Source organism: Helianthus annuus, chromosome 1 (assembly GCF_002127325.2).
Source record: "Helianthus annuus cultivar XRQ/B chromosome 1, HanXRQr2.0-SUNRISE, whole genome shotgun sequence".
Taxonomy (NCBI): domain Eukaryota; kingdom Viridiplantae; phylum Streptophyta; class Magnoliopsida; order Asterales; family Asteraceae; genus Helianthus; species Helianthus annuus.
In genome coordinates, this window is record NC_035433.2 from 132,952,821 (window position 1) to 133,009,683 (window position 56,863).

At 36.2% G+C, this 56,863-nt stretch overlaps 4 protein-coding genes and 1 long non-coding RNA gene across 6 annotated transcripts; all 5 read right to left on the reverse strand.

The window, feature by feature from the left end:
- Positions 1-4,955: 4,955 nt before the first annotated feature.
- On the reverse strand, positions 4,956-7,476 carry LOC110939967. Its single transcript, XR_002592664.1, has 3 exons — positions 7,403-7,476; positions 6,656-6,743; positions 4,956-5,105 (listed from the first exon to the last, which is right to left on the reverse strand). It is a non-coding gene; the product is annotated as an uncharacterized LOC110939967 (long non-coding RNA).
- A 5,673-nt stretch (positions 7,477-13,149) lies between these two features.
- Positions 13,150-18,304, reverse strand: LOC110931716 (subtilisin-like serine-protease S). Its single transcript, XM_035974950.1, has 10 exons — positions 18,140-18,304; positions 17,791-17,882; positions 17,551-17,648; positions 16,846-16,998; positions 16,646-16,757; positions 15,411-16,046; positions 14,791-15,030; positions 14,327-14,441; positions 14,043-14,247; positions 13,150-13,858 (listed from the first exon to the last, which is right to left on the reverse strand). Exons 1-10 carry the CDS (start codon positions 18,239-18,241, stop codon positions 13,314-13,316), a joined length of 2,298 nt encoding a protein of 765 aa, XP_035830843.1. The 5' UTR covers positions 18,242-18,304; the 3' UTR covers positions 13,150-13,313.
- Positions 18,305-28,027: 9,723 nt separating this feature from the next.
- On the reverse strand, positions 28,028-31,583 carry LOC118491482 (subtilisin-like serine-protease S). The gene is made up of 7 exons (XM_035989301.1): positions 31,559-31,583; positions 31,405-31,516; positions 30,343-30,978; positions 29,438-29,677; positions 29,230-29,344; positions 28,948-29,152; positions 28,028-28,595 (listed from the first exon to the last, which is right to left on the reverse strand). The coding sequence occupies exons 1-7, from the start codon at positions 31,581-31,583 to the stop codon at positions 28,051-28,053; spliced, it is 1,878 nt and encodes a 625-aa protein (XP_035845194.1). The 3' UTR covers positions 28,028-28,050.
- Positions 31,584-39,417: 7,834 nt separating this feature from the next.
- LOC110931726 (subtilisin-like serine-protease S) lies at positions 39,418-44,801 on the reverse strand. The gene is made up of 10 exons (XM_022175109.2): positions 44,718-44,801; positions 44,434-44,525; positions 44,184-44,281; positions 43,253-43,405; positions 43,029-43,140; positions 41,662-42,297; positions 40,979-41,218; positions 40,771-40,885; positions 40,489-40,693; positions 39,418-40,089 (listed from the first exon to the last, which is right to left on the reverse strand). The coding sequence occupies exons 1-10, from the start codon at positions 44,790-44,792 to the stop codon at positions 39,545-39,547; spliced, it is 2,271 nt and encodes a 756-aa protein (XP_022030801.1). The 5' UTR covers positions 44,793-44,801; the 3' UTR covers positions 39,418-39,544.
- A 1,179-nt stretch (positions 44,802-45,980) lies between these two features.
- Positions 45,981-56,421, reverse strand: LOC110878943 (protein SUPPRESSOR OF K(+) TRANSPORT GROWTH DEFECT 1). 2 transcript variants are annotated; one of them, XM_022127348.2, is made up of 8 exons: positions 55,892-56,421; positions 51,900-52,005; positions 48,661-48,859; positions 47,800-47,868; positions 47,648-47,722; positions 47,336-47,434; positions 47,081-47,236; positions 45,981-46,369 (listed from the first exon to the last, which is right to left on the reverse strand). In XM_022127348.2, the coding sequence occupies exons 1-8, from the start codon at positions 56,361-56,363 to the stop codon at positions 46,244-46,246; spliced, it is 1,302 nt and encodes a 433-aa protein (XP_021983040.1). In that variant the 5' UTR covers positions 56,364-56,421; the 3' UTR covers positions 45,981-46,243. The 2 variants fall into 2 exon arrangements, with proteins under 2 accessions (XP_021983040.1, XP_021983034.1); XM_022127342.2 differs by lacking the exon at positions 55,892-56,421 and adding an exon at positions 53,378-54,087.
- Positions 56,422-56,863: the final 442 nt, after the last annotated feature.

The following is a 56,863-nucleotide window of genomic DNA, read 5'->3' on the forward strand; positions in this document are numbered from 1 at the left end:
AAAAGAATTACACGTTTGTTATGCGTTCAGTTGCCCGGGTCGTACCGGGTTAAAGATTAATAGACACACCACTTAATATAATTCCGCCGCGAGACTTCTCTCGACCGACGATTATACTTTATTGAAATGCACTACGGGTGTACGCCTACACTCGTGTGCTAAGGTCGTGGCCATTCTTTGAATGATGCCAAGGATATCCGGGACATGGTCATTAAGCCCCCAAAGGCGTTAAACAAACAAAACAGCATTTTCAAACGGGTTAATTTGACAACACTTAACCACCGACCGGTTAAGGTCAATTCCCCGACCAAGCGGTATTTTATATACCTTACCCCAAGCCCGTATAGGGAAAATAAGTTAAACGTATGTACCTGAGCAAATTTATACAATTTATCCCAGCCGTATACCACCAAGCAAGTACAGATAGCTTTTACTGGGCTCCTAAATCTGGAACGAAGGTTTTTAATAATCTATTAGAATCCTAACGGGTCTTTTAATTTGGCCTAAGCCTAGACCGGTTAGTTCTTAAATGAAGATTACGGTTTAAACGCACGATAAGGCGAAGACCGTTTTAGAATGTGGTTTTGACCCAACAAGCTTGCGTACTTGTTTAATATGGGTAACTTAATCACATTCTGGATTTTGAGACTGAAATGATATGGTTTGACCCGTTTCGGCTAAAATGGGTAAACTAGTTACCTACGCCGATCCGAACGCATAAAGTGCGTAACGAGTAACCATAAGAGTCATATACAAGTTCCCTAAGTCAACATGCCTTAAATATGTTGTGATATCAGTAGGATACCTTCCGTTATGCCCAAAACGAGTTTAAGACCGTTTTATGCCCCGAAGGGGTATTTTGGTCATTTTAAAAGCTATAAGAGAGTTTAAATATCATTCTAAGTTCCAGGTCTGATATAATTAGTAAATATACTTAATTTAATAAGTTATAACAGTAGGGTATCATATATATGTGAAATTTATTAATTATAACCATACTATGCACCGTAGGGGCATTTTGGTAATTTCACATAGGCTAAAAGGATCAAAACTGAAGACCTGAGTTTAAAAACTTTTCCTTACTGTTAAAATAAAAAAATTTACTAAATATATCAGTAGGCATCAACCATTATATGTTTAAAATAGTTTTAATACATATTATGCGTTAAAAAAACGCTTAAAAAGGCGATTTGGAGCCATTTCCGGGTTTTTAAAGGAAAGCTGATGTTTTTATTATTCCAGAAGACTCAAAATAGTTTATTTATCATATTAGATCAGTAGAAAAAGGTTTGACATCAAAAGGATTTGTAAAACTCATTTTATAGCCCAAAAGGGCAAAACCGACAACTATCGAATCAAGCTTAGAACCCCATGTTATGCTCAACCTAAAAATAAATAAAAATCTTTAAAAATCCCAAAATATTATTTTATATCAGTGGGTAAAAAGTTTGGTATTAAAAATTGGGTTTAGATAGGCTATATGCTAATTATGTCGTTTAATTAACAAAAATCTTTCTAATTACGCTAATGAGCATAACTCTTAATCTAGACCTCAAACTGATGTCAAATTTTAGGTACAAGTTTATAAATCAGTAATAAAGATTATTGTTCTATCACATTTTCAAAAATTATTGTTTTAGGGTCAAAAGGCATAACGGTCAACATTTAGGCATTTAACGGAAACATGCATGAACTAGGATTTCTATGGAACCAAGTTGCATAACCTTGGAGGGTTATACTAACTTATAATATGGTCCTAATGGAATCCTAAGGCATATCTAAATTAATCTAAATCGGGTCAGAACTGAAAGTCAAAGCAAAAGTCAACTTTGCGACTTTCGGTTCCGAACCGAGCCTATACTTCTAATTGTCGGATTGAACATGCTTAGACATGTTCAACTAATATTTACCAAGTTATTAAAGTGAGAAAACTGATTTTATGGCTTTTATATTAATATTTATGAATTTATTTAAAACTAACCCGTTTGACTTTTATTTGACCCGACAATTAAACTAAGTAATCGTGGTAATTAGGAGGTGCCCTTTTAAGGGTTAAACACCTACCTAATTACGGTCACGTAGCCATGTTTATTGCGAACAATGGCTTAACCGTTTAAAAGTCAAAGCGTTTATCGAAAACATTTGACTTTTCGGCTATAAACGCTAAAGTAACGAACTAAGCTCGAAGGAACACTTACGAAAGGTCCAAGGGACTGAATGGAGGTTCCTACAAGCATAGGATCCTCTTACTTCAAAGAATAAGCAGATTTGAATGAAGGTGTGAGTGAACAAGTGAGAAACCCACCTCTATTTATACTTTTCGGGGCCTCGTAGGATCGCGACAAGTGTCGGGGAGCTATACTCAGATCATGACAAGTGTTAAGTGGTCTTGCAATCCAATGGGCAGCCCCTAGTATTGAGTTTGTGAGTGTAGCATCTTGTTTTAACAAAAACCAGCAACTAACACATGTTTTCTGCTGCTGTACATGTTAGGCGGCCCGCGAAGGCAGGCCTGGTGGGCTTACGCGGCCCGTGTGGCTGGCCCAGACCAGAAACAACTTTGGCAGTTGCCAAGTTTGGTCCCTGCATGATTTTTGGGCCTTTAAACCCTCATTTTCTTGCAGAAATGACATAACTGGTCCTTGGGCTGCAATATCAGGTGTATTCAAGTTCCAGAAATGACTATATCAGTCCCTGTTATGTTTTCCAAACATAATTGACTTTCAAAACTGACCAGATCAGCCCCTGTACATGATAAATGCCATAACGGACACTTTCGAGGGCCGTTACACCATTTTAAGGCTCTACAATAATTCCCAAACATAAGGGACATAATACATGCTCAAAAACATGTCGGATGTCGGTTCGTTTGGCCGTATGGTCACGATGTGCGTCTAATTACGACGAAACACGAACGGACGCGAAAAGCGGTCAAAACTATGCGACGAATGGAATTTTATCATGCCACACACTAAAATAAAATATTTTAGTGCTTACATAAATTTTTGGGTGTCCGGGGATATTCAGAATGCGAGATATGCGCAAAAATGCAAACTTATGCACTTTTTGACACTTTTAGTCCCTGCATGACATAAAAGTTTATTTTTGCGCACCAAACACCTCTAAGCCTATATCTAAGCTACATAAAGGATAAATAGGGTATGTTAAACTTATGAACATATTCCGGAAGGTCCGTTACCATACGATTCGACCTCCTTTTGCAGTTTGACGCAATTAGTCCCTTAATTGCGCAAAGTAGCGCGGAATTCCGTTTAATGATATCCAAGCCTTCTATGGCCCATAATGGGCATTCCCAAGCATATACTTAAATATTACTACGCTCTCGTTCGCCTAGATGGTCACCGAAAGGCGTATATTCAAAAGTTGACGCTTTAGGTCCCTCTATTGCGCAAACTTGCGCATCTCACCATTTATTAGCATTGAAGCCTCATCTAATCCATATTAGGTACTCTTGAAAGTATTATTAAACATCACGATGTTTCGGGTCTGCCAAAAGGTCATTCAGAGGTATAATTAAACATATTGACACTTTTAGCCCCTCTAACTTGCAAAGTTGCGCGTAACTTTACTTATAGGCATAAAAACCATAGATGGCCATTACTTGGCATTCCCGAGAGTATAATTAAATATCATGAAGCTTCCGGTTTGTTAAAAAGTCACTCAGAGGTAAGAATTAACATGTTGACGCTTTTAACCCTTTTTCGCGCAAACTTTCAATTAATTACGCAAACGGCTACACTTTTTCATCAAGTGGCACATTTGTGAACATCATCATTGTGAGAGGTTATTTAGAAACTTATTTTAGGTATGCTAACACTTCCAGTCCTATCAAAATCAAAGTTTTTGATTTTTTGAAAAATTAGTCCCTAAATTTCACTGTTTGACTTCATTAGGGTTTATTACACGTGTCAATACATCATTGGACGTCATTTTACGAGGTGTTACAAAGGGCCAAACCAACCACCCAAGAATGAAATCGTCGAGCGAAAACACTTGACAACCTCCTAGAAGCAGCTTTTCTTGCCACCAGACATTTCTCCATCAATTAGGAATCTGATGCCGTCACGAAACGCATTCCTTAAATTGTAGCCATTTGTTTAGTGTTTTTTTGGTGTCTAATCCGCATATATATCACCATTGCCCTTGATTTTCTTGACTGTATATCTCTTAAATGTCAACATATACACGTGTGATTTAGTTTACGAAGATCTTTCAATGCCGAGAACCTCGACCAGAGAGTAAAAAAGGCATTAGTTTCACAATGGTGTAAAATTAAAATGGGATATACCGGGCTAGGATTCGAGTTACAGGAACAAGGGCCAAACCAACCACCCAAGAATGGAATCGTCGAGAGAAAACACTTGACAACCTCCTAGAAGCAGCTTTTCTTGCCACCAGACCTTTCTCCATCAATTAGGAATCGGATGCTGTCACTAAACACATTCCTTAAATTGTAGCCATTTGTTGAGTGTTTTTTTTTGTGTCCGCATATATATCTCCATTGCCCTAGATTTTCTTGACTGTATATCTCTTAAATGTCAACATATACACGCTTGATTTAGTTTACGAAGATTTTTAAATGCCGAGAACCTCGATCAGAGAGTAAAAAAGGCGTAAGGTTCACAATGGTGTAAAATTAAAATAGGGTATACCGGGCTAGGATTCGAGTTACAGGAACAAGGGCCAAACCAACCACCCAAGAATTTAATCGTCGAGCGAAAACACTTGACAACCTCCTAGAAGCAACTTTTCTTGCCACCAGACCTTTCTCCATCAATTAGGAATCTGATGCCGTCACGAAACACATTCCTTAAATTGTAGCCATTTGTTTAGTGTTTTTTGTAACACCCGTTCTTATAATTCGAGGTTTAACGTATATTTTACGAAAACAATCATATAATTAAGATTACATATACATTGGAAATATTGGTTTATTAAAACTTTTCGCAAATCAAAAGTTATTTGACATAACGTAATCAGATTCGTCATTTAAAATTTATGACGAGGCCAAGTGCGGAAGCATGTGTCTTATTCGTGTTCGGTTCTTCGTTGAGCCTGATCTTCTTCCGGCATCCACAAAGTACCTACATTTCATAAAAACATGAAATGCTTTAGTCATACGGGATTTAAAACGTATCTAAACGAGTTCGGGAAACAAACTTAATTAAAATACATTTTTGTTCAGGGTCCACCGTAAATTACGGTGGCTACCGTAATTTACGGTAGCCCCTGAGTGTTGATTCTTCCACCGTAAAACAGGGGGTTCATGGCGTAAAGATATATAGGCTACCGTAAGTTACGGTAGCCACCGTAACTTACGGTGGCCTCTGCAGGATTTTCCAAGTTTGCCGTTTTCTAAAACGGAAACCTTCATAACTTTTAATCCGCTTTTCCGTTTGGCCGACCGTTTCTTCCTACGTGTTTGTAATTTGATTCTCCATCATATGGGGTTAAAATCCAACATCCGGATTAACAAAATCTAAGTCTTTTAAGTTCTCGGCTTAATACCCTTTTTACCAAACTTTGACCCGTTCGTGATTTTATCAAACAAACATGTTGTTTGATTCTAAAATTCTCATCATTTCCATGTTGTTATCATATTAGATTCAAATCACGGGTTTATATACATTCTTAAACCCGTTTTTACTTAGATGTTTAATTAACCCGTTAAGGGCATTTTAAACACTTTTACGCATAATTCACACTCGATTATTCCTAGCATCTTATTTCCACATTATTTATCAATGATCTTCCATCACAACTATCTTTGTGATGGAATAAATGTGGCGATCTATATAATCCGAGTTTTACCCCTCGGATTATTATTTTACGACAAAGACTCATATAGAGTCTTTTGACCAAGAATTTACATCTTTCACTTTTATACTTATTCTAAGTATTAACTTGATTATAAAACTCGTTTTCAAGCGACTTCTAAGGGTTGTTTGCTTAATTTCGCTTACGAGGGCGTTTTGGTCGTTTTTAACCCTTCTTTTACAACGAAGGGCTACCAAATCTTGTTTTCAAAACACTCTGTCTATAATCTAAATCCTTCGGTTTACCTTTTAAGATAACCGAATGTCCCTTTTACTTTGCCTAACTCCCATAGAACTTCAAGTTCTAAATGATGAGTTGATCAATTATACATACCTGGCTCGGATCAACTTATTAACCCGGTTTTAATACCTTGCTTTATAATCGCTAAATAAGAGCGATGCGAGTATCCATTGGATTTCTATTCCTGTAAGCATATAACTCGACAAAAGATCATTAGTCAATATTGTCAAAAGGTGATGTCTACACCTTTTGACCCATTTGGCCGAATTGACCGTTTATCTTTGCGAGATGATATTTATTATCATCTCATCTACATGACCCGCTCCGTTTAACACCGCACGGTCATTTTACTTATAAACTGTTTATTACCACTTTTGTCATAATATGACCGAATTATCGATTTACTTCCTTCTCTTTTTGTTTTTTTACCATCATTATGGTTTCTTTCATCTTTGATTATCTAGTTCCGTACGCCTACACGACGGAACATCGTATTTCAATTGTTTAGTTATCTCATTCGTTATTTATACGCTAACAGAATATTACACAATCTAAGACTAGTGTAAGCTATACTTACCTCGCATCCGAATACGCTTTTTCTTCTCATGCTTGATTCGTTTGACCGCTTCTTTCCCAAGCCTCCACCTAGCTCGTTAGGCGACAAACTATCATCATTCACAAGGTGGTTAGATTAGTCATTTCAATTCACGACTATTCCACCTTACGTATTTTCTATGTCGAATCTACTATTCGACTTTGTCATTGGTTAGTTTGACTTCTAAAAGTCAACTAACTTTAATCATACAATGGGCACAATTTAGTTAAATCAACATTAAGATTAGAACCCATCTTAACCCATATTTCATGTAATTAGTCAAACAAGGCAATTACATGTTTCATCCGTAATTACATCATATAAATATTCACTTAGGCATTTCAACGAACACCTTGTGAGCATATTATATAAAATCAACAATCAATTTTCATAACTAGTTATTTGCCCAAGTTTTAACATCATTCACAAGTTCTTATGTCTAGCATGCATATCAATACCTAGATTTACTTCATGGAAATCGAATTACACCAAATTGATGATCATGAATCTAGTGTTCATCGTCTCCCACTAAACCCATTTAGCACATACAAAACTAGTTAACCGAAACACTAATTTATGGTGCTAAATTAACGAGTTTACATCTAGGGCTCGTTCCTAGACTTGTGCTCATATCAATTGTACTACAACACCCATTATTCATGCCAGAATTTCATTCTTGAATGTAAATCATAATTTTGAAGTATCATCAAATAGCAAAATTCAACATACCTTTCGATCCCCACACTTAGGTGATTACGAATTTGTGTTCATGCATTGATTTAAGTCTTGATTCGAGCTTCAATGGTCATTTGGTGTGGACTAGGGTTTTGCTCCTTGGAGCACCCAGAATACGCACACAATGTGTGTGTGTATTTTTTTTTGTTTTTAATAAAAATAGTTTCCCACTTGTCCATTTTAGTCCCTTATGTTTTACTTTGATCAAATAAAGCTATATCTCACCATTAGTTACTTAATCACATGCTACTAACTAGGTTAGCTACTCCTAGTTACTTTAACGGGTTCGGGAAGTTATAACCCGTTATGTTTTAAGTCCCGTTAATTTGGCCTTTTTATATACTTTGTTTTCTCAAAGTATTTACTCCCTTTTTTTTAATTAATATTAGGTTTATTTATTAGAGTCTTAATATTTACCGGGTTAATTTTTACCACTAACGGTATTTTACCCGTCTTTTAGTATTAACGGGGTTTGATTACCAAACCCGTTTTCGGGGTGTTACATTTTTTTGGTGTCTTATCCGCATATATATCACCATTGCCCTTGATTTTCTTGACTGTATATCTCTTAAATGTCAACATATACACGTGTGATTTAGTTTACGAAGATCTTTCAATGCCGAGAACCTTGATCAGAGAGTAAAAAAGGCATAAGTTTCACAATGGTGTAAAATTAAAATGGGATATACCGGGCTAGGATTCGAGTTACAGGAACAAGGGCCAAACCAACCACCCAAGAATGGAATCGTCGAGAGAAAACACTTGACAACCTCCTAGAAGCAGCTTTTCTTGCCACCAGACCTTTCACCATCAATTATGAATCTGATGCCGTCACTAAACACATTCCTTAAATTGTAGCCATTTTTTGAGTGTATTTTTTCTCTCTAATCCGCATATATATCACCATTGCCCTTGATTTTCTTGACTGTATATCTCTTAAATGTCAACATATACACGTGTGATTTAGTTTACGAAGATTTTTCAATGCCGAGAACCAAGACCAGAGGGCAAAAAAGTCGTAAGGTTCACAATGGTGTAAAATTAAAATGGGAAATAACGGGCTAGGATTCGAGTTACAGGAACAAGGGCCAGACCAACCACCCATGAATGGAATCGTCGAGCAAAAATACCTGACAACCTCCTAGAAGCAGCTTTTCCTTCCACCAGACCTTTCTCCATCAATTAGGAATCTGAAGCCGTTACTAAACACATTCCTTAAATCGTAGCCATTTGTTGAGTGTTTTTATTTTGCTGTCTAATCCGCATATATATCACCATTGCCCTTGATTTCCTTGACTATATATCTCTTAAATGTCAACATATACACGTGTGATTTAGTTTACAAAGATTTTTCAATTCCGAGAACCTCGATCAGAGAGTAAAAAAGGCGTAAGGTTCACAATGGTGTAAAATTAAAATGGGATATACCGGGCTAGGATTCGAGTTACAGGAACAAGGGCCAAACCAACCACCCAAGAATGGAATCATCGAGCGAAAACACTTGATAACCTCGTAGAAGCAGCTTTTCCTGCCACCAGACCTTTCTCCATCAATTAGGAATCTGATGCCGTCACTAAACACATTCCTTAAATTGTAGCCATTTGTTGAGTGATTTTTTTTGTGTCTAATCCGCATATATATCACCGTTTCCTTTGATTTTCTTGACTGTACATCTCTTTAATGTCAACATATACACGTGTGATTTAGTTTACGAAGATTTTTCAATGCCGAGAACCAAGATCAGAGGGCAAAAAAGTCATAAGGTTCACAATGGTGTAAAATTAAAATGGGAAATAACGGGCTAGGATTCGAGTTACAGGAACAAGGGCCAGACCAACCACCCATGAATGGAATCGTCGAGCAAAAACACCTGACAACCTCCTAGAAGCAGCTTTTCTTTCCACCAGACCTTTCTCCATCAATTAGGAATCTGAAGCCGTTACTAAACACATTCCTTAAATCGTAGCCATTTGTTGAGTGTTTTTATTTTGCTGTCTAATCCGCATATATATCAGCATTGCCCTTGATTTTCTTGACTGTATATCTCTTAAATGTCAACATATGCACGTGTGATTTAGTTTACGAAGATTTTTCAATGCCGAGAACCAAGATCAGAGGGCAAAAAAGTCGTAAGGTTCACAATGGTGTAAAATTAAAATGGGAAATAACGGGCTAGGATTCGAGTTACAGGAACAAAGGCCAGACCAACCACCCATGAATGGAATCGTCGAGCAAAAACACCTGACAACCTCCTAGAAGCAGCTTTTCCTTCCACCAGACCTTTCTCCATCAACTAGGAATCTGAAGCCGTTACTAAACACATTCCTTAAATCGTAGCCATTTGTTGAGGGTTTTTATTTTGCTGTCTAATCCGCATATATATCACCATTGCCCTTGATTTTCTTGACTGTATATCTCTTAAATGTCAACATATACACGTGTGATTTAGTTTACAAAGATTTTTCAATTCCGAGAACCTCGATCAGAGAGTAAAAAAGGCGTAAGGTTCACAATGGTGTAAAATTAAAATGGGATATACCGGGCTAGGATTCGAGTTACAGGAACAAGGGCCAAACCAACCACCCAAGAATGGATTCATCGAGTGAAAACACTTGACAACCTCGTAGAAGCAGCTTTTCCTGCCACCAGACCTTTCTCCATCAATTAGGAATCTGATGCCGTCACTAAACACATTCCTTAAATTGTAGCCATTTGTTGAGTGATTTTTTTTTGTGTCTAATCCGCATATATATCACCGTTTCCTTTGATTTTCTTGACTGTACATCTCTTAAATGTCAACATATACACGTGTGATTTAGTTTAAGAAGATTTTTCAATGCCGAGAACCTCGATCAGAGAGTAAAAAAGGCGTAAGGTTGACAATGGTGTAAAATTAAAATGGGATATACCGGGCTAGGATTCGAGTTACAGGAACAATGGCCAAACCAACCACCCAATAATGGAATCGTCGAGCGAAAACACTTGACCACCTCCTAGAAGCAGCTTTTCTTACCAGCAGACTTTTCTCCATCAATTAGGAATCTGATGCCGTCACTAAACACATTCCTTAAGTTGTAGTCATTTGTTGAGTGTTTTTTGTGGTGTCTAATCCCCATATATATATCATCATTGCCCTTGATTTTCTTGATTGTATATCTCTTAAATGTCAACATATACACGTGTGATTTAGTTACGAAGATTTTTCAATGCCGAAAACCTCGATCAGAGAATAAAAAAGGCGAAAGGTTCACAATGTTGTAACATTAAAATGGGATATACCGAGTTAGGATTCGAGTTACAGGAACAAGGGCCAAACCAACCACCCAAGAATGGAATCGTCGAGGGAAAACACTTGACAACCTCCTAGAAGCAGCTTTTTTTTTGCCACCAGACCTTTCTCCATCAATTATGAATCTGATGCCGTCACTAAACACATTCCTTAACTTGTAGCCATTTGTTGAATGTTTTTTTTGGTGTCTAATCCGCATATATATCACCATTGCGCTTGATTTTCTTGACTGTATATCTCTTAAATGTCAACATATACACGTGTGATTTAGTTTACAAATATTTTTCAATGCCGAGAATCTCGATCAGAGAGTAAATAAGGCGTAAGGTTCACAATGGTGTAAAATAAAAATGGGATATACCGGGCTAGGGTTCGAGTTACAGAAACAAGGGCCAAACCAACCACCCAAGAATGGAATCGTCGAGCGAAAACACTTGACAACCTCCTAGAAGCAGCTTTTCTTACCACCAGACCTTTCTCCATCAATTAGGAATCTGATGCCGTCACTAAACACATTCCTTAAGTTGTAGTCATTTGTTGCATGTTCTTTGTGGTGTCTAATCCGCATATATATATATATATATAGATATATCATTGCCTTTGATTTTCTTGATTGTATATCTCTTAAATGTCAACATATACACTTTTGATTTAGTTTACAAAGATTTTTCAATGCCGAAAACCTCGATTAGAGAGTAAAAAAGGCGTAAGGTTCACAATGGTGTAACATTAAAATGCGATATACGGGCTAGGATTCGAGTTATAGGAACAAGGGCCAAACCAACCACCCAAGAATGGAATCGTCGAGGGAAAACACTTGACAACCTCCTAGAAGCAGCTTTTTTTTTCCACCAGACCTTTCTCCATCAATTATGAATCTGATGCCATCACTAAACACATTTCTTAACTTGTAGCCATTTGTTGAGTGTTTTTTTTGGTGTCTAATCCGCATATATATCAACATTGCCCTTGATTTCCTTGACTGTATATCTCTTAAATGTCAACATATACACGTGTGATTTAGTTTACGAAGATTTTTCAATGCCGAGAACCTCGATCAGAGAGTAAAAAAGGCATAAGGTTCACAATGGTGTAAAATTAAAATGAGATATAACAGGCTAGGATTCGAGTTACAAGAACAAGGGCCAAACCAACCACCCAAGAATGGAATCGTCGAGCGAAAACACTTGACAACCTCCTAGAAGCAGCTTTTCTTTCCACCAGACCTTTCTCCATCAATTAGGAATATGATGCCATCACAAAACACATTCCTTAAATTGTAGCCATTTGTTGAGTGTTTTTTTTGTATCTAATCCGCATATATATCACCATTGCCCTTGATTTTCTTGACTGTATATCTTTTAAATGTCAACATATACACGTGTGATTTAGTTTACAAAGATTTTTCAACGCCGAGAACCTCGATCAGAGAGTAAAAAGGCGTAAGGTCCACAATCGTCTAAAATTAAAATGGGATATACCGGGCTAGGATTCGAGTTACAGGAACAAGGGCAAAACCAACCACCCAAGAATGGAATCGTTGAGCGAAAACACTTGACAACCTCCTAGAAGCAGCTTTTCTTACCACCAGACCTTTCTCCATCAATTAGGAATCTGATGCCGTCACTAAACACATTCCTTAAATTGTAGCCATTTGTTGAGTGTTTTTTTTTTGTATCTAATCCGCATATATATCACCATTGCCCTTGATTTTCTTGACTGTATATCTTTTAAATGTCAACATATACACGTGTGATTTAGTTTACAAAGATTTTTCAATGCCGAGAACCTCGATCAGAGAGTAAAAAGGCGTAAGGTCCACAATGGTCTAAAATTAAAATGGGATATACCGGGCTAGGATTCGAGTTACAGGAAAAAGGGCAAAACCAACCACCCAAGAATGGAATCGTCGAGCGAAAACACTTGACAACTTCCTAGAAGCAGCTTTTTTTGCCACTAGACCTTTTTCCATCAATTAAGAATCTGATGCCGTCACTAAACACATACCTTAAATTGTAGCTATTTGTTGAGTGTTTTTTTTGTGTCTAATCTATACACATGTGTATAGTCTTTTATACACCTGTGTATTATATTCAAAACTGGTTACATATATGTATATTAACAACATATAGAATATAATGCATGCACACTAGTAGATTCATTTAAAAATTATGAAACTAATGAAAAAGAAACATATCACATGTATGCAAAAATAAATAACTTCATTACATATTCCAAAAAAAAAAGTTAATTCCCAAAAATAATTACAATTTTAATCTCAAAGAAATTTTTCAATATTTATTGAAACGTATAAAAAGTTAGAAACAATATATTATGATATCTATATATACGGATAATAAAAGAAAAACAATATTCAAGTTAAAATTAAAACAAAATCTATATATAAAGAAATGATGGAGAAATAATTAAAAATGAAATAGAGAGAGTTAAGAGATGAGAAAATTATGGGATTTTAATTAAATATACTTGACTAATGTCAATTTTGCTCTTTTAATCTAAAAATGATCAACGGCCAAGATTAGTTCACTTAGTTCACTCTCAAGAAGTTGTTCACTCTTGAACCTAATCCATAAATTATAAATGTGATATATGATATCAAATCGAAACCACATTAACAGCAATCGGACTCCTAACCATATGATCATCATTTTTCCATGTCAATGATCCAAATTCATAGCTGCCATTGTTGCTTTTATAAGGTACAAAATCGATCCTGTAAGTCATCTTCTCCCCCGATTTCGAAAACCTAAGGACATCAGGATAAACCCAAGCTTTTACTCCCGCAATTGCTTCTAGTGTTGAATAATAAACAATTGGGCCTTCACCGATATATGTAACAGTCCTGTAAACCGATAAATTTCCAACCATGTTAGCGACACCGATGGATGGATAGTTGAAGTTATAGGATTGCGTGGGAGTTTTTTTGCAGTAAACCGGTGTGTCAGTCAAGTTCTTGAGTTGTTCGTCGTTTGCTCCATAGCTGCAAAGGAGATCGATTAGATTGTTGGTATCAAAATCGTAAATGAGTCCGGGATCTATTGCTGCAGCTGGGTTAATATGTCCTGATCCGAAATCAAAAGGAGTCGCAATTGTAGTATCATCATTTCTTATGAAACTTTGGGTGTTATCAATGAGGGTAGCTGTAAGAAAAATGAAATTACCTTTTAGTAAATGGGGATAAGTACATGTTATAAGAACTAAGAAAGACGGTCATTTGTGACATAACGAAACTTAGTCGCTTAAGACCGGTTGCAATTGATCATTTGGGAGTGGCCTTTTGTGGTAAAGGAGGCATAAAAAGTAGTAGGCAAAGTGCTAATTAACCTGTGGTCATTATTGCAGACTTTATCGCGGCTGGGCTCCAATAAGGATGAGCCGATTTTATTAGTGCAGCCACTGCAGCTGCATGTGGACATGACATAGAGGTTCCAGAGAGAATGTTAAAGTCTATGTTGTTGCCAAGTGTGTTTTTTGTCGCGAGAGGTGACCATGCGGCCAAAATGTTCACTCCTGGTGCTGTTATATCTGGCTGTAATCAAATTTACGATACATATTAGATCAATTTGGGTCCATTTGGTAAAAAAAATACAGAATGGAAAGACACAAACTTTGATGATGTCGGGAGATAAAATGTTTGGTCCCTTGGAAGAGAAGATCGCCATTACTGGTGCTGGTTTAATCCCGGCACTTGTTACTGTTAGGTAGATCCTAGCTGTTGGATTCCTAGAATAAAGATGAAACATTTCTGATTTAAGGTTTATGGTTAAGAGTTTAGGGTCAAGGGAATCGTCCAAGACTTCCCCATGTTCCCCGTGTGACACATTAGCAACACATCAACTTTTTTCCATCTTTTCTCGTATTACCCTAGAATGCTCAGCGTCGTCCCGGATTTCCCAATAACAAAACTATTTTAAGTGAAGTTAAAATTTAAAACATTAATATATACACGATTGAATCTCTTCAGCTTCCGCTTTCGACTCCCTGGTGCTCCCTGACCGCGACTCCCTTTACCCCTATAGAATTATGCTTTTAAACTGTTCCCTGATAGAGAATTTATGGTTTAGTGACTTACTTTTCAGTGTCCATGTACGATTGAAGCTTTTCAGCTTCCGCTTTCCCGATCAAAACACTTTGAACAACGGTTTGAAACAACACGTATGGCGCAAGAGGATCAATGAGGATCATCCCAACACCACCGCCTTCCTTTATTGCAATCGCCTTCTCTTTCCGATCATCATTCAACGTCTCGAGTATACAGACCACGATTCTCCCCTTGATCGAGTTTGAATCCAAGGTGTTTTTCTTGCAGAAGCTAAATAAGAGGAGTCAAAACATTAGGTTCGTACTCTCGAACCAAAAGATTGGAAGTTCAAATCCTCGATACAGGTGTGGTGTATCTATCATATAAAATCTTGGAACTGCTGCTAAAAAATATTATTTAGGTTCAAAAGAAAAGCGTCGCTAATTGTTATGTCCGACAAATTAGTGTCGTATGATTAAGATATTTTTGCCTACTACTTTTGCGACGATTTTGGTAGAAAAAAAACATGAGTAAATCCATTGCATGTTTATAAAATTTAGTTGGAGACATTTTCGACGCTAGCTTTTCACTTATCAGATTGTATTTTATTTGTGATGACTTTCTCTTAGCTTTGGTTATCTTGTGTTGCTGGCAAAGTTTGTTAAGAATACCTTGCATTCCTGGAGGGTATTCCCGACGCTGCAGCGGTGCTCCCTGATATTATACTGTATTGTTTCCCTTGATCAGGAATTGTGTTTATCCCGAAACCCTTCAACTGTTTTAGATTCCCGAGAAGTAAGTACGATGGAAACTCACGATCGACTGTGCTAGCACCGACTGTGAGGATCCATGGAGCCACGTTAATCACTGCACGTGGGAAGAACTTGTTACCAGCCGATGCACATACAACAACACCATTCTGAAATGCATGAAATGATCCTATAGAGATTGGGTCTTCAAAGTAAATTTGTTGGGGCGGAAGTTGACCAAGAGATATAGAAAGAACATCGACGCCATCGTGAATAGCGTCACTAAATGCCGCTAGAAGGTCGGCATCATCACAACCTCCAAACCAGCATGCTTTGTATACAGACAATCTAGCGCTTGGCACGCCTCCTCTTGCCGTGCCTGAGCCTAATCCGTACATGCTAACATTAGAGACCTTTGATCCAAGAATAGTAGACGATGTGTGGGTCCCGTGGCCATCACTGTCTCGTGGTGATCGAAAGAAAGTTTGGTTAATGCTCTCCAGAGGACCATTTACCGCTTCGTATCCTTTGGTGTAGTATCGAGCGCCTATAATCTTCCTACAAAAAGCGAATTGAGTTAGACGATATCGGGAAATAAGATCATGTGGCTTCGTACACAGAAAATCCATCATGTGACAGGAAAAAAATATACACTGACACAAAAAGTGTTGCAAAGGATGGCTTGTGACACATAGTCCGGTGTCGTTACAGGTAGCCAAAAGAACATGTAAGCAAACACAACCGGGTGTTCCTGTTCTAGGCTATTTAAAATAAAATAAAAAATTACTGTTTAGTTCCAAATTGACATGTGAAGGAACTTTTACGTGAAAAAAGAAATTGTTGAGTGACCAGAATAAAAAAAAAATATAGTTATGTATAAAAATATGTTGGGTGACTTTTGTTAAAAAAACAAAAAGTACAGTGTTTTTTATGATTTGCCTTTGTTATTTATTAATTTCGTAAGCGTTATCATAATGCTTACATAGGCCACAAGGGCATATCAAACATGGATGGCCTGGTGTTTAGTTTTTTCTTTTTAATTTCGTCAAACGTTAGTGACTACACCCTTTAGCGACGACTCCAGAAAACACAGTGACAGGATTTACAGTTTTTAGCGATGAAATATTCACCGAGAAAGATAGTTAATCTTTCACTACCTGTTGCAGTTGAAACGTGTGAAATTCTGTCCGGACACACATTCTCCCTTGAATCTTTTCGGCACAGGCCCTAATCCGTAGTCAGTGAAGCTTTGTGATTCCGGCCATACGCCTAATTAATTGAGTGTCATTTTTCGTTAGTGAACTAACTATGAACTTGTGGGTTTATGTCCAAAAGTTTATAAGAAACTAGTAATTACCTGAATCAATAACGCCAACAATTACATTCGATTGTATATCTGTCGCAAGCTTATTGTATTGCGGAATAGAATCGATTCCTAGAAATCTCCATGAATTAGTAGTATGCAATTGATTCATTCTGCTCTCAAAGACGGAAACAACATCTTCATTTTCTGTGACACAAACCAGACTTGATACTGTTAAAAACAATTATGATGGTATATTCACTAATGCTATATTGTTTTTAGATTTGTGCTAGTAATGCAACAGGTTAGTATTTTATATCTTTGTTTCGGCTCACTGAAAGCTTAAATCGAGCCGAGCTTGAGCAAAAAATAAGTTTATTTAACAAACGAGCATGTGTTTCGCTTGTTAAGCTCGAGTAGGCTCACAAGTCTATTATTTGTATACTATTCATATAATATATTAAGTATATGTTTACGAAACTATTTTTATGATATGTAAAATTGTGATATTATAGTTAAATAAAAAATATTATTATATAAATAAAATAATAAACTTAATAATATAAATAACAAAAGAGTTGAGCTCCAACTAGAAATTACTCATGGGCCAAGCTTTAGAAGTAAAGCTCGAAACGAGTCTAGCTCAAGCTCGAGCTCTAGTAAGTTAAATGTTGATCTCGGGCTTAGCTTGTTTACATCCTCTAGTTGGAATATAAGCTACTAGTGACAAGTGTCGGTATTAGTTTGTAGCAAGGGGACCTGAAAGTTTCATTGCTTGATCAGGTGTAAGCATTGCTGAGAAGCCTCTGAAGCTTTTAGTATAATGGTGGATTGTTGCTTGTTTTGCTCCATTATAACTGAAAAATTAAGAAGTTCGTCACAAACCTGAGTTTTTTAAGGTCTCACCAGTATATAAATATGGAACCTATACAAACATAACGAACAAAACAAATGTCATCTTCAAATTATATACATATATAGTCTTGTATGTGTGCTCGCCTTTTGAGAACCGATGCCAGCATGTCATGGTTAGCCGAAATGACCGACTCTGAGCTCAGGTGTGAGTGTTGTCCCATGTAGACTATGTAATGCTACACATTGAAAACGTATGTTAGCAACATATGATCCAATGTTTTTGGTCGTAAATGTCATTAGTGCACTACTAGAATATTGCTACTATATCCCTATCAAAATTTCCTACGCATTTCCTACAAACGAAAATGCCGACACTTTTTCCCACAAAATACCTATGAACAAGAAAGGGTCTTAGTTTTGTGAAAAAAATTTTATTATTCGTTTTATTCAACTACTCTATGAGCTACAATTAGACAGATCAAACTATAATTACCTTTCTATCAGTATCGCCATGGGTGACCCCAAGAATAGCAAGCAAAATAAAGCTGAAAAATGTTACTAACTTCATACTTGTTGAGGAGCCAAAAGGTTGCATTATAAAGAAAGTTATTTATAAACTTGCTTAATTAGTAGATTTAGCAACTGGATTTGTACGCTTTATATAGATGAAACCATTGAGAATTTTAGAGCTATAGAGTTAAATTTAAAATTATTAAATTAATTAAAGAAACTTGAGTTTAAGGGTACCATCAAAATGAGACGGCTGGTATTGTAGTTTAAGTAGCCGGCTTTTGTTTTTAGTTTTTGTTCTAAGAAACTTGTACTGTGGTCAATGACCGTCTAAACTAGCTTATTCTCTTGGATCATCATGGGGAGGGAATCGAGAGACTGGGGCATCGTTTTTCGGCAATCTGTTGAGAAGTCGAATAAGATGAAAAATAATTCGTCAACTCAACTCGGTGATTGAAGATCAGAAGTCATATGCTGAAAATGAACTAGAAATGTCTTGGTAGGATCGTGAGAACTTTGGTTGCACATTGAAATGTTCTGGTACTATGAACTTTTACATAGTTTCCGTGGAATTCACATGATACTCATTTTATAAACGATAGAAAAATTAGATAAGAATGGTAAAATGAGCAACAAGCTGCGCCGCAACCCCCTTTTAAATATCAAATCCTGAAAACAACAAAACTAACAACAAAACTCTGATTCCTTGGAGTCAAGAAATTGCTATGCACTACCCTCTGCATTCTGTTCAGAAAATCAACAGCTTCAAGAGCAAGAGAACCAAATATATCAAAAAAAAAAAAAAAAACGGGAATGAAGACATAATGATTCTCAGAACAAACTTTTTCATGCTTAGCAACTTTCTCCGATTCATTTGAGAAGTATTACAGTGTTACAACATTTAATGTCTCATATGGTCAGATTTTTTAGATTCTCTATATTAGAACACATTCGGTCAAAACCGAATCTCCCATTAAAGAAGTTTTAAATTCAAATTAATTTTCTTGTTGTAACTTACCAATTAATTGGTCAATATCCTAGCTTGTTTAGTTCCTAGTCAATAGCTCCCTTGATTATAGCTTATTAGTTCCAAGTCAATAGCTCCATTCTAGTATATATGTAAAACCTTTGATCAATGGCAAAATACAAGTTTGATACATTCATGTGGTATCAGCCAGGTTTTGCAAAACCTAAACACAACCACCCTCTCTTCCATGGCCGATAATGCTATTACCACCACCACTGTGACCGCCGGCACAACAGCCACACAATTGCTCACCATGATCAACTTCCTTTCATCTCTAAAACTCACTTCTACCAATACCCCTGCCCTGCTTCCCACACCCACTTCCGCCCCTAGCCAACGGCCCTTCCTTGGTAAATGCCTATGGTGTTTTACCAAAGGACATTCATTAACCTCATACCCATTATTTAAGAAAGCTCATCCCTCAATCACACCTCCAACCTACAACCGATCCAATAACCAACCAAAACCCCAAGCACACATGATGGCAACACACCCCACGGTGGACTCCGATTTATCTTGGTTGAAGGATAGTGGTGCTTCTCATCACATTACCAATGATCTTAGTGCACTCTATATGCATAGCCCATACGATGGTACCGAGGAACTTATCATCGGTGATGGTTCGTCTCTTAAAATTACTCACATTGGCACCATGACTCTTTATTTTTCTAATGTTCCTATTGTTCTTAAAAATGTTCTTTGTGTTCCTTCTATCTCCCGTAACATCATATCTATCTCTCGCTTATGCCTTGATAACAACATATTAATTTTATTTTTCTCTTCTCATTTTGTCATCAAGGACTTTCCCACTCGCCGAACCATTCTTCGGGGAATCACTAGTCATGGTCTCTACGAGCTCTCATCAACTAAGTCTCCTCAAGCTTTTCACTTGCAAACCACCAAGAAGTCTTCATGGCATCACCGCCTAGGACATCCACATTTGCGTGTTTTACAACATTTAGCTTCCTTTGTTCCCTTTATTTCTAGCTAGCATGAATCATGCAATTCTTGCTGCATTAATAAAAGTCACAAACTCCCTTTTATTCATCTTCTTTAACTTCTAATACACCTCTAGAATTAATATTTTCTGATGTTTGGTCATCTCCAATTACGTCTTTTGATGGTTACAAATATTACATAATTTTTGTTGACCATTTCACAAAATACATTTGGATTTATCCACTAAAACATAAATCGGACTCTCTTAATACTTTCATTCGATTTCAAAAACTTGTTGAGAAATTTTTCAAAACCAAAATTAAGCAATTATTTTCAGACAATGATGGAGAATACATCAAACTATCCTCTCACCTAGCCTCTTGTGGCATTTCTCATCTCACCTCTCCTCCTCACACACCGAACACAATGGCTATGTTGAACGTCGTCATCGCCACATTGTCGAAACCGGCCTATCACTACTTTCTCATGCTAAAATGCCTCTAAAATTTTGGCCTTTTGCTTTCACCATCGCCACTTATCTCATAAATAGATTACCCACTCCCACCTTGAATAATCATTCTCCTTATTTTCGCCTTTTCCACATCTATCCAAACTATGAAAAACTTCATAGTTTCGGTTGCTTATCATACCCTTGGCTCCGACCCTACTCAAAACATAAACTTGAGTCTCGGTCAAAACCGTGCATCTTCATCGGCTACTCATCCTCTCAAAGTGCTTTCCATCTCCTTGATCCCCTCACTCAAAGAATCTACACTTCCCATCATGTCCATTTTCTTGACCACATCTTTCCCTATGAATCCCTTTCTCAAACCTCTACCCCTATCTCACCGTCACCCGACACTTGGTTACCCCTCACCACACAATCAATTTCCCTTTCTACACCTTCTTCCACTCCTCCTCAAAATTCAACCCCTTCCAATCCCACTACCACTGCTTCTACACCATCTACTTCAAACCCACCCATCATCACCTATCAAAGGCGTCCACCTCCCAACCAAACCCATCCCACCGAACCCCCTCAACCACCCACCGACCCTCCCACCAATATCAACCCAACGCCTCCATCCCCTACACACATCCCCTCGGACTCGTCATCCTCTTCACAATCCGTTGAACCCATTCCCTCCCCTACACCCGAATCCACTACTCCTTATCGAACCCGACCCACCCGTAAACCAAACCCAAAGTATCACAACTCCGACTTCGTCTTATACCACTCTACCACTCATACCCTTCCCGAACCCACTACCATTACCCAAGCCCTCAAACAACCATTATGGCGAGAAGCCATGCAATCCGAGTTTGACGCTCTCACACGTAATCAAACTTGGACACTCGTTCCTCCCGATAATGCTCCTAACCTTGTTGGATGCAAATGGGTCTACCGCACTAAATTCAAACCCGATGGTTCGGTGGACCGCCTAAAAGCACGACTTGTTGCTAAAGGCTTTCATCAACGTCCTGGTTTAGATTATGTTGAAACCTTTAGTCCGGTGGTTAAACCCACCACCTTACGCCTCATCCTTGCCATAACCACTTCTTTCAATTAGCCTCTCGCCACCTTGACATTAACAACGCCTTCTTACAAGGCACTCTAACCGAATCGGTTTACATGTCTCAACCACCCGGGTTCGTGGATCCTTCCTACCCTACACATGTTTGCAAACTTAACAAGGCTATCTATGGTCTTCATCAAGCCTCCCGTGCTTGGTATGATGAACTCAAACACTATCTTTTGTCGATTCACTTTAAACCCTCTATCTCTGATCCCTCTCTCTTCATCAACAAAGTCACATCTTCTCCTATCTTCATTCTAGTTTACGTTGATGATATAATCATCACCGGCGCAAATCCATCTCTCATTAATTCTTTCATCCAAACACTTGCTATTCGATTTTCTCTAAAAGATCTTGGCGACCTCTCCTACTTCCTTGGTATTGAGGTCATTCCTCACAACCATGGTCTATTCCTATCTCAATCCAAATACATCCTTGACATTCTCACAAAAGCCAACATGAGTAATTGCAAACCGTCGCCCACACGGATGTCTAGTTCCTCTACTATTACCGTATTGGATGGTGACCCCTTACCATCCCCGACCGAATACCGTGCCTTTGTTGGAGCATTACAATATTTATCTTTAACCGGTCCTGATATCTCTTTTACAGTTAATAAGCTTTCACAGTTCATGCATAAGCCAACTACTACACATTGGGAAGCTTTGAAGAGATTGTTTCGGTATTTACATGGCACTCTAAATCATGGAATTTTTTTCAGACGTCACTCGCCTCTACAGCTCCACGCCTTCACTGATGCGGATTGGCCGGCGATCGACCATCTTACCGAAGCACAACCGGCTATATTGTTTACCTCGGTCAAAACCCAATCTCATGGAGTTCTAAACGCCAACCGACACTGGCCCGTTCATCAACCGAAGCTGAATTTCGAGCTGTAGCTTCCACAACAACCGAAGTGCAATGGCTCGTCTCCTTGATGGTTGAACTCGGCTTCAAATCCACGGTTACCCCTACCATTTATTGTGACAATCTAAGTGCAACACACTATTCAGCAAATCCAGTTTTCCACTCACGTACGAAGCACCTTGCCTTAGATTTTCATTTCGTTCGTGAAAAGGTTCAAGACGGCACTATCCGCGTGACTCACATCTCCGGAGACGATCAACTTGCGGATGCTTTAACCAAACCTCTACTACGCCAACGGTTTTCCAACTTCTCACCTCCAAGATTGGTCTCCTCGCACGATCGTCCATCTTGCGGGGGCATATTAGAACACATTCGGTCAAAACCGAATCTCTCACTAAAGAAGTTTTAAATTCAAATTAATTTTCTTGTTGTAACTTACCAATTAATTGGTCAATATCCTAGCTTGTTTAGTTCCTAGTCAATAGCTCCTTTGATTATAGCTTATTAGTTCATAGTTAATAGCTCCCTTGATTATAGCTTATTAGTTCCAAGTCAATAGCTCCATTCTAGTATATATGTAAAACCTTTGATCAATGGCAAAATACAAATTTGATACATTCATACTCTACACATATATACTGGTTAAATTATTAATGCTAACGAGTCATTTTGTGCAGGTTACCTCAACTTAAACCTATAATTTTAGTTGGTTTTCTTGTTAAATTTCTTGCTCGTACTTATATGTGGTTCATAATGTGAACTAACACAGTTCAACCGTGTCATGTAAATAGGGGTGGACCCATGTGTTCCAACAACCGGCGCCAATGAACCCATAGAAAATGTGAACAAGACGTGTTAAGATTATACCAAAAGTTTTATGTTAAAAAGATTAATTAAAGTCTATTACTAGATGTCTAGATTCTAGACTCCGTCTTATATTTAATTATGTTCTTTTTTATTATTACTATTCATGAGAAAGAGATAGAGATGAACAAGACTACTCACTAGTCACGTACCTCTCTTGTTTTTAAAATATTACAAATTTAAGAATGTAGACAAATTAGTTGGTGTTAACTCGTGTGTTACAATGGGAACTTGTTGGTACGTGTTTGGTTCATCACAATATAATAATAAGAAAAAATATAAAAAATAAAAGAGAGAAAATATATAACATATGAAATTACCACACTATAAATAAGCAACATGTTGCTTCATATGCTTGTATCCTATGTATAGGGTGTTTCCCAAAAAAAAAAAAAAGAAAAAAAAAACTCTTAATTTTTTACTTTCAACCTATAAGGCTTTTATCTTTTACATTTTAACCTTTTTGATTTTTTTTTAATTTTAACCTTAAAACTTTTCATCTTTTACAATTTAACACAAACACTTTTTTCTGTTCAACTTTAGTCCCTCGTACTTTTATCTTTCATGAGTTTTTCATTTTATTGCGAGTCAACACGCCGCAACGTGCATGGGGGTTCAATGTTTTTTCGTCTATTTTTTTTAGTTTGACAGGCCCTGTCACAACGCGTCTATTTTTCTCCGTTTCACAAGTTTATCGTAACGCGGAGGTCCCAGATGGACTCAGTTATTCTTTTCTACATTTTACATTACGTCTAACTTTTGCATTAACATGACGTAATGGGTGTGCGTGGTTCAATAATTTTACGTCTGTTTTTCGTTCGATGTTATTTATTCCTTTTTTATTTTTACGAGATTTTCTGATGTTGGTGGTTGCTGGCAATGGTGGCGGTGCTACTTGGCATGATTTTACGAACGTATTTAACCTATTAAGCTTTCTATTAATAATTTGGTTCGAGTTTACCCATATACCTTCTTTACTTAAAAAAAATATTTTTTAGTTACGTGCATATTTTTTACGTATGTGTTGGTATGAATTCAATTTGCTCTACGTTTCGACGTAAATTTTTTCTGAAAACGAGCTAGGTCAAATATAATATGTTTTCCTATAAGAAAACCATTTTTAGGTACATATTTTTATGTACGTTTCGATATAAATTCAAGTTGGTGTATCTTTTGACGTAAACTATTTTGGGAAACGAGTCAGGTCTAATATAATATGTTTCCGTGCTTATTTTATGAATGTTTTGTAAAATTTGTTTCGAATCGAGTGGAGTCAAATCAGAGTTTCTTTTTTTCCGTTTTTTTAATCAAAAGCTCTAATTAATCTCTTTTAATTATACGTGTCAACTTTTCCGCTACATGTGTTACGTTTGCTATGTATGAGTCGGGTCGCATATAATACGTTATGATTGTACGGTACAAATTTGATTTACTTTATGTTTTGAACCAATCACAATGCTTATATAGGTTACATTGAGTTCAATCGGAAATGTCAAAACACGCGTTTTCATATGATTAACGCATCACATAACGTTTGGACTAATCCATTTGCGACGTACCCGCGCGGAAACGCGCCAGGTCTTATTCCTAGTTAATAAAAAAATCAAGTTAATAGAGATTATTTGATGACAGGCTATTAGGCCAGGGGGTGTGGCTATTATTCCTTCTCTCTATAAACTTTTTTACATACTTTTATAAATATATTTTTGTAAATATATTTTTATAAGGAAAAATTACACATTTTGTCCTTTATCTTAACACCATTTTGCAGACGATGTCCTTTTCAACGAATTTTGACAGGTTTTGTCCTTTACAAAGAGTTTTGTTGCACATCTTGTCCTTTAGCCCTAACCTAGTCAAAGTTGGACGAGTTCAACAATAGACTCAACAAGCTTCTCTCGATGAAGGAAAAGGAGCAAGAACTAAAAATGGAGAAACAAATCCAGAAAACATGGAATTTCTCGCGAAAGACTTTTCACATCTTGTAGAGGAGGACCCTCGTAAGGCACAAATTCGAGCGCAATATATGTAGTTTTTATTTTCTAGTGCTTTATTTTTTAACTTTGCATTTTTAGGACTTTGTATTGTTTTATTTTATTTTAATGAAATTATGTTTTTTTTTAATTTTCTAGTTATTAAAATTGGCATATAAATTAAAAAAATAAAATATATAAATAAAAAATAAATAATTAGGTAATGATGATGGGGGCTTTAAACCATTGAATGCAAGTTAAAGAAAAGGACTTTAAAGCCCCATGTGTGACGTGGCAATGAGGTGACGTGATAAAGCCCCTAAAGGCTTTATACCACACTGGCACACCCTGTCTCCTTAGTAGAGTACTTGTAATTAAAGTTGAGCGTGTGTAGAGTATGAAATTAATAAAAATCAAGTTAATATAAATTACTTATTAACTAATTATTAGTAGAGTACTTGCACACTAAAGCTGAAGGGCTGTAACTGAAAATGTGAAGTAAAAGACGATATGCAACGGTAGTTTTTTCCTAAATGAGTGTTGGTGGAAAAAATATTTACCGAAATGGGTGATTTGAAAATTATTTACTAAAATGGGTGTTTTTCCTTGCTTTTAACTAGTCTTTTATAATTTGTTTATCTCTCTCCTAATATCATTGGATATAACCTAATTCAATATTAACTAAAGAAACTACGGTATTGCTATTTACTAATTAATGTATAAATTATTGATTATAATTTAAAAGAAAATCATTCAGTTTATGGTATTTTATTAAAAGTTTTTTTTTTTTTTTAATTCCTCTAAAGATGTTTTGTTTTACTTTTAGATATAGAATTTAAAAAAAGAACTTTTTTGAAACGTTTTGTTCATTCAGTTTAGTTTTTTTTCAATTTTTTAGATATAGAATTTAAAAAAAAAAAACTTTTTTGAAACGTTTTGTTTTACTTTTGTTTTAATTACATATATTTTTAAGTACATTTTTAAAATCAACATGTGTTTATCTCATTCGCTTTTAATACATTTGGTTTCCTAGCCCCAGAGGTCGTGGAATTCCTAAACAGGGTATAACGGTTTGTAATAGTAATCTCTCAACCTTTAAGGGTCGTTTCGTCTTTAGTAGGATTGGTTTTACAATTTAAAAGAGGGTTGCAACGCAGCTTGTTGACCGTTTACCAGCCACTTGTTTGTAATTTGTTATTTTGGCATTTTAATGAAGATGAAAAGGATGAGCTTCCTGGGAAAAATAAATTAAAATAGTTTAGAGAATATAATAAGAAATGTTTTTATAATATTTCTTTTAAACTGACTAAAATTGAACAACAACTTTTGGTGAGAAGCTTTAGAACTTGATTTTATTTTACAAACTAATTTACATAAGATTATATAGCGTTGTTTGACCTGTCATTTTTCTAAAGCTTAAAGCTCCAACAAAAAAACTAATAAAAACAACTTTATAAACCACTCCGGTTCAAGTTGAAGCTCATAAACAAATTAATGCATAATAGCCAAACTATTCGGACTACGAATTAAATAAAATTGAGTTTTACTATTTTAAAAGAAATTTTCTTAAAAAAACCAGATACAGGCATGAAATCAAACGAAAAAAAAAAGATAAATAATAATAATAATAATAATAATAATAATAATAATAATAATAATAATATTAATAATAATGGAAAAACAAAGATAAATAATAATTAGATAATAATATTGCATTAGTTATCGTTAAATTAGGTTTTATCCAATAGATTAGGAGATAGGAAACAAGTTTTTGTTAGAAAAAAACCTATTTTGGTAAACATTTTTCAAACCACCCATTTTAGTAAATATTTTTTTCATCAACACCCACTTGGGAAAAAACTCTGTTTTAATACAGTTATTATATATTAAATAACAATATCATATGGGTGAGATTCCAGTAAAAAATATATTTCTCGTAGGAAGTGTGAGAAGAGATAAGAATTAGCATGTAGACATCATGTTTTAGACTTATGCATCATGTTTGGACTTAGCCATGATGTTTTTGGTTGTTTTAGCAAGAAAAATATCAAACATAACAGTTTAAAACAAAATGCAATGTATTATAGGTTTGAAATTTAAAACACAACAAAAACACATTGTTTAACACTTAAAACACCCTACTTAACATTCTTGGCATGATGTTTAAGTTTTAAGCCTAAAATTCATTGCATTGTGTCTTAAATTATTATGTTTGGTGTTTTTCTTTCCAAAACAACCCAAAAGATCATGCCAAAGTCCAAAACATGATGCCTACATGTCAATTCCTATGTCTTTTCACACTTCTCGCAAAAAATGTCTTTTTTATAGCAATCTAAACAATAAGGAATTGAATCTGAATTCCAATTTCATCCGGATTCTATATGTAAAACGAACACGATTCAAATCCAATTGCCCTATTGTCATATCTACATTTGCATACGCAATTAGTCAACTAAACCATTTTAGGAGGCATTTTGAGAAGTATAAATGAGATGAGTCGCTCATTAGCTCGATTGGGCTCAACACAACTTTGTATACATCCCAAAAAAAAAAGTTTTTAAGTTTGACATATAGATACAAGAACAATTTGTTGTTTAGAAGATCCAAAGTAAGATGTATTTAAATTTTCAAAACTGACTTTATGATATTAAACCGAAATTACATTAACAGCAATCGGACTTCTAACCAAATGAACATCATTTCTCCATGTCAATGATCCAAACTCGAAGCTGCCATTACTGCTTTTATAAGGTACGAAATCGATCCTGTAAGTCAACTTCTCCCCTGATTTCGAAAACCTAAGGACATTAGGATAAACCGAAGTTCTTACTCCTGTAATTGCTTCTAGTTTTGAATAATAAACAGTTGGGCCTTCACCGACATATGTAACAGTCCTGTAAACCGATAATTTTCTAGACATATTAGCGACACCGATAGAAGGATAGTTGAAGTTATAGGAGGGTGTGGGAGGATTCTTGCAGTAAACCGGTGTTCCGGTCAAGTTCTTAAGTTGTGCAACGCTTGCCCCATAGCTGCAAAGAAAATCGATGAGATTGTTGGTGCCATAATCATAAATGAGCCCGGGATCTATTGCTGCAGCTGGATTTATGTGTCCTGATCCGTAATCAAAAGGCGTCGCATTTGTCGAATCGTCGTTTCTTATAAAATTTTGGGTGTTATCAGTGTTGGTTGCTGTAAGAAAATTGATAATATCTGGTTAGTCAGACAGTCGGTTGGATTTACACGGTCGGTTCCAAGCTTCAAGCTGAACCGAACCTTTAGACCTTCGAACCGTGAAAACCGAATCGTTAGAATCTTAAACCGGCCGACTTGCTTTAGTTGTGACACGTTAGTCGCTTTTGAGAGTTTTTTAATATCCCTGGTTGCAACCGTAGTTACATATCAGGGCATCAAAGGAAACACTCTGTCAACTTACTAAGAGATTAACTAGTAAGTCAAAAAATTAACTGTGACCGATTTTTGGTCGCAAATGAGGCCTAAGAAACAATATTTTTTTGTCCAACCTACTAAGCAAAGGGCTAACCTGTGGTCATTATTGCAGACTTTATCGCGGCTGGGCTCCAATAAGGATGAACCGATTTCAGTAGTGCAACCACCGCAGATACATGTGGACACGACATAGAGGTGCCAGAGAGAATGTTATAGTTGATGTTGATGCCAGCGGTTCTTGCTGTCGATACAGGAGACCATGCGGCCAAAATGTTCACTCCTGGTGCGGTTATATCCGGCTGCAATCATTTTCGTTGCACGAATTAGAATTCAGAGTTTCATTTGGTAAAATAATACATATTGGAAAGATACCGACTTTAATGATGTCGGGAGTTATAACGTTTGGTCCCTTGGAGGAGAAGACCCCCATCGCTGGTGCTGGTTTAATCCCGACATTTGTTACCGTTAGGTAGATCCTTGCCGTTGGATTCCTAGAATTACGATGAAACTATTTCGGTCAGATGATAATTATGTTTTTAAACCATTATTTGTCTAGAGAATGTATTCATGATTTAGTGACTTACTTTTCGGTTTTCATGTACTTATGAAGCTCCTCAGCTTCGGCTTCCCCGATTAAAACACTTTGAATTACTGACTGACGCAATATGTATTTTGCAAGGGGATCGACGAGGATCATCCCGACACCACCGCCTTCTTCTACTGCAGTCAACTTCTCATACCTGTCATCACTAAGCTCCTCGAGAATACATACCACGATTCTCCCCTTGATTGAGTTTGAATCCAATGTATTTTTCTTGCAGAAACTAGAGGAGATAAAACAACAAATATTTAATTTGCTTAGTTTGGAAAATAAGAGTCGCTAATGTCACACGCTACAAATAGTGTCATCTTTGGTACATTTTGGTTGCTATTTTAGTGACAATTTAGGTTGAAAAAACACTATAGATGTCATGCTTATCTTCAAATTCAGGTGGGGACATTTTTTGCACTATTTTTCACCTATTAAGTATTGTATTTTCTGTGACTTCTGACTATACTAGGGGCTTGTTAGGTTTTCTAATATAGTGTTGTCTTAAAAAGGCTTACGTAAAAGTGTATAACTTGGACAGGCAAGACAATGACAAATGAGCTTAGAAAAAGCTCACCTTAAAAAGGCATAACTTAGTATACGTATGGTGTTACGGGCAGGCAGTTTGTCCTGACTGTTGGACCCGAATTCCATCATGAAGTCCCGATTCCAGACTCAAAACAGTTTTTCTTTAATTTCGTGAGTTTCAATTTATTTCATTTTCTATGTAAGTTTATGCGTTTACTATAAGAATCCATTTCAATAATTAGGCCGTCAATTTTCCCTATAAAAGAGAAGTTGACATAATGGTCTAATCATTCATTTTTATATCGATTTTCCTAAGAGTAGTCTATTTATTATTATATCTGCTTCCGCTATGCATCAGCTTCTTTAAAATACCTTGCATTTCTAGAGGGAATTCTTGACGCTGCAGCATCGCCCCCGGATATTAAACTATACTGTTTCCCTTGATCTGGCTTTGTGTTTACCCCGAAAGCCTTCAACTGTTTAAGATTCCCAAGAAGTAGGTACGACGGAAACTCACGATCGACGGTGCTAGCACCGACGGTGAGGATCCATGGAGCCACATTCGTAGCTGTTTCTGCAAAGAAACTGTTACCAGCCGATGCACTTACAACAATACCTTTCTGAAACGCGTGAAATGAACCAATAGCCATTGCGTCTTCAAAGTAAATTTGTTGGGGAGGACCTTGACCAAGAGATAAGGAAATAATATCGACACCATCATGAATAGCGTCGCTAAATGCTGCAAGAATGTCGGCATCTGTACATTCATCAAACCAACATGGTTTGTATACAGACAGTCTAGCGCTTGGCACGCCCCCTCTTGCGGTGCCTGAGCCTAGCCCGTACAGGCTAACATTGGAAACCTTTGATCCAACAATAATAGATGATGTGTGTGTCCCGTGGCCTTCGCTGTCTCGTGCCGATCTGAAAAAAGTTTGTTTAAAACTCTCAAGAGGACCATTTACCGCTTCGAATCCTTTCGAGTAGTATCGGGCTCCTATAAGTTTCCTGAAAAACACCAATTGAAATAGACAAAATCGGCAACTAAGATCTCATGGCTTTGAGAACAAATACATCACATGACGCAAAACAAATATAGTGACAAAAAAGTGTTGTAAAGGATGACTTGTGACAAATAGGTAGCTGTAGCAGTTAACCGTAAGTGCTTAACTAATTCATACTTTTTAGTTTCTAGTCGTTATTGTAATAATGCTTACATAATAATGCCTAATGGGTTTTAATTCACCTCGGTAGAAAAGCTCACAAATGTGTCACAATAGACAGGACAAGTCCCTTTAGCGACGACCGTAGAAAGAGTAACAGCTTTAACAAATTTTTAGCGACTAAAACCCCCCAATTAAGATGGTTAAACTTTTACTAGTGTAAATCTGAACGTGAAACTCGGCACATAAAGACAAGCGTCACATCGATTACCTGTTGCAGTTGTAGCGTGTGAAATTCTGCCCCGACACACATTCTCCCTTGAATCTCGCCGGCACAGGCCCTAATCCATAGTCATTGTAGCTTTGTGACTCTGGCCATACACCTAAATCAAGTATTGTTTTTCATTAAGACACTAAACATGAGCTTGTGGATTTATAAGAAACCAGCATTTGTAGCAAGTACCTGAATCAATGACACCGATAATAACATCTGATTGTATATCTTTAGGGAGCTTGTTATATTGAGGAATAGAATCTATTCCTAAAAATTTCCATGAATTGGTCGTATGCAATCGATTCATCCTGCTCTCGAAGACCGAAACAACATCTTCATTTTCTGCGACACAAACCAGACTGTAATCCGTTAAAAACGATAACAATTGTGACGAGCTAAAACGTTAAGTCATATTGTACGATATATATAACATAATATATAATATATATTAATTAATTGTTTTATCATAATTATATAACCAATAATATTCACTATTATTTATAGAAAATAATATTTATATAAACGGTTCACGAACTTTAGTCAGGCTGCGCTCCTTTATAGATCATGAACCGTTTCGCTTAGCTTGATTCATGTCTTTTGCCAGCCATTTTTACTATATCATGAACGTTTGGCTTGTTTACACCTTTAATCTATATGAGTATAAACATAGCACATTATACATGCTTTCTTATCTTGTTCTAACTTGTCTCATCCAACCGATAAAGAAATAGGCTGGATTTTTTTTCCTAGATTTGTGTCACTAAAGTTATAGATTAGAATGTTTTCTAGATCTGTGTGAGTAAAGTATAGGTTGATTAGAACCTAAATCTACTGGCCACAAAAGAAACTAGATTAATTTTAATCTATTTTCTTGTACCTGAAAGTTTTGTTGCTTGATCAGGTGTAAGCATTGCCGAGAAGCCTCTAAAACTTTTAGTATAATGGTGGATTGTTGCTTCTTTTGCTCCACTATAACTGCAAAATAAAGAAACAGTTTGTCATAAGGGTTTTGTTCGAGGTCCCATTTGAATATATATTCAGATGGGATTAAGAAGATAAAGTTGTATGAATATAACGAATCAAACGAATGTCTATAGTTTTAGTCCTATAAACTAGCTTGCCTTTCGAGAACCAATGCAAGCATGTCATGGTTAGCCGAGATGACAGACTCTGAGCTCGGGTGCGAGTGTTGTCCCATGTAGACTATGTAATGCTACCACATTGAAAGCATAAGTTAGAAACAAATCCAATGTTTCTGGAAGGAAATTAGCATGCCAAACTATCAAAAAAAAATGACAATGATGGATACTGTTACCTTTCTATCAGTATCTCCATGGCCGACCGCCAGCATTGCAAGTAATATAAAACTAAAAATTCTCATACTTGAGGAACTAGAAGTCACAATGGTTCAACTTGATTCTTTACATGCCTTTAAATACAAAATTGAAGACAACTAATGAGGAGAGAATTACTCCTCTATACATGGATACAATTGACTACATAATTACACTTTAAAGAATTAATGGTGTGGGAGGATATTGCTCCAAGAGTTATGTTATTTTCTAATAGGATTGCCTCTTTCAAAAAGTTAGATTTAGCAAAGTTGCAATTGAATTTGTACGCTTTATAGTCATTGAGAATGTGAGAGCTATAATAAAATATATAGATGAAGTTGCAAATACATAACCATAATTTTACATGGCCTGGAAAAAGCTTGAACATACTCAAACTTATACAATAATCTAACAAAACAAATTAGTAAGATAAGTTTCATATGATCAGGTGCATGGAACTCACCATTCTTTTAACCTTCTTCTCCAAACTCTTTTGTAATCTCTTGTCAACATCGAGGTCACTTTTTGACAAGGCCATCTCCGAAAATCTTGAAAATTTGTGAGCCTGAGTGAATAGAAAATACGGGCCCCTAAAATATAAAGTGTTTAAAAAGAATATATAAAAAAGTTTTTAAAAAGATAAAACAAGCATCACACATGCATTTGCACATCAAAACGTAGAAAGAACACACGTTGTAAAGGTGTATTCAGAAAAAAAATACGAAAAAGTTACGTCACAATTTTTAAAATCATAATTTAAGATCGTGCAAAACCATCATAAGCTATCCATATTTTTTTAGAAAATACATAAGAGTTAAAAGAAAAACAAAATAAAACTTTTTTCATTAAAAAAGTATTTTTTTTTTTTTTTTAAACATGCAAACCTAATTGTAGATTGATTAATAATTTAAGAATTAAGTTAAATAATAATTTTTGAAGTAAATTTGAGATGTAACTAAATGATTCCCATTTTCATTTAATGTATTAGCCAATTTTCTTGATTTAAGGCTCTGATTTCATCAATCAAGATTTTCCTCCAATTTTGTCAATCTTCAGTACTTCCTTTTTATAGTTTAAAATACGTGAAGATTTTATGCACTCAATTTCAGTTTTCCATTTTAAATTCGTAATTTTTAAAAATATGCAAACCTTGCCAAGTTTATCGTTTTAGAAGGGTACCCATTGTAAACGTCTAAATCATTCAGAAATTACAATTTTTTTTTTCTTTGTGAGTTTACTTAAAAATTGGCAAACCTTGCCAAGTTTATCCTTTTAGAAGGGTACCCTTGTAAACGTCTAAATCATTCAAAAATTACATTTTTTTTTTGAGAGTTTACTGTGTGTTTTATTGCTTCCCCTCTACATCACTTTTTCTCACGGTTGGCCTATGCTGCACAAGAACCTTGTCAAAGTTGGGATGGGGCAGTGAACTGATATGCAATAAATTTCATTTTATACATTATTTTTCTAAATAATTAGATTTTTCCAAACACTCAAATAATTACAAATTTTTTGATCTTACAGTTCTAAACAACACCACATCATCTCATCTTGATTAATCAATTCCCCCAAAAATGATGATGAGTTCTTTTTGTAAGCATTTGAATACGAGTTAGGGCTCGTTTCATTTTTAGATAATTATTAGATTTACCGGTTTTAATAAATTGTTACCTATGCAGACAACCCTTTCGCTACAAGCTCCTGCATGGTAGTTTAGACAGGACATAAGATCCACAAACTGTCATGTGTGTTAATAAAAAACATGGCATCTTGAGTTTTACTACCGGTTCAAATAAAACATCCTCAACCTACAAAACTCATAGATATTAGTAGACCTCGGAAATATGATATGTATTCCAACATGTTATTTAGGATCTTTGCGGTAAACGTAAATGTCACACTTACACAAACAACAAAATTAGAGCCGGAAAATGCTTCAATCTTACATGACAAGGCTTCAAAGTCGCTTTTAGTTAATTTATATGGGTATCTCCTAAATGCACCTGCATACCAAATCACATGTTATATAGTGTTTTCACAATTTCACTTTTCATAAACTTTAAAATAGGGGTGGGGTGGCAATTTTGGCCCATTATTTATGTCTGCTTAATTTTGGTTATGTTCTACCCCTTGGACAATTTCAAAAGCCTTGGCTAAAAGGAAAACACTAAAATGGGATGCACGCGCAACCACTTGCATCATCTTATTTAAATTCGCATTATTTATAATATAATTCTTGTACTAGGCGGACTAATAAGTCCTTTTTCTAGGAAAAACAAGAGAAAGTGTATCAGAGTCAATAAAATTAGACCCAACCCAACAATAAATACACATTTTGAAAAAAAAAAATCGTTTTGACTTGTTACCCAACCCGAGTGACTAGCTCATTATTGAGAAACTAGAATCCAAATTTTAAGGAAAAACATATATTATATCAAACAAGTACTTAGAATCCAAATTTTAAGGAAAAACATATATTATATCAAACAAGTACTTAAACATATATTAAAAGTTATATTGAAATAGTATCACTTTTAAATTTAAAAGTATATAAATAGTAATAACCACTTTTATTCTTCTCTGTAATATATATATAATACAATATTCTATTTTGAATTCACATTTTTACTAATGCAATTAATTAGTTAGTAAATATACACATACCTTTTAATATGTATTAAAATAATAAATATCTTACATACTTATATTTATATAAAATCAACCCCCATATATAAATTGTGATTATTATAACTTATACTTACGTCTGCGTACCTCAAAAATCAAACCTCATATATACATTGTGATTGTTATAACTTATACTTACGTCTGTGTTCCTCAAAAGTTTTATGAATTTTGACTTATAAATCCATCAAACATAGATAACAATCACAATAAATATTAACGCAACCAAATATTACCACAACAAATATTACATCTATTATTGCAACCAAATATTACATCTACTACTGCAACCACCGTCGGCCCCGACCATCCCTCTTCTCTTTCTCTGTCACACGTCTCTGCGTTGCCCCACTACCACGCCACTACCGTAACAAAAACGTTGTTTCGTAATGGTCTAAATTCTTCCGCGGAGATTTTGGTGGTGGTGGGGGTTATGTATGGTGCGAAATTGAGGCAAACAACAGGGAAAGGATGGTTGGAAGAGCCGGGCCATTTTTTTTATTTTTTGAACGGGGCGTTGCTTTGGTTGTCAATTCATCTGAAAGTCCGATTTTTAGCATGTTGTATTTTGAATGTGTTCCATTCATTTGAACGTTTTTGTTGGGTTTTATTGAATGTTTTGTTCTGCGCGTCGGTTTGTAAAGTCTGATTTTTAGCATGTTGTTTGGTGATTCGGGTTGTATTTAAAGTCCGATTATCGTTTGATTGTTTGGCATGTTGGTAACTGCTAATCATCTAATGGTGTATTGTTGGTAACTGCTAACCATCTAACGGTTTGTTAAATACTGTGTTTGTTTTACATGTCTGACGGTTGAGTCAAAAATACTTTGTTTGTTTTACATGTCTGACGGTTGAGTCAAAATCGGTGGAAGCGGTTCGTAGTATTTAGTGAATTGCATGCGCCACTTATATATATTGTTTATGTGGAGGGTTCAAATGAGAAGAAATCTTTTGTAAGAAGAAAAAAGAAGAACTTTCAACCAATAAGAATGTTTCATTTTACTTCATTTAATATTTGCATTTAATTTTACTATATGGGTATATTTGTAAACTTACATAAATCATTAATTTTTAGTCTTCCTCTTTAATAGCTAAACTACATTGAATTTGTAACTTATTTTCAAAATATATATTTTTTTCAAAAAATAAAAAAAATAATAATTTAGAGTGTCGGACAACTTACTAGATGTGTAGGATAAATAACGAGTTATGTAGGATAAATTTAAATATGTGTAGGATAAATTTCTAAAGGTGTAGGGTAACATTTTATGTGTGTAGGCAAAAAAAATTAATGTAAAGAATGATAGTTTTTATGAGTAATTAATTACTAGAAGATAGTAATAAATTAGATTAAAGAAAAACTACTTAACATTTTCTTCTAAGTAATTAATGTAAAGAATGGTAGTTTTTATGAGTAATTAATTACAATTGTACCCTTTGTTCTTTTTTTTCTCAATTAAATTTTCTTCTCAAATGAATCTCCCCCTATTGTACCCTTTATTCCTTTAAATATTTAATAATAAAGAATTTTGTTTAAAGTTTTTCTTTTTTACCTTATATTAGATTAATTGATGTTTGAATTCAGAAATCATTGATGTTTAAATGTCACACTTACACAAACAACAAAATTGGAGCCGGAAAATGCTTCAATCTTACGCGACAAGGCTTCAAAGTCGTATTTATATAGGCAACTCCTAAATGCACCTGCATATCAAATTACATGTTATATAGTGTTTTCACAATTTCACTTTTCATAAACTTGAAAATAGGGGTGGGGTGGCAATTTTTGCCCATTATTTATGTCTGCTTAATTTTGGTTATGTTCTACCCCTTGGACAATTTTAAAAGACTTGGCTAAAAGGAAAACACTAAAATGGGATGAACGCGCAACCACTTGCATCATCTAATTTAAATTCACATTATTTATAAAATAATTCTTGTACTAGGCGGACTAATAAGTCTTTTTTCTAGGAAAAACAAGAGAGAGTGTATCAGAGTCAACCAAATTAAACCCAACCCAACAATTTGCTGCCCAACCCGACTGACTAGTTCATTATTGAGAAACTAGAATCCAAATTTTAAGGAAAAACATATATTATATCAAACAAGTACTTAAACAAAATTTGCTTAAAAAACTGAATATATTTGTGACAATAATGTTGCTATATATATAGCAGCAAATCCGGTTTTTTCTTGATCAAACCAATATCTTTTCTTTCTTCCAGAAAATCTTAGTTCGGGTGACAAACGGTTTCAACTGAATCAAGTAAACGACTAGCCAATATATTTACAAAGGGCCTAATTGTGAACCAACATGATTTTTTAACAAAGAAACTTAAAATGCATAATATGTTGGATTATTAAATTGGTGTGTGTGTGGCCCATGGATCTTAATATGAAGTTATCTATGGTCGAGGATGATGTTGAGGCAGACACAACGGAGTATCAAAAATTGGATGGGTGTCTTCGTTACTTGTTACACACTCAACTCAATATGGTATAGTTAGTAGATACATGCAAACTCCGAAGCAACCACACTTGGCTGCAACTAAATAGATTCTTCTGCATGTTCAAGGTATGGATGGATATGGGATCAAAGTATAAGAGATGAGGTTTAGAGGCATTGATCAGGTGCAACCATAGTAGCCACAATATTGGCTATGATGATGGAGAAAGTAATCGTCATGTGTTTTATTATGGAGGAGCCCTGATGTCTTGGTGCTCGTAAAAACAAAGCACTGTAGCTTTTTCATCGTGTGAGGTGAAGTACATGGCGCCAAGATCGGCTGCATTCCAAGCACAATGAGTTGTTGGGAAAATTAATCAGGGCGAAGTGGCAAGAATTTTTGTTAAGGGTTATAACACATTGGCGATTGCTTTGGTTAACAATACGGTTTTTTTATAGTCGAAGCAAGCATATTAAGTCTCATTTTCATTATGTACGGGAGTCTGGATTACGACGTGGTAGTGGAACATATAAATGGCAGGCCACAACGGGTCGCCATATGGCCAATACTTACTAAAGCGCTCGCAAAACTCAAGTTTGGTAAAATGAGAAGTCTACTTGGCATTTACGACCTAGTTTCGAGTCGGAAATCAGGGGTGATCATTGATAATTTCCGATCGAAGGAGACGTTCCACTCACAAGTCGGCGTGTTATATGGCCGGCCCACAAACCTTGTTATATTATTAATAAGTTTAAGGGGTTGAAACTAAGGTTAATTATATATTTCTTGTTAGCCAAGTCAAGTTACTAGTATACATACATAACCATAATTAGGGTCTATGTATGAGGGATTATTGTATTTAAGCTTTGAATAGTTTCTTAGATAACAAGGGTCTATGTATGAGGGATTATTGTATTTAAGCTTTGAATAGTTTCTTAGATAACAATACGAGAGTCAATTGAAATTGTGTGTGTTTGTGACTTTGTGTATTTCATTAGACCACCCGTAGTGGTTAAGAAAAATAATGCCCCCACCATGGGGCATCATCCGACACGTGTCATCCCAGTCAGCATGGGGCGTTATTGCAAAAGTGGCGTAGTGGGAATAATGCCCAAATAATACCCCTTCCGATCATTAAAAAGGATTAAAAAAAAAACTTATTTAAAAAGCTGAATGTGTCATCCCACTTGGACCACTAATGTCCCTTCCCATTGGTCAGTCAAACTCCTCACACTCATCCAAGTTGTTGCTTGAGCGTTTTTAATAAAACGCCGGACCAATTTTTTTTCAAAAGTTTTGCAAAATAACGCCCTATGTAATGGTGGGGGAGGCGTTTTTGGGCGTTTTTTTTTTTTTTTGAATTTAAAAAAAAAACGCCCCACTACACATGTTCTTACAAGTTTTGTTCTTGAACATCGTGGTCACAACCACGTGAGAGTCTGATTTTCACATTCACTATGGAGGGGTGTAGTGTTCATGCATGTGTGAAAGTGATGTCTATGTGCACTCCCCCTTCACATCATTCACGAACCATAAAACACATGGCCTAAATATGAATCTCTTTTTCTATTTCCATTTCCAATAATGTTGGCATTTACATACAAGGAAATATAGATGTTCAGAAGATCCCAAGTACAAAAAAAAAATAAATTACAAATGTGACTTCATATGGTATCAAACCGAAATTACATTAACCGCAATAGGACTCCTAACCACATGAACATCATTTCTCCATGTCAACGATCCAAGATCGAAGCTGCCATTGCTACTTTTATAAGGCACGAAATCGATCCTGTAAGTCATCTTCTCCCCCGATTTTGAAAACCTGAGGACATTAGGATAAACCGAAGTTTTTACTCCTGTAATTGTTTCTAGTTTTGAATAATAAACAGTCGGGCCATCACCGATATATGTAACAGTCCTATAAACTGATACATTTCCAGACATATTAGCGACACCGATTGACGGATAGTTGAAGTTATAGGAGAGTGTGGGAGGTTTCTTGCAGTAAACTGGAGTTCCGATTAAGTTCTTGAGTTGTGTAACGCTTGCCCCATTGCTGCAAAGGAAATCAATGAGATTGTTGGTGTCATAATCATAAATAAGTCCGGGATCTATTGCTGCAGCTGGATTTATGTGCCCTGATCCGTAATCAAAAGGAGTCGCATTTGTAGAATCGTCGTTTCTTATGAAATTTCGGGTGTTATCAGCGATGGTTGCTGTAAGAAAAATGATAATATTGGATTAGTAGATGAAGATGGGGGATTACTTGTTTCTAATTTATTATTTTGTCAAATCCACAGTTTGTATTAAGTTTTCTAAAATAATAAAGATAGTTAATGATTTTAAATACATACACATAACTACATATTCTAACCACAATTTGTATTAAGTTTTCTAAAATAGTAAAGATGGTTAATGATTTTAAATACATATACATAACTACATATTCTATTAATGAAAAAAAATATACAAATTAATAATACAAACCGTTCGGTTTACATGGTTGGTTTCAAGTTTTAAACGGAACTAAACCCTTAGACCATCAAACCATGAAAACTGAATCATTTGAATCTCAAACTGAATCCTTTGTCTAACTTACTAAGCAAAGGGCTAACCTGTGGTCATTATTGCAGACTTTATCGCGGCTGGGCTCCAATAAGGATGAACCGATTTCAATAGTGCAGCCACTGCAGATACATGTGGACACGACATAGAGGTACCCGAGATAATATTATAGTCGATGTTGTTGCCAGCAGTTTTTTCGGTCGCTACAGGTGACCATGCGGCCAAAATGTTCACTCCTGGTGCGGTTATATCCGGCTGCATTTAAATTCACAACACGAATTAGAATTCGGAGTTCTGTTTAGTAAAAGAATATAGTTCGGAAAGATACTGACTTTGATGATGTCGGGTGTTATAACGTTCGGTCCCTTGGAGGAGAATATCGCCATCACTGGTGCTGGTTTGATCCCGACATGTGTGACCGTTTGGTAGATCCTAGCCGTCGGATTCCTAGAATCACGATGAAATGATTACGGTTAGATGATAATTATGTTTTTAAACAGTTAACTGTATAGAGAATATATTCGTGATTTAGTGACTTACTTTTCGGTTTTCATGTACGTTTGAAGCGCTTCAGCTTCGGCTTCCCCGATTAGAACACTTTGGATTACTGACTGACCCAATACATATTTTGCAACAGGATCGATGAGGATCATTCCGACACCACCGCCTTCTTCTATTGCAGTCACCTTCTCGAACCTGTCATCGCTCAGCTTCTCGAGCATACAAACCACAATTCTCCCCTTGATCGAGTTTGAATCCAAGGTATTTTTCTTGCAGAAACTAGACAAAAGGAATCAAAACAGCAACTGATTGTTTAGTAAATATTCAAGCTTTTCAAATTAAAAATTGTTTAGTTCAAAAGGCAAGTGTCCCTAAATATGCAACAAATAAATTCAGTTGGGGACATTTTCACCAATATTTTTTCACCCATTAAATATTAAATACTGTATTTCACTATTTTTTTTTTAAATTTTGTGACTAACTGACTACGCTAGCTGGCTTGTTGGGGGCGCTAGCCATTACACATTTTATAAAAAGGTGTTATAATGCTGATGTGGCGGAAAATGCCCCATAGGGGGCGTTAACCATTACGGATGGTCTTAGACTTACCCTATAAAAAGAAAGCGTGACATAATGATTTAATCATTGATGAATGTTTAATTTTATACCAAATGTTCAGTTATTATTTATGCTTCCGCTATGCGTCAATTTGTTAAGAATACCTTGCATTACTAGAGGGGATTCCGGACGCTGCAGCAACGCCCCCGAATATGATACTGTATTGTTTCCCTTGATCCGGCTTTGTGTTTACCCCAAAACCCTTCAACTGTTTTAAATTCCCGAGAAGTACGTATGATGGAAACTCGCGATCGAGTGTGCTAGCACCGACAGTGAGGATCCATGGAGCCACATTCGTCGCTGACTGTGGCAAGAAGTTGTTACCAGCCGATGCGCATACAACAATACCTTTCTGAAACGCGTGAAATGATGCAATAGAAATAACATCTTCAAAGTAAACTGGTTGAGGCGGATTTGGACCAAGAGAGAGAGAAATAATGTCGACGCCATCTTGAATAGCGTCGCTTAATGCTGCAAAAAGGTCGGCGTCTTCACAAATATCGAACCAACAAGCTTTGTATGTCGACAGTCTAGCGCTTGGCACGCCTCCTCTTGCGGTGCCTGAGGCTAGCCCGTATAGGCTAACATTGGAAACCTTTGATCCAGCAATAGTAGATGATGTATGGGTCCCGTGGCCGTCATTGTCTCGTGCTGATCGAAAGAAGGTTTTGTTAGTGTTCTCAAGAGGACCATTTACCGCTTCGAATCCTTTCGAGTAGTATCTAGCTCCTATAAGCTTCCTGGAAAACACCAAATGAAATGGATGAAATCGGGAAATTATAGCGGTTTGTGGCTTCACACAAAGAAAATCAATCATATGATTCCTAGCTAGGGGTGTTTATCGAATCAGTTTTTGGGTTAATTTGGATTTAAGTTTTTATAATATTGTATTCGAGTTTGAAATACTGATTCGAATAAATCGAGTTAGAGAGAAAAAATAAGTAAAAGTGTAAACAATGTATGTAAAATAAATAAAACATACATCTATATAATTCAAATTCAGTTATTTTACCCGGTTCAGTTTGAAAATTACAAATTCGATTCCGTTAAAAAACCTAAATTCGAATAAGTTTGTGACCCGAATGAAAATTTTGAAAACCCTAATCAGTTCGACTGTCTGTTTTTTGGAGACCGGTTCAAATACTTAGCGCCCCTAAATATATCTATGCATATAGAGAGAGGAGGGGTGCGTGAATATTAACACCCTTTTAAAACAAGACCCTTTAACGACTCCCAAAAACAAAGTGTCAGAATTAACAATTTTTAGCGACTAATATCCATCACTAACGACGATTAGTCTCTCTAGTGTAAATCTTAATGGGTTTGCTAGACGTGACCCCCTCTCTCACAAAGTTGGGATGGGACCCACCATTAAAACTATATTCTACGTTCAGTAGAGAGGTGGGTACGTTTAGACAAGCCAATCTTAATGTGAAAGTCCGCGTATAAACACAAGCTTCGTATACATTACCTGTTGCAATTCGACGGTGTGAACTTTTGTCCCGACACACATTCTCCCTTGAACCTCGTCGGCACAGGCCCTAATCCGTAGTCATTGAAGCTTTGTGACTCCGGCCACACGCCTAAATTGAGTATCGTTTCATGAGTTTGTGGGTTTAAGTCCTAACCGGGTCAAAAAAGTGGCCGGGAGTTGCTAAAAGAAGTTTATAAGGAACTAGTATTTGTGGCAAGTACCTGAATCAATGACACCAACAATAACATCCGATTGTATATCTATAGGAAGCTTGTTATATTGAGGAATAGAATCTATTCCTAAAAAATTCCATGAGTTGGTCGTATGCAAGTGACTCATCTTGCTCTCAAAGACTGAAACAACATCTTCATTTTCTGCAACACAAACCAAAACCTTACAACTTTTAAAAACAATTGCATTAATTGTGACGAACTAATAAGTTTATAATTTGTAGACAGTAATAGTTTTAGAGATGATTTTTGACAGCAATTTACACACACACACACACACACACATATATAGGGGTTGGTTAACGTAAAAATTGCCTTAACGTACGATGCGTACTAGATGCAGTTTCAATATGCGGATAATGGTTCATAACATGTTGGTTTTGTTTTTTAACAACATGCGACTTATTTTTTGCAACATGCGGATTTTTTTTCAGCATGCGGCCTTTGGTTTTTACAACATGTGGGGTTTCTTTTATGGGAGTTATAACGTGCGGACTTCACATCGCGTACGCTCGTACGTCAAGGCAAATTGTACAATACACTTTCATTATATATATATATATATATATATATATTACTTAATTGTTTTATCATAATTTAACATAAAACAAGATTCATAATTATTTATATAATTATGTAAATATATATTTGTTATATTATATGAAATTTAATTGTTTTATCATAATTTAACATAAAACAAGATTCATAATTATTTATATAATTATGTAAATATATATTTGTTATATTATATGAAATAATTATATTTGTATAAATCATATTTCCGTTTAGGCTCGCGAGCTTTGGTCGAGCTTCTTATATTAAGCTCAAACTACTTTAGCAAGCTCGTTTAGCAAACGAAGCCCAATTTAGGTTTAAGCTTATTTAAGCTCGGCTTGATTCAAGTTTTTTGTAGTAAGGAGACCTGAAAGTTTTGTTGCTTGATTGGGTGTAAGCATTGCGGAGAAGCCTCTGAAGCTTTTAGTATAATGGTGGACTGTAGCTTCTTTTGCTCCGTTATTACTGCAAAATTAAGGAACGCTTTGTCACAAACCTTAGTTTGGGTTCGAGGTCCCATCTAATATAAAGATGGGACCTATAGAACGTACTAAACGAATCAAATGAACAAAACAAATGTGTTTATTATATAGTTATAGTCTTGTATACGCGCTTGCCTTTTGAGAACCGATGCAAGCATGTCATGGTTAGCCGAGATGACAGACTCTGAGCTTGGGTGAGAGTGTTGTCCCATGTAGACTATGTAATGCTATACATTGAAAACAAGTTAGCAACGAATCTATTGTTTTTGGAAGGAAATGTATTTCAACTGCGGTTTTATATTATGTTCATTTAACTATTTAACTATTCTATTGATGACAATTTGACGAGTTGAACTACAAAAAAATTTACAACGATGAATGCCCGTCAATAGATGTTGTTAAAAAAAACCGCGTGTTACCTTTTTATCGGTGTCTCCATGGCCAACCGCAAGCGTAGCAAGCAAAATAAAACTGAAAATTGTTAGTAATTTCATACTTCTTTTAGAAAGAACTTTATATACAAACTTTGCTTAGTAGATTTAGCAACTTTGCAGATAAATTTGTATGCTTTATATAGATGAAGTCTTTGAGAATTTGAGAGCTATAGAAAAATAATATTTTAAATTTATTTAATTAAGTAATGAAAAAGATGAGTTGAAGGGTAGCATCCATGAGCCGGCTGGTAATGTAGCTTCCATAGCCGGCTTTTGTTTTATGTTTTTGTTTTAAGAAAATTGTATTATGCATAAGAATATAATTTGATTACTAATAATGTGATTAGATTGTTTTCTGATGATGTTAATATAAAATTAGTGGAAATATATAAGATAATACAAATAAGATGTATTTGTCTTTAACTTGTTAATTTGGTTTTAGATCGAATAAAAAATTATTTTTTTAGCGTTAAAATTTTGAAGTAACGAGAAGTACTACGTACAACACTTACACAATTTAGGGGTTGTTTGTTTACCTCTTAATGAGACTCTTAATGGTTCAGACCTCTTATTGATTCAACACTTAATAGTTCAGACTGTTTGTTTCACGATCAGATGTCTGAATGGTTTAGACATTTGCCTCTGAATGGTTAAGATTTATACAGAGTCTGAATGGTTAAGACATCTAATCTGAATTGGTCAGACATTTGGCTCTGAATGGTTAAGCATTATACAGGCTTTTAATGTTTCAGACCTCTTACTGATTCAGCACTTAATGGTTTAGACCTCTTGCTGGTTCAGCACTTAATAATCCAGACCTCATATTGGTTCAGCAATTAACCATTCAGATGTTGCCAAACAGCCCCTTAGCTTGTGTTATAGTATCATTGGTATTGATATTGATACTGGACGTTATGGAATGTTAACTTAATCATTGTATGGGGTATAAGCAAACAGAGCTTCTAATTAGCTACTTTAAATTGGCTGGCCAAAAACTGGAATTAAGCCGACCTTAAACGAGCTTGAGTTTTGCTGACGCTCATGTAATAAGTGAGCTAAGTTTTATATACCGAATTTTACTATACTCAAAAGCTTAAATGAATCTATAATATAACAATTTTTTTTAATACAAAAAACATAAACATATAATTACAAAATAATAATTATTTATTCAAAAAACAAGATATGAAACTGTTTTTTTTTCATGTTCCAGCACAGGAAAAAAAAGGTCAGATAAAACTAAAGGGAAAGCAAAATATAAGACACCAACAGTCCATTTGGCATCTTCTGCAAATTTATAATTATATATTTTTACATGGCCAAAACAAACAGATTAAAAACATAATAACACCTTGATTTTTCATTAGTAAAGTATTAAGAAAACACGATATTTTTGTGGATTTTTCACCTGGAAAAAGCTTGAACATGCTCAAACTTGTACAATAATCCAACACAAATTAGTAAGATAAATTTCACATGATCAGGTGCATGCAATGCAACTCATCGTTCTTTTAACCTTCTTCCCCAAACTCTTTCGTGAATCTCTCGTGAACCTCGAGGTCACTTTTGCTTACAGTTGGCCTCTGCCTCGCAAGAACCTTGTCAAAGTCCGCTCGCATGATGGGCGGTGGACTAATCTGCAATAATTTCCAATTTATTTATTATTTTGTTATATTAATCAGAATTTTCCAAACGCAGCTACTGACTATTTGATTGTTACAGTTCCAAAAAACAGAAACACATCTCAACGTATCTATTCGAGTAAAATGCCATTTTCGTCCCTGAGGTTTGGCCCCTTCTGCGACTTCTGTCCAAAGGTTTATTTTTTCGCTTCTAGATCCAAAAGGTTTGAAATCTTGCCATTTTCATCCAATGCGTTAACTCCATCCATTTTTTTACGTTAAGTCAGGGGCATTTTCGTCATTGTAGCTATTTGTTTTGTTTATTTCTATCAAAATTAAATGACGAAAAAACCCCTAACTTGTCGTCAAAAGATGGATGGAGTTAACGAGTTGATGAAAATGGCAATATTTCAAACCTTTTGGATACACATGCGAAAAAACAAACCTTTGGATGAAAGTCGCAAAAGTGGCCAAACCTCAGGGACGAAAATGGCATTTTACTCTATTTATTCAAAATCACCAAATATAATGATGAGCTGTTTCTAAGCATTCGGATACACATTAGGGCCCGTTTCGTTTTTAGATAATTATTAGATTTACCAGTTTGACCCATTACCGATAACTTGTTCGAATCGACCCGATTCTATATAAATGGGTTGAAATTGTCACATCTGCTAACAAAATATCTTAATCGGTAACAATTTTGATACAAAAAAAATACGTTACCTTTGCAGCCAACCCTTTTGCTGCGAGCTCCTGCATGGTAGTTTGGACAGCGCCACGTTGTTTTGAGCCACATGGGACCCACAAATCGTCATGTGTGTTAACAAAAAACATGGCATCCTGAGTTTTACGTACAGGTTCAAATAAAACATCCTTAACCTACAAAAGCCATAAATATTATTAGACTTGGTAGATATAAATACGCATTCCAACATGTTATTTTGGAATCTTTGCAGTAACCGTAAAAGCTGCACTTACACAAACGGCAATATCAGAACCGGAAAAACCTTCGGTCTTACGAGCCAAGGCTTCAAAGTCGCTTTCAGTTAGGTTATTTGGCGTATCACCTAAATGCACCTGAATATCAACTAACATGTTATACAATGTTTTCACTTTTCATAGACTTAAAAATACAGTTATTTATAATATACTTGTAATCACATTAGACGAACTAATTTTTCTTTTTTTAACAAAACCAGAGTCAACCAAACCAGAGTCAACCAAACCAGACCCGACCCAAACAAAACGAGCTGCAAAAAATGAATATATTTTGTAAAGGGCCTTCATTACTTTAAACATGTGTTGCCGGGCCTTCACATCTGGTAGCGGAATATATATACGCTTGTCAAAACGCCGACGAATAGCCTGCAACAATAATTTAAAATAATTTCTTACCTGATAAAAAGAAATTTACGGTATGAGTTACTATATTTCAAAAAGACCTGATCCAGAGAGTAGGGTGTATTCGTTGCTGCAAGTACAAGAACTTTATCATCATTGTGTCCTACACCCTGAAAGATACAATATTTGGAAACCGTTCACAACTTCATATCACTGCTGATTAATACTAACTAGTATTTTGACTTGCCACGCATTGCGACGGAGTCGAAACTTAAAGTAATTAGAACTGAATCACTGATACAGTCAAATATTTGACCCAACTCGTTTTCGAACAAAATTTTTACGTCAAAACGTAGACAAACTAAAAACACATGAAAATAAGCACGAAAACGTATTATATCTGACCCGAATCATTAGAGAGAAAATTTACGTCGAAACATAAACCAACTTGGATTTGTAACGAAACGTGCTTAAAAATAAGCACGTAAAAAAAATGTTTTTTATGTTAATGAATGGCAAGCTTTGTGGCGGAGTCGAAACATAAAGTAACTCGAATTTGACCCGCCTAGTGAAAACGTATTATATTTGACCCAACTCATTTCCGAACAAAACGTATACCAACCAAAAACGTACATAAAATAAGCACGAAAACGTATTATGTTTGACCCACGTACATACAATACAAACAAGCACGTAAAACTTGAGGGGTAAAAATTAAATTTTACAAAGCTTTTAAAAAACAGAGGGGGTGTAAGTGGCAATGCTAAAAGTTGAAGGGTCAAGTACACAAAAAGACAAAAAGAAAAGAAAACATGAGTTGAATGGCATTGTTGTAAATTTGGCAAAAAAAAACAATAAAAAATAGAGGTTGTGTCTTAGGTACCATTCCTAAGACACTCTCTTTTGTTATATATATAATATAATTTACTTTTCTTTTTTGGATTATAAGAATAAGTAATCACCTGCATCTGAACAAGGATTTCGGTTTTAATACGCCTTGAAGCTTCACTCTCGTTGCCTTCACCACGTTGACCACTGAGAGAGTCAATCTCGTCAATGAAGATGATTGAAGGTGCACTTTCACGAGCCATTTGAAAAAGATTTGAAACGAGCTTTTCACTTTCCCCCATCCACTTTGAAACAAGATCTGAAGAAGATACACTGCAAGAAAGCGCCAGTTGGCACTTGCCAACTTATTGACATAAGTTCATTTAAAAAGAAACCAAAATATATGGAAAAATCATAATCAAATATGAATACTGGTAGCTTTATGCTAGACTGGTGGTTAGAACCTGCCAACTTAATGGCACACTGCCTATACCAACACAATACCTCATATAAGTGAGAAACCGTTTAATAAATGGAATACCTTGAAGCCCTTACAGAAACCCTTTTAAACAAACTACGCATATTGAACGTGTACATGCCATGAAAATATTAACAAAAATGGATTTCTAGGAAAGCGTGCATAGTTGCATCAGCAGCTGGAAACCAGGATTGCATAAAAGTTAGGTGGGTGAAGTATGCTAATGTGTAAGGTCTTTAAATTATATACAAACCTTTCGGTCTAAGAACTTTCACGTTTGCTGTTTGTATGTTCAAAATCTCAAAACTAGGCAAAAATAGGTAAATTGGTGGGTTGGATAAGGGGTAAAAATGGTGTTTTTAATATGTGCGTCAAACGGGTTGACCCAACCTAAAGACTGTTAATCCACTTTTTATATTATAAATACTAATAGTTATATATATAATTATGTAAAAATAATAGTACAACTACGCCCCACTTGCGGTATGCGCATATAATGTATATATGTGTGGGCGCTCGGGCGGCAAAAGTGAAAGTGCACTAATTTTAACGTTATTTTACTATTTCGTGAAAATAAGTTAAAAGAGGGGGACGGTTAATCCTTGGTTTAAAAAAGCGCGAAGCGCTCCGAAGCGTTTTGGTTCCAAAAGCTTTAAGCGGAGCTTCAAGCGCGAAGCGAGAGCTTCACGTGTACGAAGCGCTCCATATTATATATAATTATATATAATGTTAATTTTATATATATGTATAAAAAATAGCTATCCATATTAAATATATGTATTTTATAATGTTAATTTTGTACTTTTATGCATAAATTAAAAAGTTTAAGGACCAAATGTAAACTACTGAAGATAGAGGGGGTTAAATGTTTAAATAGACAAACTATCTTTACACTTTTTAAGTAAAAAGTTAGAAGTTTCAGGGACTGAATGTAAACTAATGAAAGATAGAGGGGTTAAATGTTTAAAAACCTTAACTTATAAAAACCCTAAAAGCCTAAAAGATACGCAGCCGCATCTCTCTTCTTCTTCTTCCCCCTTCTTCCTTGTTTCCGGCTGAAAGCAACTCCGTCGCCGGAATTTGTCGCCGGATTTCACATAGGAAGTCGCTATATCGTCGATATAAGGTCGATATGTACCTTGTAAAGACCGTTGGGCTTAAAAAATGGCCCAAATGGTGATCTGATTGGCTGGAGCGTCGCTTCACAACTTCATCGCTTCGCCGCTTAAAGCTCGCTTCACTTTGCTTCACGTAATGTAACGCTTCAGAGCCAAAAAGGCGTTTTTTCCAGCGCTTCATCGCTTCATCGCTTCAAGCTCGCTTCAAGCGCGCTTTTTTAAACACAGGGTTAATCATGCATCATGTGGTGGCGTTGACAACCGAAAGACAAGGGAGTACATGCACTAATTGGCCTTTGTCTTGATTGCCGAGTGTTATGTGCCTTATGTCCAAGGCTTGATACAAAACTACCATCGAGCTGGGGGTCTCACTGGAAGCAGCCTCTCTATTCCTACGGGGTAAAGGTAAGGCTGTCCTATATTGTTATAAAAAAAATAACTTATAAACCAAATCAATCAGGAAATAGGTAATTGGGTTAAAAAATATTCTCATTTAGCGTTTAGCAGACACCCATTCATCTACTCTATTAGTGTTGATTTTAAAGCCATCCCATTATATCATCCCTAAAAAAACATTGGTGCAAGTATATCATATATGTTTTAAAAAATCACAATTACCAATACTTAAAAACCTAGGGTAAAGTTCTTGTACAAATAATCTTAACATACTAAACATACAAATTGAAGGAAAACTCAAAAAGACAAGGTGGCATTTTTGTAATTATCAATAACTATCAAAGTTACTCTACAAATATACCTAAAAAAACCTAACCACTCCCCCCACCCCCAAAAAAAACCTAAACCCCCCCCCCCACACCCCCCAAAAACCTAAAAAAACCTAACCCCCCACCCCCACCCCCAAAAACCTAAAAAAAACCTGACCCCCCCCACCCCCCACCCCCAAAAACCTAAAAAAACCTAACCCCCCCCCCCACCCCCCACCCCTAAAAACCTAAAAAAAACCTAACCCCCCCCCCCCCCCCAAGCTAAAATGCTAAAAACTAAACCCCCCAAAAAACCTAAAAAAATCTAAAAAAATTAAAAAAAACACACAAATTATTTTATTTTATTTTTTTAACATTTTTTATTAAAAAATCGCTACTTTTAGTAGCAGCCAAAAAAAAATTTTTTTTTTTTTTTTTTTTTTTGCTAACGAAATTAGCGATTTTTTAATAAAAAATGTTAAAAAAAAAATTTGTGTTTTTTAGGTATTTTTGGTTGTAACTTTGATAGTTGGTGGTAATTACAAAAATGCCACCTTGTCTTTTTGGGTTTTCCTTCAATTTGTATGTTTAGTATGTTAAGATTATTTGTATTTGATCTTTTGCCTAAAAACCTAATACACTCTTTAAATTATGTGTGCTTGGCATGATTAACTTTTCAAGTCCTTATGATTCACGGTCCTGAACTTCAAGTCATGCATTTCAGTATATTGAAGTTTATTGTTTCAATCATTTATTAAATTCATCGTCCTTTTTGTTTGATTAGAGTTGAAAACCTCATTAGAGATAACCACTAGTGCCATGAAGGTAGTGATTGTGCTTTTGATTCTAATGGTACAGTCGACACCTATTGCTCGATCTATATCCTTTCTTCTAGGAGTCGTATTAACTATATTAAGTCTGGAGAAATTAAAAAAAAAACTTTTCTCATTATCTCATACACGTAAGCTTACTCCTATGTACAAAATAAAATATGAACCTGAATTCGACCTAAAGAATCCACAACCGACACACAATGAAACTAAGAATTAATCTAAGTTTTTCAGAAGTAACACCTGAAAAAAGTAGAGTCTGCTTCTGTGGCAACCGCCTTCGCTAAGTATGACTTTCCAGTCCCAGGTGGACCATATAAAAGAAAAGCTCTCCAAGGCCGCCTTTTACCTACCACAAAAGTCAAAACAAAATTATCAAGTTAAACATTGCTACAAGTTCTGAATACATCTGTTTCATTATGTATTAATTGTTAACATGATATCAATCAAATATAATACATAAAACTTGATACATTTAATTAAATACTGCTACAAGAAAAACACTTCTGAACAACACTCTTTAAGCTTAGCAAATTTCAAGAATATGGTAATCAATCAAAGAGCTTCTAATATCACACGCTGCAAAAAAAAGATGTTAACACCTAATTTGGGACAAAACTAAAAGCCATTTAGCTCACTAATCTTGTATTAACAAGATAAAAATTAAACCTTTAAGCCTGTTAAATACCATAATAATCTATCTATCTATCTATCTATACCTAATATATAAGTAACTAATTGCGCCACATGTCACATTTACGTGAGCCCAATATTCTTTTCCCCGCTTCTCCTATTTCACTCCCTTCTTATTTACAATTCAACTACTACCATAGTTGTTAAAAGCCATCGCCTCTTGCGCCTAGGCCCATTTTTCAGGCGAGGCGAGGCAATTGCGCTTTAATTCTCCATATGATGGTTTAGGCGTAGATTCCGACGAGGTTCCTAGATTTCCGATATTTTCCGGCCAAATTCTCTAAATTCCAGCAAAATTCTAGCTAGGTTTCTACTTTTATTTGAGGCAAACTACTTTTTTACACCAGTACACTAAATATTTTAGAATTTTTGGTACTAAATATATGATATTAAATGCTATATAATAGCTTTTGTTTATTTTATTTGAAGAATATTATTATTTTTCTAATAAATAATATATTTTTCATTTTTTTCATTGTGCACTTTTCTTTTCTCAGGCCCTCGCTTTATTTGCGCCTTGCACCTAGGCCCAGGCGAGGCCTATGCGCCTTGAGTGCGCCTAGCGCCTTTAATAACTATGACTACTACCTTATTCTCAATTTCAATCCAATATTATCTCAAAACATCATTTAACAATTCTCAACTATCTCCACTACTAACTACTTAGACTATGGGGTATGGGGCTTGGGGCTTGGGTTGGGGCGTGGGTTGGATGTGGGTCGCCCCATGTCTGCCCCCCCAAGCATCATTTAACATCATTTAACAATTCTCAACTATCTCCAAACCCACGCCCCAAACCCCCCGCCCCACCGTGTTGAATGTGGGTCGCCCCATGTCTGCCCCCCAAGCCACGTGTCAACTAATGCCCCAACCCAAGCCACGTGTCAACTAATGCCCCAACCCAAGCCCCACCATACCCCACAGTCTTAACATTTCATTTATTCAACCCGTGTTTCTAAATTCTAACAACCACTAATCTCCACAACCTCTAAAAACACCCTAACCAAACAACATCATGTAACACTAACCAGTAAAAAACTGCGGAAACTTAACCGGCAAAATAACCGCTTCCTGCAACGCCTGTTTCGCACTCTCAAGTCCAGCAACATCATTCCACTTCACATTCGGTTTCTCCCGAACAATCGCAGAGTTCAACCCAGCCCTAAGTTTCGAATTCTCCTCATCTCCCCCTCCACCTTCCCCATCCTTCGGTTTCGTCTTCGGTCTGGCCGCCACCGCCGCATCGCCGCTGGTTGCCGCCGGCCCGGTGCCACCTTCATCAAGAACCGCCCTAATCTCCTCCGCACGGCGCAAATACTCAGTGAATTTCTGCGTAATTGCTTCGCGAATCTTGGGGTTTTTCTCGTACTTTAAGTGGGTTTTGAAGTAGTCTAATGCGTTCATGTATAAAGGGAAGGCTTTTGGGTAGTTTCCGGCATTGTCTTCGTGTACGGCTTGTTTTACGTACTCGATTGCTTGTTCTTTGAAATTGCTATACATGGCATGTATGTATATATGTGTAAATTAGGGGTTTTGAAGATCGATTGGTTGTGGAAGTGAACCCTAGATGAGATTTGGGTGGATCGGGAAGTGGGATTGATTGATTTTGGAGGTTTGATTTGGGGAAAAGGGGGAGAAGATGGTGTTGATCAGGTGTAAAGTCTAAAGACGACGGGATGGAGTAAACTAAAAAGACTTTTATGGGATGTATACGTGATTGAGAAGACTATTATTAATGTATCACGATTAGTTAAGAAAATTGTTAATGGCTTTGTAGCCTCGTTGTATAACTTCCGTTTTGCTCTTTGCGGTTTAGTCATTTTAACGGTTTTGCTCCAATAGTTTAAAAATAGTCATTTTCCTCCCTGATCTTTCGAGTTTGTCGCCAGTTTGCTCCCTAATCTTTCGAGTTTGTCGTCAGTTTCCCCTCCCTGATGGAGTTAGAGGCTGGGAGCAAAATGAAGATAAGTTAGAAAAATCAGGGAGGAAAATGGCTATTTTTAAACTATTGGAGCAAAACCGTTAAATTGACCAAACCACAGGGAGCAAAACGGAAGTTTACTCTATTTATTATGTTTTTTTCTGAATTGATGTATAAGCATTATGTCTGGAGATTGATATGATCTGGTGATTTCGCAGGTGGCACGATAATACTACAGTGGTCGTTCAGTGATCTAAATTTGTTGTTAAAAAAAGTTAAGAAAACTAAGAAATCCAAATTAATGGATCTCTTTTTGCCACGTGTTGCACTTTTTTGCAGACTGTGTTACGTATAACAACCAGAGGTTGTCACTAGTTACGTGTAACAGCTTTTGCAGACTTTCAGCTTTTTCTGAAAAAGTAAAAGTTGTTACGTAACACGTGGCAGCCTCTAGTTGTTACATATAACACGTTGCAAAAAGGTGTAACACGTGGCAAAAGGAGGTCCATTCATCTGGGTTTTTTTTATTTTTTTTAACTAATATGAGTTTTCTTCCTATAATTGTCCGCCCTTTGGGTTTCTTAGTTTTCTTAGCTAATATGAGTTTTCTTCCTATAATTGCCCACCCTATTTGAACATTGTTATAAATATATTACACTAGTAACATTACCCGCATTACGAGGTTTTGGTATTTCAATATAGCAACCGAAAGAAATATGCATAAAAGAATATCCATACATGTTTTACATCGACCGAAAACCATAAAAATAAATTTAAATTGGATAGTGAGATGGGCAGGTTTTAAATGAATTGCAATTGAAAACGTAAAAGTAATCTTAAATATAATCTGTATGAAAAAGGGGGACCGCTAAAATGAAAACCACCTCTAGTTGTAAGAACCGCGAGAACCACTCTCAACCAATCACAAAAAAGGGTAGTTTGGTCATTTCCTTTAAATGTCTAATCTCTCCTCTCTCCTCTCGCCTCTTTTAAAGTTGCAGAGTTTCTCTAATCTCTCATCTCTCCTCTCTCATTTTAGTCTTCATCTTCAAAACGCAAACAAACATCATCTTGCTCCCTCTATCTCTCGATGGCATCCAGCCCCAAGTCCAACCTCACACCCACCACCACATCGCAACCAGTCCCCCCTCACCCCCCTGTTACATGCTGAAGAACCACCGACCACCACCACCACCACCACCGTTTGGTGGTGGTGCTACGACGGAATAGATCAGAGAGACTGGGAGAAAGAGGAAAGACAGAGGCCCGAGAGGCAGAGATGAGAGAGAGAGAGACCGGTGGCGAATTCCGGCCACGGCGGTGGTGACGGCGGTTGCTTCGGATGATGATGAGAGTTATGAGGATGATATGGTCCGACAGCGGCAATATTCTTTTCCCCGCTTCTCCTATTTCACTCCCTTCGTATTTACAATTCAATTACTACCTTATTCGCAATTTCAATCCGATACTATCTCAAAACATCCTTTAACAATTCTCAACTATCTCCACTACTAACTACTTAACATTTCATTTATTCAACCCGTGTTTCTAAATTCTAACAACCACTAATCTCCACAACCTCTAAAAACACCCTAACCAAACAACATCATGTAACACTAACCAGTAAAAAACTGCGGAAACTTAACCGGCAAAATAACCACTTCCTGCAACGCCTGTTTCGCACTGTCAAGTCCAGCAACATCATTCCACTTCACATTCGGTTTCTCCCGAACAATCGCAGAGTTCAACCCAGCCCTAAGTTCCGAATTCTCCTCATCTCCCCCTCCACCTTCCCCATCCTTCGGTTTCGTCTTCGGTCTGGCCGCCACCGCCGCATCGCCGCCGGTTGCCGCCGGCCCCGTGCCACCTTCATCAAGAACCGCCCTAATCTCCTCCGCACGGTACAAATACTCGGTGAATTTCTGCGTAATTGCTTCGCGAATCTTGGGGTTTTTCTCGTACTTTAAGTGGGTTTTGAAGTACTCTAATGCGTTCATGTATAAAGGGAAGGCTTTTGGGTAGTTTCCGGCATTGTCTTCGTGTGCGGCTTGTTTTACGTACTCGATTGCTTGTTCTTTGAAATTGCTATACATGGCATGTATGTATATATGTGTAAATTAGGGGTTTTGAAGATTGATTGGTTGTGGAAGTGAACCCTAGATGAGATTTGGGTGGATCGGGAAGTGGGATTGATTGATTTTGGAGGTTTGATTTGGGGAAAACGGGGAGAAGATGGTGTTGATCAGGTGTAAAGTCTAAAGACGACGGGATGGAGTAAACTAAAAAGACTTTTGTGGGATGTATACGCGATGGAGAGGATTATTATGCCCGGATAATCCATGTGTTTTGCTCTTTTTTTCACCTGTATCTCTAACTTTCTAAAATTACAGCTATAGTCTATAACTTTTCAATTTTCGTTCCTAGATAGTCTCTGTACCTAACATCAGTTAGTTTTCTCAGTTAAAAGGGTGTAAAATGACTAGATTACCCCTGAACACCTACAGTTTCTTATCAGATGTCCCTTGGTTGTGTTTGGTCAATCAATGGTTTTGTTTTATGTTAAAAAGGAAACAAAAAAGGAGGCGTGGACCAA

What these genes read in the sequence shown, in the direction of transcription:
- LOC110931716 (XM_035974950.1), bottom strand. Translation starts at nt 18,241, where the DNA reads ATGCAACCTTTTGGCTCCTCAACAAGTATGAAGTTAGTAACATTTTTC. An exon ending in TCGTACATGGACACTGAAAA is followed by an intron (nt 14,442 to 14,790) that starts GTAAGTCACTAA and finishes TCTTTATTCTAG; the next exon opens with GAATCCAACAGCTAGGATCT. An exon ending in GTCTGCAATAATGACCACAG is followed by an intron (nt 13,859 to 14,042) that starts GTTAATTAGCAC and finishes TTTTTCTTACAG; the next exon opens with CTACCCTCATTGATAACACC.
- LOC118491482 (XM_035989301.1), bottom strand. Translation starts at nt 31,583, where the DNA reads ATGCTGGTTTCTTATAAATCCACAA. An exon ending in ATTCCCTCTAGAAATGCAAG is followed by an intron (nt 29,678 to 30,342) that starts GTATTTTAAAGA and finishes TATCTCCTCTAG; the next exon opens with TTTCTGCAAGAAAAATACAT. An exon ending in AAGTACATGAAAACCGAAAA is followed by an intron (nt 29,345 to 29,437) that starts GTAAGTCACTAA and finishes TCGTAATTCTAG; the next exon opens with GAATCCAACGGCAAGGATCT.
- LOC110931726 (XM_022175109.2), bottom strand. Translation starts at nt 44,792, where the DNA reads ATGAAATTACTAACAATTTTCAGTTTTATTTTGCTTGCTACGCTTGCG. An exon ending in TCAAGCAACAAAACTTTCAG is followed by an intron (nt 43,406 to 44,183) that starts GTCTCCTTACTA and finishes TTTGTGTTGCAG; the next exon opens with AAAATGAAGATGTTGTTTCA. An exon ending in ACACCGTCGAATTGCAACAG is followed by an intron (nt 42,298 to 43,028) that starts GTAATGTATACG and finishes GGTGTTTTCCAG; the next exon opens with GAAGCTTATAGGAGCTAGAT.
- LOC110878943 (XM_022127348.2), bottom strand. Translation starts at nt 56,363, where the DNA reads ATGTATAGCAATTTCAAAGAACAAGCAATCGAGTACGTAAAACAAGCC. An exon ending in GCAGACTCTACTTTTTTCAG is followed by an intron (nt 48,860 to 51,899) that starts GTGTTACTTCTG and finishes GCTTTCTTGCAG; the next exon opens with TGTATCTTCTTCAGATCTTG. An exon ending in CAAAAGGGTTGGCTGCAAAG is followed by an intron (nt 46,370 to 47,080) that starts GTAACGTATTTT and finishes AAATTATTGCAG; the next exon opens with ATTAGTCCACCGCCCATCAT.